Source organism: Macaca thibetana, chromosome 19 (assembly GCF_024542745.1).
Source record: "Macaca thibetana thibetana isolate TM-01 chromosome 19, ASM2454274v1, whole genome shotgun sequence".
In the NCBI taxonomy this organism is placed as follows: domain Eukaryota; kingdom Metazoa; phylum Chordata; class Mammalia; order Primates; family Cercopithecidae; genus Macaca; species Macaca thibetana.
Window position 1 is genome coordinate 9,895,789 of NC_065596.1, and position 68,089 is coordinate 9,963,877.

At 53.4% G+C, this 68,089-nt stretch overlaps 4 protein-coding genes across 11 annotated transcripts in view; 3 read left to right on the top strand and 1 right to left on the bottom strand.

The window, feature by feature from the left end:
• The first annotated feature begins 9,864 nt into the window (after positions 1 to 9,864).
• NDUFB7 (NADH:ubiquinone oxidoreductase subunit B7) lies at positions 9,865 to 15,816 on the top strand. The gene is made up of 3 exons (XM_050769973.1): positions 9,865 to 10,065; positions 14,986 to 15,154; positions 15,630 to 15,816. Exons 1-3 carry the CDS (start codon positions 9,954 to 9,956, stop codon positions 15,760 to 15,762), a joined length of 414 nt encoding a protein of 137 aa, XP_050625930.1. The 5' UTR covers positions 9,865 to 9,953; the 3' UTR covers positions 15,763 to 15,816.
• Positions 15,637 to 52,756, bottom strand: TECR (trans-2,3-enoyl-CoA reductase). 4 transcript variants are annotated; one of them, XM_050769946.1, is made up of 13 exons: positions 52,592 to 52,754; positions 19,256 to 19,306; positions 18,589 to 18,640; positions 18,145 to 18,189; positions 17,944 to 18,047; positions 17,750 to 17,865; positions 17,559 to 17,664; positions 17,048 to 17,120; positions 16,913 to 16,956; positions 16,782 to 16,839; positions 16,618 to 16,706; positions 16,230 to 16,275; positions 15,913 to 16,149 (listed from the first exon to the last, which is right to left on the bottom strand). In XM_050769946.1, exons 1-13 carry the CDS (start codon positions 52,604 to 52,606, stop codon positions 16,022 to 16,024), a joined length of 927 nt encoding a protein of 308 aa, XP_050625903.1. In that variant the 5' UTR covers positions 52,607 to 52,754; the 3' UTR covers positions 15,913 to 16,021. The 4 variants fall into 4 exon arrangements, with proteins under 4 accessions (XP_050625901.1, XP_050625903.1, XP_050625902.1 ...); XM_050769944.1 differs by having other exon boundaries at positions 15,637 to 16,149; positions 16,913 to 17,120; positions 52,592 to 52,756; XM_050769945.1 differs by having other exon boundaries at positions 16,618 to 16,839; positions 52,592 to 52,755.
• Positions 21,213 to 57,338, top strand: LOC126942447 (uncharacterized). 4 transcript variants are annotated; one of them, XR_007721568.1, is made up of 5 exons: positions 21,213 to 21,800; positions 27,824 to 29,355; positions 31,614 to 31,730; positions 54,892 to 55,015; positions 56,072 to 57,338. XR_007721568.1 is itself a non-coding variant. In XM_050769970.1 (4 exons), the coding sequence occupies exons 2-4, from the start codon at positions 28,968 to 28,970 to the stop codon at positions 54,912 to 54,914; spliced, it is 528 nt and encodes a 175-aa protein (XP_050625927.1). In that variant the 5' UTR covers positions 21,213 to 21,800; positions 27,824 to 28,967; the 3' UTR covers positions 54,915 to 57,338. The 4 variants fall into 4 exon arrangements, 1 of the variants encoding a protein (XP_050625927.1); XR_007721570.1 differs by having other exon boundaries at positions 56,212 to 57,338; XR_007721569.1 differs by having other exon boundaries at positions 56,223 to 57,338.
• Positions 57,339 to 64,847: 7,509 nt separating this feature from the next.
• Positions 64,848 to 68,089, top strand: part of DNAJB1 (DnaJ heat shock protein family (Hsp40) member B1) — a 3,780-nt gene continuing 538 nt past the window's right edge. The window contains exons 1-3 of one of the 2 annotated variants that reach the window (XM_050769957.1): positions 64,848 to 65,270; positions 66,357 to 66,937; positions 67,236 to 68,089. The exon at positions 67,236 to 68,089 is cut by the window's right edge and continues 538 nt beyond it. In XM_050769957.1, coding sequence (XP_050625914.1) covers positions 65,060 to 65,270; positions 66,357 to 66,937; positions 67,236 to 67,466 — 1,023 coding nt within the window. In that variant the 5' untranslated portion in view covers positions 64,848 to 65,059 and the 3' untranslated portion in view covers positions 67,467 to 68,089. Of the gene's footprint in view, positions 65,271 to 65,695; positions 65,788 to 66,356; positions 66,938 to 67,235 lie in introns of those variants that run through there. The other variant, XM_050769958.1, reaches the window with a different exon arrangement.

Below are 68,089 nucleotides of genomic sequence, written 5' to 3' on the forward strand. Positions count from 1 at the left end.
TTTCTCACCTAAAAGGCTCACTATAAGCAAGTGAGGGTCCACAAATAGAAAAACCTTCCCCTGCACCGCACATGGGCAATGGGGTAGCCCCGGTCTTAATTGAGGTAGGAAGGCGGCAGCAGATTAACCTCCCTTTCCATTGAAAGCTGACTGTAGCGGCTGGGCTTTCCCCTGTTACATGGCCTGATGTCATAGAGCCTTCCCAACCTGTAGGAGGACAAATATGACTGTACCCATTCTAGAGATGAGAAAATGGAGGCCTGTCTGAGAAGGAAGAAAGAGCCCATCTGTTCAGCCAACATCTGCTAAGCACACACAGGGCTAATCAGACTCCAGATGGATGGGGGTGGGGAGCAGATCCAAACAGACATAGGAGGATAGGAGAAGGGGAAAAGTAACAGGGGGAGGGACAGGTAAATAGGTCAAAAGGACTGACGGTGTATCTGCCCATCAAGAGCACTTTTTGGGCTGAGTATGGTGGCTCACGCCTATAATCCCAGCACTTTGGCAGGCCGAGGCAGGAGGATCTCTTGAGGCCAGGAACTTGAGACCATCCTGGGCAACAAAGTGAGACCCCAACTACACAAAAAAGAAAATTTTTTAGGCCGGGCACGGTGGCTCATGCCTGTAATCCCAGCATTTTGGGAGGCCGAGGCAGGCCTATCACCTGAGGTCAGGAGTTCAAGATCAGCCTGGCCAACATAGTGAAACCCCGTCTTTACTAAAAAATACAAAAATTAGCCGGGTGTGGTGGCAGGTGCCTTAATCCCAGCTACTTGGGAGGCAGAGGCAGGAGAATCATTTGAACCCGGGAGGCGGAGGTTACAGTGAGCCGAGATCGAGCTATTGCACTCAAGCCTGGGGGACAAGAACAAGACTTCTCTCAAATAAAAAAATTTTTTAATTAGCTGGGCATGGTGGTGCACACCCGTAGATCGAGCTACTTGGGAGGCTGAGGTGGGAGGATTTCTTGAGTCCAGGAGATTGAGGCTGCAGTGAGCCATGATCACACCACTGCACTCCAGCCTGGGCAACAGAGCAAAACTCTGTCTCCCAAAAAAAAAAAAAAAAGGCACTCTTAGAAGTGAGGGGAGCCGGGCACGGTGGCTCACGCCTGTAATCCCAGCACTTTGGGAGGCCGAGGCGGGCGGATCACAAGGTCAGGAGATCGAGACCACGGTGAAACCCCGTCTCTACTAAAAATACAAAAAATTAGCCGGGCGCGGTTGTGGGCGCCTGTAGTCCCAGCTACTCGGGAGGCTGAGGCAGGAGAATGGCATGAACCCGGGAGGCGGAGCTTGCAGTGAGCCGAGATCGCGCCACTGCACTCCAGCCTGGGCTGGGCGACAGAGAGAGACTCCGTCTCAAAAAAAAAAAAAAAAAAAAAAAAAAAAAAGAAGTGAGGGGACCTTCCTACAATAAAGGTTCGGTGGTCTCATGGTACAGGGATGATAGCTACAAGCTGCATGGCCCATACCATTCCTTGGGACCTGGCACACAGTAGGTATTCAGGAACAGATGTTGGAATCCAGCCCCATTAACTGAAATAACAAGGCTATGAGCCCAGGCTGCTTCCAGCTCAGGCCCATTCTTGCTGTGTGACCTTGGGGGTGTAGAACAACATCTCTGAGCATTGGTCTCCTGATACGTCAAACGGATTCATTTGTTCATTCATCGATTCAACAGATAAGTACTGACCACCTACTCTGTGTTAGGCTCTAACACATAAGAACCAGAAATACATTGGTGAACAACAACAAAAAATTTTACCCATAGGAGCAGCAACAGGGAGAAAGAGAGTGAATAAAATAAATAACTCAACTATCTTAGAAGTTATGTTAGATAATCATAAATAGAAAAAGAAGGAAAACACAGGTGCAGTGGCGTGAGCCTACAGTCCCAGCTACTCAGGAGGCTGAGATGGGAGGAGTCCTTAAGCCTAGGAGTTTGAGGCTGCAGTGCATTATGGTCAGACTGTGAACAGCCACTACACTCCCGCCTGGGCAACATAGTGAGACCCCATCTCTAAAAACAAGAAAAGAAAAAGAAGTAGATGGCCAGGCACAGTGGCTCATGCCTGTAATCCCAGCACTTTGGGAGGCTGAAGCCAGGGGATCACCTGAGGTCAGGAGTTCGAGACTGGCCTGGCCAACATGGTGAAGCCCTGTCCCTACTAAAAATACAAAAATGAGCTGGGCATGGTGGCAGGCACTTGTAATCCCAGCTACCAGGGAGGCGGAGGCAGGAGAATCTCTTGAACCTGGGAGGCGAAGGTTGCAGTGAGCCAAGATCGTACCACTGCACTCCAGCCTGGGCAACAGGAGACTCCATCCCAAAAAAAATAAAAAATAAAAAAAAGTAGAAACAGAAAAAGAAGAAAAAGAAAGCCGGAGAAAGGAATCACATGTACATGGGGGATTGCAGTAAGGAGGAGGATCAGGCTGGGCATGGTAGCTCATGGCTCACGCCTGGAATCCCAGCACTTTGGGAGGCTGAGGCGGGTGGATTACCTGAGGTCAGGAGTTCAAGAACAGCCTGACCAACATGGAGAAAAACCAACCTGGGCAAGATAGGGAAGCCTTGTCTCTACAAAATTAATGAAATATCCCTCTGATATTTATCAAATCACAGGGCTTACACACTGTGATATTAATGAAAAAATTAACCAGGCATGTTGGTACACACCTGTAGTCCCAGCTACTCAGGAGGCTGAGGTAGGAGGATCCCTGGAGCCCAGGAACTCAAGGCTGCAATGAGCTGTGATTGTACCACTGCAGTCTGGCGTGGGCAACAAAGTGAGACCCTGTCTCAAAAAGATACAATAAAACTAAAATTCCAGACCAGCCCTTCTCATCCACTCTGTCTGCCATTTTTCCCCTTAACCATTGTCACAGTCTTATCATATCTCACATTGCACATACCTCACTTCCTAATCTTGTTCTCTGCCTGTCTTCTACCTATTAGCTCCACTCCATGAGGGCAGGGATTTGTGTCTGGCTTGTTTACTGCCTGCCATTCAGTAGGTGCTCAATGAATGTTTTTTGAATGAGTGAGTGACCTCCTGCCTGCCAAGCCCTGTCTAAGGCCACCCCTAAAGCCCCGCCCCTCCAGGCTCTCTCATCCCTCCAATACCAGCCAGCCACCCTCAGTGCACACAGCAGCAAACCTTGGGTGTCGGTAGCACTCCCGCCTGGATCAGAGACAAGTGTTCTGTCTGCCCCGTAGGTAGAAGTGGTGTCTGCCCTGGGAGTCTTCTGCTGAGGCCTCACTGACCTTGTTTTTCCTGCTTCCGTAAAACTGAATCCCCCAGAGCATCTTGTCTCCCAACCAGCAGACTGTGGCAAGGTGCAGACACTACTCAGAATTTCCTTCCCCACCTCAGGTCCCACATGGGCCCTCTGAGGCTGCTCCGCTCACAAAGTGCGAATACAGCCCCTTCTGGCGCAGACCAGATGGGGTGGGACAGGAGAGCAAGGGAAGGAAGAAAGGGGGGAGGCGGGAGCTGTGGCCAATAAACCAGGTCCTGGCCGGGCGCGGTGGCTCACACCTGTAATCCCACCACTTTGGGAGGCCAAGGCGGGAAGATCACCTGAGGTCAGGAGTTCGAGACCAGTCTGCCTAACATGGTGAAATCCCATCTCTACTAAAAACACAAAAATTAGCCAGGAGTGGTGGTGTGCACCTGTAATCCCAGCTACTCAGGGGGCTGAGGCAGGAGAATTGCTTGAACCCAGGAGGCTGAGATTGCAATGAGCCGAGATCTTACCACTGCACTGCAGCCTGGGTGACAGAGCAAGACTCTGTCTAAAAAAAAAAAAAAAAAAAAAACCATGTCCCCTGGGAGTGGTGGGCAAGGGACACAGGAAGGTCTCCTTGGTGGGTGGTTGATAAAGAAAACAACAGGAAGGATACGGATCATGGGTGATGGAGGCCCCCACATGATGCCTAAAATCACCCTCACCCTAGTATTGATACACAGGACACAGACAGAAATTATTTAGGCAGATAGTGAGGGTAAGAGAGTCCTTGGCAGAGCTTTCCTTTCAATAAAAAGCAGCCCAGGCTGGGCACGGTGGCTCACGCCTGTAGTCCCAGCACTTTGGGAGGCTGAGGCGGGCGGATCTTCTAAGGTCAGAAGTTCAAGACGAGCTTGACCAACATAGCGAAAACCCGTCTCTACTAAAAAAAAAATAATAATAATAATAACACAAAAAAATTAGCTAGGCGTGGTAGCGGGTGCCTATAATCCCCGGTACTCGGAAGGCTGAGGCAGGAAAATCACTTGAACTCGGGAGGCGGAGTCTGCAGCAAGCCAAGATTGCGCCATTGCACTCCAGCCTGGGCAACAAGAGCAAAACTCCAGCTCCAAAAAAGGGAAAAAAGAAAAGCCCAAGAAATTTTTTTTTTTTTTTAACAAAGAGCATCCTGAGAAATCGAGCTGCAAGCATAGGTAAGCAGGCTGGAAGCTTGCACGAGAGAATGCCAGCAGCTGTGCCAATAGAAAAGGGCTACCTGAGGGCCAGGCATGTTCAACATGGAGACTCCATCTTCCCTTTTATTGTCATGTGTACAGTAAAAACAAACCAACAAACAAAAACAAAAAACAGGCAACAGGGTGCAGGCCAGGCAGAGAACCTACCTGCATAATGAAAGATTAGGGTGAGGGGACTACCAGAAATTTGCGCCCTATGCAAATGGCACACCTAGTCCTAACCAGTTTTTGCGCCCTATGCAAATAGCACACCTGATCCAACCAATCTTTCAAGCCCTATGTAAATCAGACACTGCCTGCTCACCAGGCATCTATAAAACCCCTGCATTTCACCTCAGAACCGGCAACCTGTTCGGGACCTCTCTCTCCGCAGCAGAGAGAGATATTCTTTCACCTATTAAACTTTCGCTCTTGGCCAGGTGCGGTGGCTCATGCCTGTATTCCCAACAGTTTGGGAAGCCAAGGCCGGTGGGTCATTTAAGATCAGGAGTTCAAGACCAGCCTGGCTAACATGGTGAAACCTATCATCTCTACTAAAACTACAAAAAAATGAGGCCAGGCACACTGGCTCACGTCTGTAATCCCAGCACTTTGGGAGGCCGAGGCGGGCAGATCACGAGTTCAGGAGATCGAGACCATCCTGGCTAACACAGTGAAACTCCATCTCTACTGAAAATACAAAAAATTAGCTGGGCGTGGTGGTGGGCACCTGTAGTCCCAGCTACTCGGGAGGCTGAGGCAGGAGAATGGTGTGAACCGGGAGGCGGAGCTTACAGTGAGCCAAGATGGTGCCACTGCACTCCAGCCTGGGCGACAGAGTGAGACTCCATCTCAAAAAAACATAATAATAATACAAAAAATTAGCCAGGTGTGGTGGCACACACCTGTAATCTCAACTACTCAGGAGGCTGAGGCACGAGAATCACTTGAATCCAGGAGGCAGAGGTTGCAGTGATCTGAGATCCTGCCATTACACTCCAGCCTGGGCAGCAGAGCAAGACTCCATCTCAAAAAATAAGCAAATAGGCCAGGAGGGTGACTCATCCCAGCTACTTGGGAGGCTGAGACAGGAGAATCACTTGAACCCAGGAGGTGGAGGTTGCAATGAACCAAGATTGTGCCACTGCACTCCAGCCTGGGTGACAGAGCAAGACTCCATCTCAAAAAAGTAAATAAATAAATATAAACTTCCACTCTTGACCTCACTCCTTGTGTGTCCACATCCTTGATTTCCTCCACTGTAAGACAATGAATCTCAGTTATCACCCCAGACAATGGCCCTTTCAATATCATTCTCCCCACTTCCCCAGTGCTCAGTAAGGCTAGGCCAGGCTGAACCATTTGAGTCCCAGAAGCTTAGAATGGAATGGGCCACATGCCTTGGTGCCCAGCCCCAGTCATGCCTGGCTTAAATCCCTTCAGCCTCTGGTGAAATGACTGGTCACAGTAGCCTCCTTTGTTTGGCTTTCTAGCGCTAGACTGTGACCTGGATGAAAGTAACAATAGTGAGCATGTATTGAGTGCCTACTGGATGCCAGGCACTAAGCGTTTTTGATGCAACCATCTGATTCTTCCACCTTCTCTATTTATTCGTGTGTTTATTCAACAAATTATTTATTTTATTGTATTGTTTTGTATTTATTTTCATAGACAGGGTCTTGCTCTGTTGCCCAGGCTGGAGTGCAGTGGCATGATCATTGCTCACTGCAGCCTCAACCTCCTGGGCTCAGGCGATCCTCCCACTTCAGCCTCCCAAGTAGCTGGGACTACAGGTGCCTGCCACCAGCCCAGCTAATTTTTTTATTTTTTGTAGAGACAGAGGTCTCCCTATATTGCCCAGGCTGGTCTCAAAGTCCTGTTCTCGAGTGATCCTTCTGCCTCCACCTCCCAAAGCCGTGCAATTACAGTTGTGAGCCACTGCACCCAGCCTATTCAACAAATATTTACTAAGCATCTGCTGCATGCCAGTTCTGTTCTAGGTGCAGTAATATGACAGTGAACAAGACAGACAAAATTCCCTGCTTCACAGAGCTGAGTTGAGAGGAGAGATCAATAATAAACAAAATAAATAAGGCAAATGGATCACAGTTTAAATGGTGCTAAGTGCTAACAAGGAAAATAAAGGCCCAGCATGATGGCTCACGCCTGTAATCCCAGCACTTTGGGAGGCCAAGGCGGGTGGTTTGCTTGAGCCCAGGAGGTTGAGATCAGCCTGGGCAATATGGCGAAACCACATCTCCACAAAAATACAAATATTAGCTGGGCATAGTGCCGCACACCTGGAATCCCAGCTACTTGGGAGGCTGAGGCAGGAGGGTCGCTTGAGTGCAGGAGGCAGAGGCTGCAGTGAGCTGAGATCATTACACTGCACTCCAGCCTGGGTAATAGAGCAAGACCCTGTCTTGAAAAAACAAAAAAATAAAGCCAGGAAAGGGGTGGAATCCAACAAGAGGGGCGCCCTCACTGGCTGGGAACATTATGAGATAGGTATCACAAACCTCATTTTACAGATGAGTAAACTCAATCTCCGAGAAATGAAGTCACTTCTGGAGGTCACACAGGGAAAGTGAGCTAGTACTGTAATTTGCCTTTCTGGACTCCCTTTGAGCTCTGACCTCTGGGTGAGCAGCTGAAGCACAGAGAAAGGGAGATTAAGGAGACACACCCAGAACAGGGCAGGGGTACCAGGTGCAGCTGTGCAGGTTGTATACTGAACAACTCCAGAAGTACCATTCATAGAAATCACAATGTGAATGCTTGCCCCTTGAGTCTGGAAGGGCACAAGAATCACAAATTAATGTGGTGGCCTGGAGATAGGAACAGGTCACACAGGTAACCCTGGAGAGCAAGTTTCAGCCGGATGTGGTTCACGCCTATAATCCCTGCACTTTGGAAGGCCAAAGCGGGTGGATCACCTGAGGTCAGGAGTTCAAGACCAGTCTGGCCAACATAACGAAACTCCGTCTCCACTAAAAATACAAAAAATTAGCTGGCCATGATGGCACGCACCTGTAATCCCAGCTACTCAGGAGACTAAGGCAGGAGAATCGCTTGAAACCAGGAGGCGGAGATTGCAGTGAGCCGAGATCGCATCACTGCACTCCAGCCTGGGCAACAAGAACGAAACTCTGTCTCAAAAAAAAGAAAGAAAGAAAGAAAAAAAAGTCTCTATTGCCAGCTGCCTATTCTCATAGCTTGCTTTTTTCACTTAATATATCAGCAGCCACTTCTGCATGTCAACACATAAAGATCTAGCTGAGTAATTCTCCCAAAGCTGGTCACTAGACCAGCAACTTCACATCACCTGGGAATCTTTATAGACAGGGTCTCACTCTGTTGCCTAGGCAGGAGTGCAGTGATGGGATCACGGCTCACTGCAGCCTGGAACTCCTGGGTTCAAGCAATCCTGCCTCAGCCTCCCGAGTAGCTGGGACTACAGGCGTGCACCACCGCACCTGGCTTTTTTTTTTTAGAGACAGAGTCTCCCTATATTGCCCAGGCTGGTATCAAACTCCTGAGCTCAAGTGATCCTCCCATCTCAGCTTCCCAAAGCTCTGGGATTACAGGTGTGAGCCACCGTCCTGGCCCATTTTTTTTTTTCCATTAGACTGTTTTTCTGTCCCATTAGACTGTAAGCTTGCAAGGCAGGAACCATGTCTGCCTGTCTGACCACTGGACCCAGCATACAGTAGATGCCTAATACATGCTTTGTCAGATTGGGGGAAAATATATATTAGATATTAATATTATATATAATATATATTTTAAAATTATATAAAGATTACATGGATATATATAAAATCAATATAATTTATTTAAAATTTCAGCTTTAAATAATTGTTTTTGGCCGGGCACAGTGGCTTACGCCCATAATCCCAACACTTTGAGAGGCTGAAGCAGGAGGATCCCTGGAACCCAAGAGTTCAAGGTTACAGTGAGCTATGATTGTGCCACTGTGCTCCAGTCTAGGCGACAGAATGAGACCCTGTCTCAAAAAATAATAATATAATAATAATTGTATTTATGAATAACTTTTATTTAAATCAAATTTATCAAAATATTTCTTGGACAGGCGCGGTGGTTCATGCCCGTAATCTCAGCATTTTGGGAGGCTAAGGCAGGAGAATCACTTGAGGTCGGGAGTTCAAAACCAGCCTGGCCAACATGGCAAAACCCCCGTCTCTACTAAAAATACAAGAATTAGGCCGGGCGCGGTGGCTCAAGCTTGTAATCCCAGCACTTTGGGAGGCCGAGACGGGTGGATCACGAGGTCAGGAGCTCAAGACCATCCTGGCTAACACGGTGAAACCCCCTCTCTACTAAAAATACAAAAAACTAGCCGGGCGAGGTGGTGGGCACCTGTAGTCCCAGCTACTCGGGAGGCTAAGGCAGGAGAATGGCGTAAACCCAGGAGGCGGAGCTTTCAGTGAGCTGAGATCCGGCCACTGTACACCAGCCTGGGCGACAGAGCGAGACTCCGTCTCCAAAAAAAAAAAAAATACAAGAATTAGCTGGGTGTGGTGGCTGACGCCTGTAATCCCAGCTACTCAAGAGGCTGAGACAGGAGAATCATTTGAGCCCAAGAGGTGGAGGTTGCAGTGAGCGGAGATGGTGCCAGTACACTCCAGTCTGGGCGACAGGTACTGTGTATCAAAAAAAAAAAAAAAAAAAAAATTATTAAAGTAACTTTATTCAAAAGTACATACATTAACGATATAATCGATATTGCGCCTTTTTTTTTTTTTTTCTTTTTTTTGAGACAGAGTCTCGCTCTGTCGCCCAGGCTGGTGTACAGTGGCGCGATCTCGGCTCACTGCAAGCTCCGCCTCCCAGGTTCACGCCATTCTCCTGCCTCAGCCTCCTGAGTAGCTGGGACTACAGGCGCCGCCACCACACCCGGCTGATTTTTTATATTTTTAGTAGAGACGGGGTTTCACCGTGTTAGCCAGGATGGTCTCGATCTCCTGACCTCGTGATCCGCCCACCTCGGCCTCCCAAAGTGCTGGGATTACAGGCATGAGCCACCGCGCCCGGCCGATATTGTGCCTTTTTTTAAGATAAATTTTAATGTTTTAGAAGAAAAAACTTTTTGGAAAATGATATGAAAAATAATTTTAATACGTGCTTTAGCCTCGGGCTACCAGAAGAGCCCCAGATAGGGTCGAGGGAGGCCTCAGTCCTACATCTTCCCCTTCTACTTTGCCCAGATGGATTTCCACGCTCAGGGAAGTCCCCTCTCGGGTCCAAGCACATCCTGCGAGGGGACGCAGCACTTGTCCCGCCTCCGCCTGTCCGCGAGGTGACGCCAGGCGGACCGGAGCGATCCTCTGGAGTCCTTCATCTCTATGCTCTCCGCAGCCGCCTAAGCGACCCGGAAGCCGTGTCTAGCTGAGGGGTCAGTGGTTCCGGGTAGGAGCTGGGTGACCCTCGGCTGCTGCAGGAACCTGCAGCGACTGCAGCCATGGGGGCGCACCTCGTCCGGCGCTACTTGGGCGATTCCTCGGTGGAGCCCGACCCCTTGCAGATGCCAACTTTCCCGCCCGACTACGGCTTGCCCGAACGCAAGGAGCGCGGTGAGGCCCAATGCGCAGGCGCGACCAGAGGGCGTGGGGCGCGGGCGCCTGACCCCCGAACCCCTGGAACCCCAAGACTGGGCTCTAACCTCAGGTGTTGTGTCTGGGTTTGGGTCTAGACTAGGAGTCCAGAGGACGTGCGTGTCCCCGCCTGAGGGTGGAGGCGTTCCAGGCCAAGGGCACGGCTTGAGTAAAAGCCAGGGTGCAAAAGTGAGACAAGTAGGGGATCGGGCAGGAGTGCGGCGCGCAGAGCTCAGTCGAGTCTTTTTTTTTTCTTTTGAGACAGAGTCTCGCTTTTTCTTTCAGGCTAGAGTGCAGTGGCGTGGTCTCGACTCACTGCAGCCTCCACCTCGCAGGTTCAAGCGATTCTCCTGCCTCAGCCTTGCGAGTAGCTGGGATTACAGATGGGCACCACCACGCCCGGCTAATTTTTTGTATCGTTAGTAGAGACGGGGTTTCGCTATGTTGACCAGGCTGGTCTTGAACTCCTGACCTCAAGTGATCCGCCTGCCTCGGCCTCCCAAAGTGCTGGGATTATAGGCGTGAGCTACCACTCCCGGCTTCGGGCCGAGTCTTGGGAGACGTGGGGAGTCACGGGAGGGCAGGGACATGTTCATTGTACCCCTTTCCTAATGTCGCTGCAATTGTGGTGCATGCACAAGAAAATTAGGAAGATTCGCGCCGCGAATACCGTCCTGCAAAGTGCTTTGTTTTGCTTTGAGATGGGATCTTGCTCTGTTGTCCAGGCTGAGTGCAGTGGTGCAATCACAGCTCACTGCATCCTCGACCTCCTGGGCTCAAGCTATCCTCCTGCCTCAACCTCCCGAGTAGCTGGGACTACAGGAGCGTGCCAGGATGCCAAGCCGATTTTTTATTTTTTGTAGAGATGGGGGTCTTGCTGTTGCCCAGGCTGGTGTCAAACTCCTGGGCTCAAGCGATCCTTCTGCCCAGCCTCCCAAAGTGCTGGGATTGCAGATGTGAGCCACTATGCCCAGGATGGTTTTTTGGTTCATGTTTGTTTTTGCTTTTAATGTAGTAATATCACAGGCATACCGAGAGCCAGCTCTGGGCCACCTCCCACATTAGGAACCGCGGATACAGCAGGGAACTGGAAGGATGCAGGCACTGTCTCCAGAGAACTCACAGCACAGTGGGAAGGATTGTGGAATCAGGCAGAGCTGGATGGTGTCAAGGCAGGCTTCCAGTAGGCAGCGACTGGAAACAAAGACGTGAAGGGTGGCCAGGCACGGTGGCTCATGCCTGTAATCCCAGCACTTTGGGAGGCTGAGGCGGGCAGATCACCTAAGGTCAGGAGTTCGAGACCAGCCTGGCCAACATGGTGAAATACTGTCTCTACTAAAAATACAAAAATTAAGGCCGGGCACGGTGGCTCATGCCTATAATCCCAGCACTTTGGGAGGCCGAGATGGGCAGATCATGAGGTCAGGGATTCAAGACCATTCTAGCCAATATGGTGAAACCCTGTCTCTACTAAAAATACAAAAATTAGCTGGGGGCATGGTGGTGCGCACCTGTAGTCCCAGCTACTCAGGAGGCTGAGGCAGGAGAATCACTTGAACCCAGGAGGAGGAGGTTGCAGTGAGCTGAGATCACACCACCGCACTCCAGCCTGGGCAACAGAGCAAGACTCCATCTCAAAATATATATATATATAAAAATTAGGCTGGGCACGGTGGCTCACGCCTGTAATCCCAGCACTTTGGGAGGCCAAGGTCGGTGGATCACCTGAGGTCAGGAGTTCAAGACCAGCCTGGCCAACATGGTGAAACCCTGTCTCCCAAAAATACAAAAATTAGCCGGGTGTGGTGGTGCGTGCCTGTAATCCCAGCTGTCTGGGAGGCTGAGTCAGGAGAATTGGCTGGAACCCGGGAGGCAGAGACTGCAGTGAGCCGAGATCGGGCCACCACACTCCAGCCTGGGTGACAGAACGAGACTCTGTCTGGAAAAGAAAAAAAAGATGTGAAGGGCCACGAGTAGGGGTTGACCAAAGAGAGGTGGCAGAGCCAAAACTTCTAAACAGAGGAGGGACACAGTCAGGTTTGGTCCGTCAAAAGGTCCCGCTGTCTGCTGAGCGGGCGACAAGCTTGAGACAGACACCTCTAAGCAGCCTGGATTTGAGAGAAAGTTGGGAGATGGTATAATCGCTCCAGTGTCCTCACTCCAGGCAGTCCTTCCGCCCCAGCTGAACCTGCAGTCCATTGGTCCGTCCACCTCCGTCCCATTGCCTCACATACCTTGCTTTGCCCAAGATCAGCTTTGCAAACGCTAGCAACCTGCTGCCCTTCTCTCTCGCTTACTCTGGATAAACTCACCTCTTTCCCTTCCTTGGCGCCTATCCCCATGCAACTGAACATGATGCGGGAGAGATCAGAAAAAAACAGCTCTAAGCTAGGCAAAATGGCTCATGCCCAACGCTTTGGGAGGCCAAGGCAGGAGGAGTGCTGGAGGCCAGAAGTTCAAGAATAGCCTGGGCAACATAGCAAGACCCTGTCTCTACATTTTTTTTTTTTTTTTTTTTTTTTTTAATTAGCTGGGTGTGGTGGCACATTCCTGCAGTCCCTGCTGACTGGTCTCCCGATTGGTTCTCCAGTGGACTCTTCATGCTGCCTGGCCTTTCTATTACCTCCTGGATCCTTCACTCTCTCCCTCCCTCCTAGACCATTGTCCCCTGCCCTCTCTTTCCTCCTTTCCACCCCCTTTCAGCCAGTCACTTTGCTAACTGCAACATCCGCCTTGCTGGTTCAAGCAGTTCTCCTGCGTCAGCCTCCCGAGTAGCTGGGATTACAGGTGCGCACCACCGCACCTGGCTCATTTTTGTATTTTTAGTAGAGACAGGGTTTTACCATGTTGGCCAGGCTGATCTCGAACTCCTAACCTCAAGTGATCCACCCGCCTCAGCCTCCCAAAGTGCTGGGATTACAGGCATGAGCCACCACGCTCGGCCCATATTTATTTATTTGTTTATAGAGATGGGCTCTCACTCTGTTGCTTAGGCTGGAGTGCAGTGGTGCGGTTACCACCCACTGCAGCCTCAAACTCCTGGGTTCAAGCGATCCTCCCAAGTAGCTCTGCCTTCTCTGTGTGCACCACCGTGCCCAGACAGTTTTATTATTTTTTCTAGACATGGGATCTTTCTGTGCTCCCCAGGCTGGTCTCCCTAATACTTAAGCACTGCCAGACACGCTGTGGTGCTCTGTCTTCTGTCTGTTCTGTGTCTCCCTCCGAGGGCAGGGACCCTTGTGTGTTGTGTTCCGTGCTGTATCCCCACCACTAAGCACACAGTAGGCGGTCTAAAGTCCTTGCTGCTAGTTGATTATAAGTTTGAGACAAAAGAGGGAGGAGTCTAGGATTGCCACCTGGAGCTCCAAGTGCAGATAGGGAACAGCCAGGGGCTGCAGGTGATACCCAGGCCTAGGGCTCAAACGAGGTGTGGGGTGGAGGGACCACATCGGGCTCATCTACCTAAGGGGTGGCAGCAGAGAAAAAGGATCTCAGACTGGGCGTGGGGGCTAGCACCTGTAATCCCAGCACTTTGGGAGGCCAAAGTGGGTGGATCACCTGAGGTTACGAGTTCGAGACCAGCCTGACTACCATGGCGAAACCCTATCTCTACTAAAAATACAAAAATTAGCCAGGTGTGGTGGTGGACGCCTGTGGCGTCCCAGCTACTCGAGAAGCTGAGGCAGGAGAATCGCTTGAACGTGGGAGACAGAGGTTGCAGTGAGCTGAGATCTTGCTACTGCCCTCCAGCCTGGGTGACAGAGTGAGACTCCATCTCAAAAGAAAAGAAAAGAAGGCGGCTCTCAGAACAAAGCTTAACGCAAGGCAGCCATAGAGATGGGAGGAAACCTGGGAAGGCGGGATGTGGGAGGAGCCACAGGAAAGAAGGAAGTGGGAGGCTGGGGTCCTGGGCTGTTGGGTGGCCCTGTGAGAGCCCCTGTCTGGGCAGTGAGAGGGTGGGGCAGAAGCCAGAGAATGGAACAAGGGGCAGGAGAGGAGGACCTGGGCCTGAGTGGGATGAGGGAATCACGGCTGGGAAGCAGAGGGGAGAGAAGCCAGCCTGGGATGACTGCCATTGAGATGTGAGTATGTCTCCTCTCACTTGCGCAAATGGGAAGGAGCTGGGACTAAGAAAGATGTGGACGTCAGGAGGGCTAGGGAGGCTGGGTCTGAGGGAGGCAGCGGGGAACAAGTGCAGGATCGCCAGGCACAGGCTCCAGGGTGAATGTCCAGGGTTCCTCAGGCTCCCATCAGCCTCCTGAAGGTTGATTTGTCCGGAGTCAGGTTTGCTAGGTGAGTGCGGCACCGGGACCCAGATACTAGTCCAGCTGTCTTCTGAGCCCACGCCTAAGTATCTTACAGGTACTGTTAGCTCAGTGGATGCTCAGGTAACTTCCATGAGCTGATGGTCAGTTCTGAGGCTCAGAGAGAGGCCACGCTGCCGGCCAGTGCAGAGCCGGGACCCGGGCGGGTTGCAGACAAGAAAGGCTAGGAGTCTGACTGGAGCTGCAGGTGCGGGTGGAGAGTCTGAGGGGGTACTCTGGGAGAAGGTGGATTCTGAGAGCGGGGCTGTAGAGAGTTGGGGACGGGCATCCCTGCGGGAGGGGAGGCAAGGATCCAGCGCAGGATGTTGAGGTGCCTCAGGGTGATGGGGAGCCACCTTCTCCTATCTGGGCTTTCGTGTCTGGAGTTGCCTTTGTGCAAATTAGAAAAGGAGGCCCCTTCAGGACAGTGCGTCCATCAAAGGCATCTGCCATCCACTACCATCTGCCACCTGGATGTTAATGGGGGACACCCCGAGCCGTGACTTCCTGATGCCGTGTGCCTGGGTCCCCTGGGGATCCCTGGAATTGGGGTGGGAGGCCTTCAGCCTGGTTGAGCCCTGCCCACTCCCTGCAGAGATGGTGGCCACACAGCAGGAGATGATGGACGCGCAGCTGAGTCTCCAGCTGCGGGACTACTGTGCCCACTACCTCATCCAGCTGCTCAAGTGCAAGCGCGACAGGTTCCCCAACTTCCTGGCCTGCAAGCAGGAGCAGCACGACTGGCACTACTGCGAGCACCGCGAGTGAGAACTCCCACACCGGCCCGCAGCACCCCACACCCCCAGCCTTCCACAACCCTGGCCCACCCAAGCACCCCACACCCCCGGCTCACCCGAGCCCCCTGCCAACACCCACAGCCTGCACCCCACCCAGGCCCTGGCCCCTGGCAGGATGTGGCTCCAGAGGCCAGGGACCTGAACTGCCACTGAGGTTTCTAGCCGGGCCCCACCTTAGTCCCAGAGAGGGCTTTCTAGGGGCCTGTTGGATGGGGACAGGGCAGGTGGCTGAAGCCACCTAGGGGAGTGGCCAAGCCCAGGTTCCAGCGGGAAGCCCTATCATCTGCGTGGACAGACCCCAGACCTAAACCACAGGCACTCGGGTCTGTCTTCTTCAGAGGCCTCCCCCACAGTGCTGTGGGACAGCCCCTCTACTTCCCAGGGCTTGGAAGGCGTGTCCTGGCCAGCGACACTGACAGCCCCTCTCATGCTTTTCCCTCAGCTATCTGATGCGCATGAAGGAGTTTGAGCGGGAGCGGAGGCTGCTGGAGCGAAAGCAGCGGCGGGAGAAGAAGGCGGCAGAGTTGGCCAAAGGCCAGGGACCCAGGAAAGTGGACCCCCAGGTGGCCCTGTAGGGGGTGCACCCCCCACCCTATGGACCAGTCAAATAAAAACCTTCAGGCCCCTCACCAGAGTCCCCTCTTACGGCGCCAACGCGAGGGTGGGGAGAGAGCGAGGGGCATGTGGTGGTCCCCAACCTCGGACAGAAACACACAGAGCCCGAGTCCGACAGGGGCAGGCGGGGTTTATTCCGGGTGCTGGAGAGCTGCGGGCCCCACTCCTCCCCCAGAATGCCACCCGGGTGAGGGGCTGAGCCCCAGCAGCGGTGAGCGCTCAGAGCAGGAAGGGGATGATGGGCATGCGCAGGGGCGGATAGTCCCGGAACTCCTTCAGGTAGCTGCGGTGCTTGCCCTTGGCCCAGATGGTCATCTGGGTGAAGCCCACCAGGGAGAACAGGGCCACTGCAGGAAAGAACGGGCGTCAAGGAGGGGCTGCAGGCCCGGAGGGGCAGGGCCCCGCCGAGGGAGGGCGGCAGGCTCACCTGGGAGACACTGCGTCATGATGGCGAAACCGATCCAGGACCCCACCTGTGGGCAGGGGCGGAGGGTGAGGGTGGGCAGGGCTGGACAAGGCCCGCTGTTCCGCCAGTCTCGCACCCTGTGGCTGTCCTGGACTCAGTCACCCACGTCCCCCAGCCCCTGCTTTCTGAGTCAGGGATGGGAACCCAATTCCAGTGGAAGCGGGGCTGTATACTGCGAAAACCCAAGGGCACATGCCTCCCGGCCCCCACAGCAGGGAGGCCGCGGTCTCCACCTCCCAATGCTCCCAATGCAAAAGCAGCTGCCCAGCCAGGCGCCCCCTCCTAGGGGCTGGCCCCTCCACATGGGACCCCAAGTCCCAGGGCAGAGAGGGGTAAGGCAGCCCCTCACCTCGTAGGTGTAGTTGGGGCAGGACACCAGCAGGAAGAGCCACGTGAAGGGGTTCTTGGTGGGGTATGGGATCTTCCGGGTCTTGGACCCTGGCAGGCAAGACAGGAGAAAGTCAGACCCCCTCACCCAGCCCAGCTGTCCCCCTGCCCCCAGCAGGCACTCACCAGCGGGCCGCAGGTCCCGCAGGGCCATGTGGATGGAGAAGTTGCCGAGCTGGCAGATCTGTCAGAGAAGCAGGATCAGCCTAGGATCGCCCAGATTTCCCCCACCCCGTCCCCACACCCAGCCTCCTTACCACAAAGATGGCGAGCGCCAGTTTCACCTGCTGAGCTCCGTAGGCTGCAGAGGAAGCAGCGAGGGGAGGCCCATGAGGGGAGGACCCGGTGGGTGGGGGCCGTGGGGGAGGGAAGGACGGTCTGAGGCCACTTACTAGGCGGCGTGTAGAGAGGGTGGTTGATGTAATAGGCCATCCACGCGGCGAAGCCCCAGTAGTAGGTGCAGTTCTGAAAGGGAGCGGGGTAGGGATGGGACTTGTCAGTGACGGGCAGGGCGGATTCTGTCTCATCCATAGGGCCCTAGGAGCATGGTGGGGAAGGGCAGGAGGGGCCTTGGGGCGGGGCTGGGGAGGATAGGTGGGGCCAAGGGGTGAGGCTAGGGCAGGGCTCTATGAGGGCGTGGTGGACAGGAGGGGCCTAGGGGTGAAACTGGGGCAGGGTTCTGCAGGGGCGGGGCTGGGGAGGACGGGCAGGGCCTAGAGGCTCTGCGGGGGCGGCGCTGGGGAGGTTAGGCGGGGCCTAGGGGTAGGGCTCTGCGGGGGCGTAGTGGAAGATAGGAGGGGCTATGGGGTAGGGCTCGATGTGGGCGGGGTGAGGCGGAAAGGCGGGGCTCAGGGGTGAGGCGGAAAGGCGGGGCTCAGGGGTGAGGCGGGGGCGGGCTCTCACCTTGAAGATGTTGCGCAAAGGCATGGTGCCATGGGAGAAACGGTGCACGAAGAGCGTCTCCAGCAGGCGCTTGACGTAGTGGAATGAGTGGCAGATGCAGGCGAGGCTGGTAGGGGGGAGCGGGCTCAGCTGGGGGCTGATCCGGCAGGTCTTCTGCCTTCCCCTACCCTCCTCCCGCCTGCCCCACTTACTGCACCACCGTGTGCCGACTGGACGTGAAGTCGTATTTGTGGCCATAGATGAAGGGCACTCGGAAGTAGAAGAGCAGGTAGATGAAAAGGGGCCCTGCGTACTCTGTTAGGAAGACCTGAGGGTAGAGGGAGGCAAGTTGAGTCACCCAATGTGGCTGATGGGAAAGGAGGCCGTGGGTAGGGTCAGGACTCACCGTCACCCAGCTGATCTGGGCCCCCAGGTCCCGGAAGTAGAGCGTGGCCGTGGTGCCCACGGGCAGCTTCTGTAGAATATCCTCATCCTTCAGGGACTTGCCCTCTGCAGAGAGGCGGGCCAGGGCTCAGGGGCTGCCCGGGCCTTCTCCCACTGCCACCCAGGAGCCTAGGGGGCGGGCCGAGCGGACAGCTGTACTCACTGGGGTCCAGGCGGAGGGACTGGCGGGCGGGGTACCATTGCGGATCTGGGGGAGAACAGGGCGGTTACAGCCCACAGACTGGCAGGGCTCAGCCGGTCCGCTGCCCAGTCGCTGTGCCAGCTTCTCAGGGTTCCCAGGGTGCAGGGACCCCAGGACTCCACAGCTCCTCCCACCCGGAGGCCAAGCCTCAGGCCTGTGCAGTTCCAGGACACAGGCCGGAAGAGCGCGGGCAGAAGCAGGATCTTGTCCTTCCCAGAGCCTAGCAAGGGCGTTCCTGTGGCGTGCCACGTGGGGGCGCCTGCCCCAGTCACGCCCCAGAAGCCTAGGCCACGCTCGGGCATCTCTGCAGGCCCCTGGGAGAGGGGTGCAGGATGGGATCCCTCCCACCCTAAGGTCCCTGGTCAGAGGGGTTGCAGGGGCAGTGTGGCCAGGCCTAGGACTCACGGGTCTTGGTGAAGAGGTTCTTGATCTCCGCAATGGTGGCGTGGGGCTCCACCTGGAGGAAGCACAGGCGCAGGGAGGTCAACTCTGCAGGGAGCCCAGACCCAGGATGGGGAGGTAATGAAGGGGATGGCAGGCTTGGGGTTGGGCTGCAGCTATGGGAAGGGGGAAGGGCTGGGGTCTGGAAGGCAGAGGCCTGGACAATCAGGGAAGAAGCAGCGAGGGCCCTGCCAGTGCAGTGACAGCAGGGGTCTGGGGCTCCAGTTTTACCCTCAGCCAGCAGGCCCCCAGCCCAGCTAGTGGCAGATTAAGCAAGGGAAGGCAAGCCTGCTTCTCTGCCCCTCCTCTCTACTCCTCACCCATGACTCCCCCAGGTGCAAAGGCCCTCTTTCCTCCCCAGGGACAGCCCAAGCCCCTTCCCTCAGGGGCAAGGCTCAGCAGGGGCAAGGCTCACTCCTCCACCACCCTCCCAGGACCAAAATCCCCGCAGGGTCTACTGAGACTCCCATGCCTCCATTTCCCCGCCACACCCAGGGGACGGGGCTATCTACCCTACCCCAAGTGAGGGCATACCCCTCCACAGGGCCCCACTGGACAGCTCCTGGGCTGGAAGGAGGGGGGTCCTGGACCCAGTGCCCTTGGCCCAGTGCAGCCCATGTTCCGGTCCTACCTTGTCCAGGAAACACAGCTTCTCCCTTGTCTTTGCATCCAGAATCTCCACCTCGAAGAAGAGAACAGCCTTTTTAGGTTTCTTGGCCACCTTTGGGGGTGCGGGCCTGGGGAGCCCATTGAGGCCAGGGAGGAGACCTGGGGTGGCCTCCCGGGCCACCAAGTTCAAGCTCATGTCCATGCCGCCTGCCACCAGCCCTGCCGCTCGGCTCTGCCCACGGTGGCCAGCAGCCCCAGCTGCCAGCCGTCAGCCCCCACCACCGACCTCCCCACGCGAAGCAGCCCTGGGCCGGGCAAGCGCGATCAAATTCTGCCGCGGTGCTGGAAAGGAGCCCGTGCCGGCCCTGGCACTGCCGGCTTCTGTGCCAGATGTAACCCGAGTGGCAACCACAGCCACAGCCCAGCTAAATATAAAACCAGCCCGGACTGCGCCCCCCTCCCAGGAGCCGTGCCACAGACCTTCTCTGAGGGGGGTTTAGGAGGTGACCCCCGGGAGCCAGGCTGCCCTGAAAGCAGTTTTTGAGGGGTCACAGTCCCTCAACAGCACCAGCACAGGGAAAGCCCCAGGGGCAGCCATGGTGACACCTCCCAGCCCCCACCCTGCACAGAGCCAGCGGCCTGAGGAGAGTGAGAGGCCAGCAGGCCGTGCAGGCCCCAGCTCACAGCTCAGGCCTAGGGAGTTCACTGGGCTTGGAGAAATCCCAGCTATTTTGAGAATCCACGAGACAGATCATCCATTTCCCCTTCGGAGCTGTAAGAGACACTTCGGATTATTTTCCTTGTGCATTTGTGTTACCAGGGAGGTGACAGATTCTGGAGTTATGGGTGCAGAGAGCCTCTCTCAAAGTGTGGAAAGGATCGGGGTGCTTGGAAGTTTTAGGCAAGCGCCTCCAGTCTGGGCTGAGGAGGCCTCCCCGACCTTCCTCCCCACCCACTTCTCACCTTGTAGCCACCTGTGAGGCAGGCTTCCCACTGAGTCAGCCCAAACACTGCACCCCTACCCAGGACCTGCACCCCGCTAAAGCCCGGCGCTTCCTGCGTCCAAGAGCCAGGCCTGTGCCAGCCCCTGAGGGAGGAGTCTGGCCCAGCCCTCCCTGAGCCCCCAGGCCAGTGATGAACGATGGGGGTGCAGAGGGGCAGGGCTGGAGGGAGGCAGTCCCCGCGGATCTGACCCAGCCTATGCAGGGGTCAGTGCAATCCTATCACACAGGGGTCGTGGCAAGCAGGCAGGCCTGATACCAAGTCAGCCACCGGCCAGCAATTCTTGGGGGACCCTTCCTACCCACAGAACCCCCAGCGGGGGCCCCCAGAGGCTGCCTGAGGAAAAGGAGCAGGACATAACGCTCAGAAACAAACCTCTGGGCCGGGGTCATCCCAGGGCAGGTCCACCCACCCAGACCCCAGGGAGACTGGGCCATGGCAGCTAGGGCCCACCCTGCGGGAGAGGGCACCACGGTCAAGCCAGAGAAGGTGGGCACCCCTCCTGCACACTCCCAACGACAGTGGGAGACAAGGGGGCTTGGTGGCCTGCACTCGGGAACCGTAACCAGCCCTGCCTTGTAGTCCCTGGGGGACCCCAGGCATGTCACCTCTCTCTAGGCCTCAGAAGGGGGCAGGTAGGAAGCGGACTACCTCCCAGGACTGTGAGGGTCCCCTGCAATGGTGCGTGGGGTACACTAGGTGACCCCTGACAGATGGGCACACCCCATGGGATGGGAGGTGTTGTTGCCTGGGGGTTTGGTTCAGATCCCCACTCCCCTGCTGGCCTGGCGGTCACCACACCATGGGGGCCTATTTCCCCAGCTATGACACACTCGCCCCCACTTCCTGGACAGGAGGGTGGGAATGGGCCCAGCAGCCAGGAAATTCTGGCCCATGGGGCCTCCTGAGTCCCTGCTGTCAACTCCAGGCACTGCCTGGCCATGTGGCCTCTAGGGGAAGGTTACTGAGCTCCTCCAAGCCACAGCGATAACAAGGCCAAAGAGCTGGCACATGGAGGGGCCAGAAAAAAGAGCTCGGTCACACCACGCGGGACGTCTGACCCCACCAAGGGGATTTGTGGGAGAGGGACAGAGGACAGGGGGCGGGATGCACGGGAAAGGGTTAGCACAGCAGGGCCCTGGGCGGGCACAGGGCCTGGCCTGTGGCTGCAGGTATATTAATAGTTCCCGGGCCCCAGGCAGGCAGTGCCCACATGCTTCTGAGCCCGTGTGGCCCGCAGGAAGGCAGCCCGGCGTCCACAGGGAGAGGAGGCCTCCGAGTTCCTGCTGAACCACTCAACAGCTTAAAATACAACCAGCCCCTCTCCCTGTCCAGCCAGCTGCTAGGGGGAGGGGTGAAATCCTACCCTGCTCCCCCCAACCTGGGCACCGAACCAGGGCCCAGGAGGGAGAGCACGGCCATCGGGGTCCCGGCTAGCTGCTGGGAGAGGACGCCAGGCTGCGGCAGGAGGGGGCGGCCGAGAGAGGGGCCACACGCACAGCTGCAGCAGCGGCGACCAGGCCAGCCTGAGCCCAAGGAGAGGAGACGCCCGAGCCTGCAAAGAGGTAAGCCCGGGCTGCAGGGGACAGGAATGCCCATGGCTAGGGCCACCTGGGCAGGATGAGTCCTCAGTGGGACGGCTGCCCTTCTCCCGTTTCCTGCCCCAAATCCCCAGCTCATCGGCCATCTCCTCCTAGAGAGAGGACAGAAAGGCTCTGGGGGGAGCATGGGACCTCTCCATACTATTTTTGCAATTCCCCGTGTCTCTATTTTTTTTTTTTTTTTTTTTTTTTGAGACGGAGTCTCACTCTGTCACCGGGATGGAGTGCAGTGGTGCGATCTCGGCTCGCTGCAACCTCCACCTCTCAAGTTCAAACAATTCTCCTGACTCAGCCTCCCGAGTAGCTGGGATTACAGGCACACACCACCACATCCAGCTCATTTTTTGTGTTTTAGGAGAGATGGGGTTTCTCCATGTTGCCCAGGCTGGTCTCAAATTCCTGAGCTTAGGCAATCCGCCCACCTCGGCCTCCAAAAGCGCTAGGATTATAGGCGTGAGCCCACCTGGCCCGGCCTATAATTATTTCTAAGTAACAAAGTTAAATAAGATATTCCAGGTGGGGTAAAAGAAATAAGTTACGCTAAGTGAGACAAGCCAGACACAAAGGGTCCCATATCTATGTCAAATGCCCAGAGCAGATGACAGGCCAGGGGCTGGGCGGGGGCAGGGGAATGGGGAGTGGCTGCTGCTAGGTCTTCTTTCGGAGTGAGGACAATGTTCTGGAACGAGACAGAGTTGGAGGCTGCACGATGCTGCGTGTGCACTCAATGCCACTGTTCACTTTTAAATCGGTTAGTTTCATGTTACGTGAATTTCACCTCAATAAATTATTTTAACAAACAGGCCCCAAATACCCATCAAAATAAAAACAGTCGGGTGGGAGGAGCAGGAGAGGTTCCCCACCCCCAGAGGGAGGGCTGAAGTGAGACCTCATCAAGGCCTCCGCGCCCCACATCCCACTGCCACTGCAACCTCTGCTCTGTGCCTGCCACACATACACACACACACACCTGCCCAGGCCTGAGGCCAGCAGCGGGCAGGGGCTCCCAGGGGAAGCCCAGGGCTGCAGAGGGCACAGGCAGCTGCTGAACAGAGCCCCAGGCAGGGGGTCCTGAGCACAGACAGGGAGGCGGCAGGCTCTGGCCCCATCTCCAGGAGAAGCGGTGAGGCAGGGAGGAGAGGCAGGCCCTCCTGAGGAAGCCCACAGAGCCACGGGGCTGGGAGGGGCTGAGATGCTCTGGGCGGATGAAGGGATACCTGTGGGAGGGGGCTACTGGTGTCAGCAAAGTCCCAGCACTGGCCATGGGCATGGGGTGTGATTCCATAGCCTCAGGCACGATGGGCAAGGAGAGGGCAGGAATAGGCGGGCAGGCAGGCGCTCTGGCCTGGGGCACGGGCTGGTGGCTCTGCCGGCCTGTGGCTCTGTGATGACAGTTCCACTAGCTTGAGAGGAATTCTCACCAGGAGGCCCAAGATTCCCGGGCCCAGCCAACAGCAACTCGTGGCAGCACAAGGTCAGGGCAGGGCCAAGAGCCAGGACGCAGGGTGGGGCGCGAAGCCCACCCTGCAGGAGGGGAGCAGGGGCGAGGTTTGTGCCTCCCAAGCCCGGAGGGGAGTACCGCAAGCAACAGGGCCCGTCTTCACTGTCTTTGTGATCATGAAGATATTACTAATGGGGGCAGGAGAAGTAAAAAGGAGGGCTCTCATTTTCTAAGCACGTGTCACAGCTCCTGGGATTGCGCCCACCTGGTGGGTGAACAACCCATAGAAGCAGACCTACCCATTTACTAGCTGTGTGGCCCTGGGCGTCACCCAACCTCTCTGAACCTCCATATCCTCATGGCAAAGTGTGCTGTCCCCAGCTGCCATCTGACAGGGTTACCGTAATCATCCCTAGTTTAGGATGAATCTTATATAAGAATAAATATGATGACTGGGCACGGTGGCTCACGCCTGTAATCCCAGCACTTTGGGAGGCCAAGGTGGATGAATCACGAGGTCAGGAGATCGAGACCATCCTGGCTAACACAGTGAAACTCTGTTTCTACTAAAAATACAAAAAAATTAGCCAGGCGAGGTGGCGGGCACCTGTAGTCCCAGCTACTTGGGAGGCTGAGGCAGGAGAATGGCGTGAACCCGGGAGGCGGAGCTTGCAGTGAGCTGAGATCCGGCCACTGCACTCCAGCCTGGGTGACACAGCGAGACTCTGTCTCAAAAAAAAAATAAAAAGAATAAATATGATGACTGGGCACGGTGGCTCATGCCTGTAATCCTAGCACTTTAGGAGGTCAAGGCAGGCGGACTACCTGAGGTCAGGAGTTCAAGACTAGCCTGGACAACATGGTGAAACTCCATCTCTACTAAAAATACAAAAATTAGCTGGGCATGGTGGTGCATGCCTGTAATTTCAGCTACTCAGGAGGCTGTGGCAGGAGGACTGTTTGAACCCAGGAGGCAGAGGTTGCAGTGAGCTGATACCGTACCACTGCACTCCAGCCTGGGAGGCAGAGCAAGACCCTGTCTCAAAAAAATAAATAAATAAGTATGATTAGACCAACACTAGCAGAACAGCCATTCCAGGTGCACACGGGGGCCAAGCCCTGGCAGGACCCACAGGCCCCTTCTCCCGGGACACTGACCATGGTCTTGAAGAGGCCCATCCACAGGAAGCCAGGGCCAGAGAGCTGGTGCAGTGACGCCTCGCCCAGTTGGCCACAGTGAACCCAAACGCTAACAAAGGAGAGAGACTTTCAGTGCAGAGGCTGAGCTGACCCGTCACCACCGGGATGACTGGCAGCAAGCGGCGGAGACTGCGACGCTCTCCACTGCCCCCTTGTGGCCGCACAGCCTCACTCCCGCCTGCTGGAAGGGCGTCCGCCGCAGCCGGCTCAGGCACAGTCCCAAAGCCGATGTCAGGGAGGGAGACAGCTCTGGTGCAGAATGGGACCTTAACCCTGGCCCTGCCACCAGCCAAGAGAGCTCAGGGAGCCTGCATTCATGTATCCATTCATTCATTCCTGCCTCCCTCCATCCCACATCCCAGGCCCTGTTCCAGCTCCCGGGATATGGCAGTGAAAAACACCAAGCCGGCCTCTGGGGTTCATGGGACCTGAACTCTAGCCTGTGCGTGCTGGGGAAGTAGGGGGTGGGGGCAGACAGCCACTAGCATGTTTTGTCACCAAGAGTTGTGAACAAAACTAGAAGGTTGAGGGGGAGGTCAGATTTAGGTCAGATTTTTTTTTTTTTGAGACAGAGTCTCCCTGTCGCCCAGACTGGAGTGCAGTGGCGCGATCTCGGCTCACTACAACCTCCGAGAGGATGGCCATTTTCAAGTGGTCAGGGGAGGCCTTTCTGAGAAAGGGGCGTGTGAACAAAGGCCAGTAGACAGTGGGGGAACCAGTGCAGTCCAGGCAGAGGGAACAGTAAATGCCAAGGCCCTGAGGCTGCACTATACCTAGCATGTCTGAACAGGAAGGAGGCCTGCGTGGCCTGAGCAGAGTGAGTCAGGGAGACAGTGGGAGGCGGTGAGGGCAGAAAGGTGATGTGGCGGTCTGTGCCACGGCTTTGTGGGCCATGGGGAGGACACTAAATTTTACTCTGAGTCAAGTGGCAGCCATAGAGGGTTCTTGAGCAGAGGAGGGATGAGACTTGGCTCAGGTTCAAGACTTGGCTTCCCCAGCTTTACCTGCTTGCCACTGTTGGGTGGAAGAGCCTGGAGGAGTGAGGGCAGGAGCTGGGAGCAAAGAGGGAGCTGCAGAGAGGTGAAAAGTAGGCTGGGCGCAGTGGCTTACACCTGGAATCCCAGCACTTTGGGAGGCTGAGACAGAAGGATCACTTAAGCCCAGGAGTTCAAGACCAGCTTGGGCAAAAGAGCAAGGCTCCACCTCTACAAAAATTATTTATAAAAATTAGCTGGGTCCGGCCAGGCGCGGTGGCTCGTGCCTGTAATTCCAGCACTTTGGGAGGCCGAGGCGGGCAGATCACAAGGTCAGGAGATCGAGACCATCCTGGCTAACACGGTGAAACCCCGTCTCTACTAAAAATACAAAAAATTAGCCGGGCATGGTGGTGGGCGCCTGTAATTCCAGCTACTAAGGAGGGTGAGGCAGGAGAATGGCATGAAGCCGGGAAGCGGAGCTTGCAGTGAGCCGAGATTGCACCACTGCACTCCAGCCTGGGCGACAGAGCAAGACTTCGTCTCAAAAAAAAAAAAAAAAAAAAAAAAAAAAAAAATTAGCTGGGTCTGGGCACGGTGGTTCATGCCTGTAATCCCAGCACTTTGGGAGGCTGAGGCAGGCAGATCACCTGAGTTCAGGAGTTTCAGATAAGCCTAACCAACATAGTGAAACCCCATCTCTACTAAAAATACAAAAATTAGCTGAATGGGGTGGCGCACACCTGTAATCCCAGCCACTTGAGAGACTGAGGCACAATGGGCACTTAAACCCAGGAGACGGCGGTTGTAGAGACTGAGATTGTGCCACTGCACTGCAGCCTGGGCAACAGAGTGAGACTCTGTCTAAAAATAATAATAAAAATGAATAAGTAAAAATACAAAAGAAATGGCTGGGCATGGCAGTGGGCGCCTGTAATCCCAGCTACTCAGGAGGCTGAGGCGGGAGAATCGCTTGAACCCAGGAGGTGGAGGTTGCAGTGAGCCGAGATCGCACCACTGCACTCCAGCCTGGGCCACAGAGCAAGACCCTGTCTCAAAAAATAAAAATAAAAAATTAGCCAGGTGTGGTGGCTCGTACCTATAGTTCCACCTACTCCTCAGGGGCTGAGGCAGGAGAATGCTTAAGCCTAGGAGTTCAAGGCTGCAGTGAGCCATGATTGCATTACTGCACTCCAGCCTGGGTGACAAAGCAAGGCCCTGCCTCAAAAAAAAAAAAAAAAAAAAAAAAAAACAAGGTCAGGTGCAGTGGCTCACACGTATAATCCCAGCACTTTGGGAGGCTGAGGCAGGCGGATCACTAAGTCAAGAGATCAAGACCAGCCAGGCTAACATGGTAAAACCCCATCTCTACTGAAACTACAAAACTTAGCCGGGCGTGGTGGTGCATGCCTGTAGTCCTAGCTACTCAGGAGGCTGAGGCAGGAGAATTGCTTGAACCCAGGAGGCGGAGGTTGCAGTGAGCAGAGGTCGCGCCACTGCACTCCAGCCTGGGCGACACAGGAAGACTCCATCACAAAAAAAAAAAAAAAAAAAAAAAAAAAAAAAAAAACAAAAAAAAACAAAAACAGGCCGGGCGCGGTGGCTCAAGCCTGTAATCCCAGCACTTTGGGAGGCCGAGACGGGTGGATCACGAGGTCAGGAGATCGAGACCATCCTGGCTAACACGGTGAAACCCCGTCTCTACTAAAAAAATACAAAAAAATAGCCGGGCGAGGTGGCGGGCACCTGTAGTCCCAGCTACTCGGGAGGCTGAGGCAGGAGAATGGCGTGAACCCGGGAGGCGGAGCTTGCAGTGAGCTGAGATCCGGCCACTGCACTCCAGCCTGGGCGACAGAGCGAGACTCCGTCTCAAAAAAAAACAAAAACAAAAACAAAAACCACACAAGGCAGAGACAAGCGGTGAAATTCAGGATTCTGGACAGACTATGGAGGTAAAGGCAAGATGGCCTGAGAGTGGAGTGGGTGTGGGATGAGAGCTACAGGGAAGGAGGGAGGAGCAGGTACCACCTGAGCCCAGGCTAGAAGAGCTGAGCCTGCAATTCCCGCCCACCCCCTGGAGGCGCAGCGCGCAGGCCTGGCGCACACAGCCAGGCACAGAAGGCCTCTGGAGCTTCGGCTTCCGCAGCTTCACAAACAAGCCAAGCCTGGTGCTTCCCAGTCCCCTCCCAGCTGTAAACAAGCAGGCTCAATGGCCTTGCTGGCGGCAGAGTCCACATCACAGGACCCAGCAAGGTGCCCGCCCGCCCTCTCAGCCCCAGACTAGGGGCAGACCTGGGCCAGATGGGGAGCTTGGATTCTGGGCCGGCCTCACCCACCATGGCTTATGAACCTGCAACTTCTGTGTGTCCTAGGACTCGACCTGCCCGATGGTGATGGGTGAGAACAGCTACCAACAGTTATTTCACATTCCCTGCCTGGGGCTGGAATTGCCGCAGCTTCCCAGACGTCTCTCCTACAGCGGCCGGAGGGGAGCAGGAACCATTAACTCCGTTTCACAGAAGAAGAGGCCAAGATCTAAGCAGTAAATCCCAGAGCCCAGAAGACCATGCGTGCATGTTCAAAGCCAGGCCATACCCCACCACACATGGGCCTCCAAGGCCCCCTCGCAGAGCTGATGCAGTGCCACACAGCCCACCTCTTGAGCTCAAAGCTCCAGCAGGCTCTCTCGGACCCCACAGGGGACTGCACTCCCTGGTAGGAAGCGTCTTCTCCCAGGTCTGGGGCACAAGAGGCCTGGCTGGAGGTGCGACCCCTGGTCGGTGCAACCAGGGCCCCAAGTAAAGACACAAAGGGTCCGACAGGTCCTGCAGCTGGCCAGCCGGGCACTCACCATCCCTGTGCTGGGCACAAGCGCTGCTGCACTCATCGCCTGAGCTCCCTGTCCACGCAATGCCCAGCACAGAGGTCGGAGGCCTGGCCCGATCATGCCCAGAGCCAAGCCGGCCACCTCACCCACATCACAAATGCAGAGACTCTGACACATTCATCTGGACCCCGGCTCAGCAGGTCGGCCCTCTCGGCTCCGTTTCCTTCCCACTTCCAGAAATATCAAGTCAACCTGCTAATGCCAGGATGGCTGAGAAGACCTAGGGCTCAGCTGCCAGGAACCCTGCACAGGCCACGCCTGCTCAGCCAGAAATACCACCTTCCCCAGTGGCCTCAGCATGTGACCTCATTTCTCAGCAGCACCCAGGGGTGGCCGCACCTGCCTCCCCGAGGCGCCACGGCAGAAGCAGAATGTCACCCGGAGTGGGGAGGAACCCTGAGAGACGCTGACCTCCCACTCCCAGGCCCCTGGACCACTCTGCTCCTGTCTCCCACCCGTGCTGGCAAGTCGAGAGGTGCCAGGGTCTCAATGCCAATGTCCCTAGGCTCTTGGATCTGAGACCAGGGTCAGGTGCAGAGACAGCGGTAGCCCGGGGCCCCGAGAAGCTGGAGTTGCTATTCCCACCCAGCGGAGCCCCAAGAGAGCAGGGAGCAATCCAGCCTTGGAGGATGGTCCTCGGACGCACGAGCTCCCGGCTTGCGCAATGCAGCCACAGGAGTCGGAGGACGAATATGGCACAGGACAAACACAACGGGAAGTCGGAAAACCTGGGTCTCAGCCCTGGGCCTGCCCCCATTCTCCGTGGCACCCATGGCCTACGCCCCCTCCCTGGGGCTGTGCCCTCGGGCCTCCGAGGAGCACTGGCCCACGCAGAGCGGCGCTGCTCTGGCCTGTTTCATTCAGATGTGCCACCAGCAGTGACATCTATCAGATGCTCACCCCGTACCTGGGGCTGTGCTGAGACCGCCACCCAGGCCTCACCCAGGCAAAGGACTGTGATGCCTGTTAAGTGGCTCGGAAAACTGGGGCTTGGGAACGAGGAAGCCCTTGCCCGAGGTAAGTAGCCTGCAAGTGCCAATGTGAGTGTCCACCCAGCTTGCTCAGGCCCAAAAGCTCCTACAATAAAATAACGCCTCCGTTCTAGAGAACAGGGCTACGTGCAACAGAGAAAGGAAACGGCAGGCCGGGCGCGGTGACTCACGCCTATAATCCCAGCACTCTGGGAGGCCAGTCTGGGAGGATTGCTTGAGCTCAGGTGGTCAAGGCTGCAGTGACCTATCATTGCACCACTGCGCTCCAGCCTGGGGGACAGAAGCCATGCTATCTCAAAAAAAAAAAGAAAAAGGCCGGGCACAGTGGCTCACACCTGTAATCTCAACACTTTGGAAGGCCAGGGTAGGTGAATTGCTTGAGCCCAGGAGGTCAAAGCTGCAGTGAGCTATGACTGCACCACTGACTGTACTCCAGCCTGGGCGACAAATGAGACCCTATCTCAAAAAAAAAGAAAGGCCAGGCACGGTGGCTCACACCTGTAATCCCAGCACTTTAGGACGCCGAGGGGGGCGGATCGTGGGGTCAGGAGATCGAGACTATCCTGGCTAACACAGTGAAACCCCATCTTTACTAAAAACACAAAAAATTAGCTGAGCGTGGTGGCGGGCGCCTGTAGTCCCAGCTACTCGGGAGGCTGAGGCAGGAGAATGGATTCAACCTGGGGGCGGAGGTTTCAGTAAGCGTGAGATCACGCCACTGAACTCTAGCCTGGGAGACACAGCAAGACTCTGTCCAACGAAAAAAAAAAAAAAGGAAAGGAAGAGAGGAAGAGAAAGAAAGAAAGAAAGAAAGAGAGAGAGAGAGAGGAAGGAAGGAAGGAAGGAAGGAAGGAAGGAAGGAAGGAAGGAAGGAAGGAAGGAAGGAAGGAAGGAAGGAGAGAAAGAGAAGGAAGGAAGGAAGGAGAGAAAGAGAGAGAAGGAAGGAAGGAAGGAGAGAAAGAAAGAAGGAAGGAAGGAGAAAAGAAAGAGAAGGGAGGGAGGGAAAGAAAGGAAGAAAGAGAGAAAGAGGAAGAAAGGAAGAAATAAAGAAATAAGGGTAAAACCAAAAAAAAAAAAAAAAAAAAAAAAAAAAACCACCACCACCACCACCCTGCATGCAATCCTCCAGCAGACACTGAGGACTGAGCCTCTGCCTGGCCTGAGGACCCAGCCCGCTGGCCTCTGCCCCACAGCCTCACACAGCCAGGCTGTACCAGAGCAGAAGGGCTATCAGCAACTCATACCACAGCGGGGCCCAGGCAGGGTTTACAGCTGGGCAATGCCTCCTGCATGCTTTCCTGTCACAAACTAAGACCGTCAATGGGCCTGGAAAAGCAGGGGCATGTCCTCAATGCTGACTGAGAGGCACTGCCACAGGGGGCGGTGTCAGACCTGCCTTGCCTGTCTGCTTCTCCAATTAGTAAATGGGTGTGCCTGCAAGAGGATCTAACACAGGGACTGCTTATGAATTAGGGAATTCCTGCAGCCTGGGCAACATGTCACAACTCCGTCTCTTACACAAAATATAATAATTGGCCGGGTGCGGTGGCTCATGCCTGTAATCCCAGTACGCTGGGAAGCCGAGGCAGGTGGATCACCTGAGGTCAGGAGTTCGAGACTAGCCTGGCCAACATGGTGAAACCCTGTCTCTATAAAAATTAGCCAGGCATAGTGGTATGTGCCTGTAGTCCCGGCTACTTGGGAGGCTGAGACAGAAGAATTACATGAACCCAGGAGGTGGAGGTTGCAGTGAGCTGAGATCATGCCACCACATTCCAGCCTGGGCAACAGAGCAAGACTCCGTCTAAAAAAAAAAAAAAATTGGGCCGGGCGCGGTGGCTCAAGCCTGTAATCCCAGCACTTTGGGAGGCCGAGACGGGCAGATCACGAGGTCAGAAGATCGAGACCATCCTGGCCAATACGGTGAAACCCCGTCTCTACTAAAAAATGCAAAAAACTAGCCGGGCGAGGTGGTGGGCGCCTGTAGTCCCAGCTACTCGAGAGGCTGAGGCAGGAGAATGGCGTAAACCCGGGAGGCGGAGCTTGCAGTGAGCTGAGATCCGGCCACTGCACTCCAGCCTGGGCGACAGAGCAAGACTCCGTCTCAAAAAAAAAAAAAAAAATTGATGCTCCTGGCCACTGGGGCCAGCCCTCAAGGAGCTCCAGTGCAAGAACCAACCACCCAACTCCCCGGGTCCCAAACCCCCGGGGAATGGTACAGAACTGCATCCCTGCACCCACGGCTGGGTAGCAGTTGGTGACCACATCCGGGTCTCTCTCCAGCTCAGGGCAGGAAGGCGCTGTCGGACCAGGAAGCTGGAAGGGGGCCAGAGGCTGAGCCCTGCGGACACAAACTGACTGAAGGAGCCAAGCCCCTCACTGCCCAAGTCCAGCAGACAGGTTAGTCCACCCCCATGAGCTCAGCTTGCCAAATAGCCTAGACTGGGATCTATGTGTCTGGCCTTATACAAGCGGCAGCAGCTACCACCACCTGCCCACTCACAACCAGCCAGGCACCGAGGCTCATCCTCAACACGAATCATCTCCTTTGCAATGTGTTCATCCTCTTTTGCAGATAAGGAAACTGAGGCTTGTTTGTTCACTGACACATGCCAGGCACTGTTAAGAACTTTGGGGTTCAGCTATAGAAGGAAAGACAAAAATCCTTGCTCGCATGAAACTGACATCTTAGCAAAGAAAGAATGACAATGAAATAAATCGCTGTGAGTAATATATTCAAACGTGACATGTGACATGGAAAGAAGAAAAAAAGGAAAGCGGACAGGGAGTGGCAGTTGATGGGGCCAGGTGTACAGTTTATTTTTTATTTATTTATTTTTTTTGAGACATTTTGAGTCTCACTCACCCAGGCTGGAGTGCAGTGGCACAATCTCGGCTCACTGCAACCTCCGCCTGCCAGGTTCCAGTGATTCTCCTGCCTCAGCCTCCTGAGTAGCTGGGATTACAGGTGCACGCCACCATGCCCAGTTAATTTTTGTATTTTTAGTAGAGATGGGGTTTCACCATGTTGGTCAGGCACGTATCAAACTCCTAACCTCGTGATCTGCATGCCTCGGCCTCCGCAAGTGCTGGGATTACAGGCATGAGCCACCGTGCCTGGCCTACAGTATTTTATAAAGTGGCCAAAAGCAGAGTGCAGGTCAGGTACACTGGCTCATGCCTGTAATCCCAGCACTTTGGGAGGCCAGGGCAGGAGGATCACTTGAGCCCAAGAGTTTGAGGCCAGGCTGGGCAACATAGCGAGACCGCTATCTCTACAAAAACTATTAAAAACTTAGCCGGGTTAGGAGGCCAAGGGCAGATCACAAGGTCAGGAGTTCAAGACCAGCCTAGCCAAAATGGTGAAACCCCGTCTCTATGAAAAATACAAAAATTAGCTGGGCATGGTGGCACATGCCTGTAGTCCCAGCTACTTGGGAGGCTGAGGCAGGAGAACTGCTTGAACCCGGGAGGCGGAGGTTGTGGTGAGCCGAGATCGCGCCACTGCACCCTAGCCTGGCAACAGAGTAAGGCTGCATCTCAAAAAAAAAAAAAAAAGTCCAATTAAAGGTTGTAGAAATAATTCTGTGAAGATAATGATGGCTTAGACAAAGGGGTCAGCAAACTACAGCCGAGAGGGCGACTCTGGTCTACTGCCGGCTTTTGAACAAATTAAAAATGGCTTTAACATTTGTTTTATCTTTTAAAAAATAAATGAGGTTTTTACCATTTTTAAGCGGGTGGAAAAGAAATCAAAGAAACCTATTTCATGACACGTGAAAATTAAATTCAATTTCGGTGGCCATAAATAGAGTTGTATTGAACGTGCCATGCTCACTGGATGACGTCTGTATGTGATATATTCATATATGGCTGCCACTGTAGTGGTATCACTGCCACTAAGATGTCTGAGATGGCTGGATGCGGAGGCTCATGCCTGTAATCCCAGCACTTTTAGGCCAAGGTGAGCAGATCACTTGAAATCAGGAGTTCGAGACCAGCCTGGCCAATATGGCGAACCCCTGTCTCTACTAAAATACAAACATTAGCTGGGCGTGGTGATGCGCACCTGTAATCCCAGCTACTTGGGAGGCTGAGACAGGAGAATTGCTTGAACCCGGCAAGCGGAAGTTGCAGTGAGCTGAGATCGCACCACCACACTCCAGCCTGGGCGACAGAGCAAAACTCCGTCCCAAAAAAAAAAAGAGAGACGGCAGAGATGAGTAGTGCTGCAGAGACCCTTAGGCAAAGCCTAAGATCTTTACTAGGTGGATTAAGTTTGCCAACCCGTGGCTTAGGCCTGGTAACAGCAGTGAGGCTGATGCGAAGAGGTTAAATTCCAGAATGCTGAGCTTAGGGATGTGCCGACATTTGGACATGAGGTAGGAGAGAAAGAGCAGAGTCAAACAGCTTAGGGCCTGGGTAACAGGCCGGAACTGCCACAAACTGGGGTGGGGAAATGCAGGTTCAAGGGGAAAAATCAGAAGCTCCATTTTGGACATGTAAAGTTTGAAATGTCCATTAGGGTCAGGCATGGTGGCCCACACCTGTAATCTCAGCACTTTAGGACGCCAAGGGGGGCGGATCATGGTGTCAGGAGATGGAGACTCTCCTGGCTAACACAGTGAAACCCCATCTTTACTGAGAACACAAAAAATTAGCCGAGCGTGGTGGCATGCGCCTGTAGTCCCAGCTACTCGGGAGGCTGAGGCAGGAGAATCGCTTGAACCCGGGAGGTAGAGGTTGCAATGAGCTGAGATCACACCACTGCACTCCAGCCTGGGCGACAGAGCAAGACTCTGTCTCAAAAAAAAAAAAGAAATGCCCATTAAACATCCACATGGTTGGGAGGCCATGGGAGGAGGATCCCTTGAGGCCCACAGTCCAAGACCCAAAACCAACCTGGGCAACATCACAAGACCCCCATCTCTACCAAAATTAAACAAAAGTAGCCGGCTGTAGGTGGCATGCACCTGTAGTCCCAGCTGCTTAGGAGGCTGAGGCAGGAGTACTGCTTAAGCCCAGGAGGCCCAAGCTGCAGTGAACTATAATAGCACCATTGCATTCCAACCTGGGTGACAGAATGAGACCCTGACTCAAAAAAATATACATATTAGGCCAGGCACGGTGGCTCACGCCTATAATCCCAGCACTTTGGGAGCCCAAGGCAGGTGGATTACCTGAGGTCAGGAGTTTGAGACCATCCTGGCCAACATGGTGAAAATCCATCTCTACTGAAAACACAAAAAATTAGCTGGGTGTGGTGACACACGCCTGTAGTCTCAGCTACTCCGGAGACTGAGGCACAAGAATCGCTTGAACCTGGGAGGCAGAGGTTGCAGTGAGCAGAGTTCATGCCACTGCACTCCAGCCTGGGCAACAGAGTGAGACTCTGTCTCAAAAAACAGAAAATAAAGTAGGCCGGGCGCGGTGGCTCATGTCTGTGATCCCAACACTATGGCAGGCCGAGGCGGGCAGATCACAAGGTCAGGACATCGAGACCATCCTGGCTAACACAGTAAAAGCCCGTCTCTACTAAAAATACAAAAAACAAAAACAAAAAACCGGGCATGGTGGCGGGCACCTGTAGTCCCAGCTCCTCAGGAGGCTGAGGCAGGAGAATGGCATGAACCCGGGAGGCAGAGCTTGCAATAAGCTGAGATTGCGCCACTGCACTCCAGCCTGGGCGACAGAGCGAGACTCCATCTCAAAAAATAAATAAATAAAAAATAAAATAAAATAATAAAAAATCCACATGGAGAGATCCAGTTCATTGAGAAGCACCAGCTGCCACCACCCTCCCATCCTGAATCAGACAGAAATATCTGAGTGTGCAAACTCAGTGCTCTGCAAACTTTTTGCTCCTAAAATAATTTTGCAAATGTTATATACACCCCCAACATTTTTAAGGTGACATCTAGTATTTTTTACCTAAGCTTTAAGAGTTGCCAAAGATGTCATTTTTGGCCTACTGTCGGTATTAAAATTTTTACATAAACATTTACAGGGCTCTGTTAAATCTATCTACAGAGTCTAAATGCTTTAGTAATTTGAACCCTACCATTATCCCTTTAAAAAAAAATAAGAGGCTATGAATAAGCTCTTTAACATTTGCTCTCTTTCGCTTTGAAGTTGGTTTCTGTTCACCTCCTTCATAGGATCTTATACTAATACATGTTTATGACTGAAGGTTAGCACTAATTACCCTATCACATTGAATTGAAATTTAATTTTTAGGCTGGGTGCAGTGGCTCATACCTGTAATCCCAGCACTTTGGGAGGCCAAGGTGGGCAGATCACTTGAGGTCAGGAGTTTGAGACCAGCCTGGCCAACATAGTGAAACCCTGTTTCTACCAAAAATACTAAAACTAGCTGGGTGTAGTGGCGTGCATCTGTACAGTCCCAGCTACCTGGGAGGCTAAGATGGGAGAATGGCTTGAACCTGTCCTCAGAGGCAGAGGTTGCAGCAAGCCAAGATTGCGACACTGCACTCCAGGCAGGGCAACAGAGCAAGACTCCGTCTTAAAAACAAAAAGAAAAGAAAAAAAGAAATTTAATGTTTAAGAAATATTTCAGTGACCAAAGGTTCTAAGCATAAAAACTCCAGGCTAGACATGGTAGTGCATGCACCCAGGTCGAGATAGTGAGAGCCCTGTTCCTATAATAAATAATTAAGAAAAAGAAAATTTCTTCAGGAGGTTGCTCACGACAACCTCTCCCTCCCGGGTTCAAGCAATTCTCCTGCCTCAGCCTCCCAAGTAGCCAGGATGACAAGCACGTGCCACTGTACCGGCAAATTTGTGTATTTTTAGTAGAGGCGGGGTTTCAGCATGTTGACCAAGCTGGTCTTGAACTCCTGACCTCAAGTGATGTGCCCACCTCGGCCTTCCAAAGTGTTGAAATTCCAGGTGTGAGCCACTGCACCTGGCCTAAGGTGGAGTTTTCTTAGAGCAAAAAAAAAAATCCCAAATCTAGAATTACTTCCGAGTTAGATGCCCAAAAACTTTCACTGCGATCCACGATCGGAAATGTCTGTAATGATTTCCCGGCTGAGTAGCCCCCTAGCCCCACCCCCATGATTTTTCTGAAAGCAGATTTGTGACCACCCCAGGTGCAGCAGGACTCGGTCCCCAGGGACGAGCTAGCCTGGATCACTCCCCCACCTTCCAGGCAGGTCCCCAAGAGTCAAGTGACATGGCGGGCGTGACCTGGCCAGGGAGGGAGATCAGGGCCCCAACTCCTAGTCCAGCCATGTCCTGGGGGCTCTATGTGGCCCAGAGGAGCTCTGATCAAGCCTTGAATGGAATACTGAGCCACTCAGCTCTGCCTGAGGGCGGCTGCAATTACTTGCTGTGTTGTGACCCATTTCCAGTGTTCCTCGGGGACAGCAGGAAGAAGCCGGGGAACCCACACAGCCTTTTCCCAAGTCGCAGCCCTTTCCCAAGCACAGCAGGGAGGTACTTGTCACACGGAGACTTACAAAGGGCTCAACCGTGTGCAGGGGTGTCTGTCACTCCCAAAAACCTTTTCTGCTAACTGTGCAGTTTGCAGGTCGCCATGCAAGCAAGCAACATGGACTGTGCCTCTTGCTGCGCCGGGCCTGCCTGTGCCAGCTGCTGGGCTCGGTGATGAATGGCAGTCAGGCGGGTCTACGTGTGACAGGAGCATGCGGGCAGTGATCCAGGGGCCGGGATATGACAGTGTGCACGACTGAGAGAGGCCATCCCCCCCACCCCCCAGGCTTGCTGGTGCTCAATGGGACGTGAACAAAGCACCTATTACATAATACGGGGTCACGATGTACCAGGCGCTGTGGAGAGGAGACAGCAGGGCAGAGGGCCCAGAGGGCCACAGTGGGTGTGCCCGGGAAGGCCCTGCTGAGGAAATGGGATTTCAGCAGAGGGCCAGCATGAGGCTCCCTGGCGGGGAATGCAAAGGCCCTGAGGTAGCACAGAGCTTTGGGGAGGCGGGTGACACCCGAGGCTGGAACTGAGTAAACTGTAGGGGGAGCAGCTGAGCAGCAGGCTGGAGTGGAGCCAAGACAAGTGCTTTAGGTTTTACCCTTGAGCAATGAGGAATCGCTGGAGGGCCACAGGCTGCTTGGGTTTCTCGAAGAATCATCTCTGCTGGGGACAGAGGAACAGTAGGGGAGCAAATGTGGCTTCGGAGACAGCGGTGAGAGGCTTGGAAACAACCCAGGGCAGAGCCTCAGGTGGCTTGGACCAGGGAGGGAATAGAGGAGGGAAGTAGTGAAAAGGACACCCTAGTTCCTAGATTCTGAGGTGTCACTGGTTCAAAACAAGCCACCTGCCGGGCGTGGTGGCTCATGTCTGTAATCCCAGCACTTTGGGAAACAGAGGCAGGAGGATCACTGGAGCCCGTGAGTTCAAGACCAGCCCAGGCAACATAGCAAGACCCTGTCTCTACAGAAAATTTTTAAATTAGCTGGGCGTGGTGGCACGCACCTGTGGTCTCAGCTACTTGGGAGGCTGGGGCACAAGAATCCCTTGAACCCAGGAGTTGGAGGTTGTAGGGAGCCGTGATCGTGCCACTGCACTCCAGCCTGGCTGACAGAGCGAGACCCTGTCTCAAAAAAAAAAAAAAAAAAAAAAAGGAATGGCCAAACTCCACAGCAGCAAAAGATGAGCCAGGTTCAAGGAAGAGCAGAACCCTCCACTACTGTCATCAAGGATATGCTATAAGCTCAGGACCCACGCTCAAAGCCAGACCTGCCAGTCCCACAGAATGGCCGCACACCCTGAGATCATGCAAGCACCTTTGTCCTCATCAGCTGCAGTGACTTTTGAGGGCAGACATCAATTATGCGGCTGAACGCCTGAACCTGTCCCGTGCTTTGCTCTGTAGGACAGTGGCCTCTAACCAACATTCACATACTCATTCCACAAGTATCCGGAGACCCTCCCCAGGGCCAGGGGTTACAGGGTAGAGCCGGGAGCTTACACAAACATGCCTTATCAGAAGGTGCCAAGTGCCGTGAGGAGAACTCAGACATGAGTGGTGACAAGGTGATGAGCACAGCCTGGCTGAGTCAGGGGCAGAGGCCTCTTGGAGGTATTTTGTCACATTCAGACCAAGACCACACAGCCAGCCTCTCCAGAAACCGTCCCCACACCAGTATTTGGATCGGGATTCTCCAGCTCTGTCCTCTGTGGATCCCCCACCCCTGGCTGGGAGACTTTGTTAAAACTATTCTCTGGGCCCGGCGCGTTGGCTCACGCCTGTAATCCTAGCACTTTGGGAGGCTGAGGCGGGAGGATCATTTGAGGTCAGGAATTCGAGACCAGCCTGGCCAACATGGTGAAACTCCGTCTCTACTAAAAATACAAAAATTAGCCGGGCGTGGTGGCGGGCGCCTGTAATCCCAGCTACTCAGGAGGCTGAGGCAGGAGAATCGCTTGAACCTGGGAGGCAGAGGTTGCAGTGAGCCAAGATTGTGTCATTGCACTCCAACCTGGGCAACAAAGGGAGACTCCGCAGGGGTGGGGACGATTATCTGAAACAAGTAATATCCCAACAATACACTGTTTCCAACCATACATGTCTCCTCAGGAATTCCAGTATCTGCACACACACCCCCACCCCACCCTCTGCAATCCTCCAACCCCACCCAGCTCCTGAGAAACGTTCATTCAGCAGCTCCACCCACCTGCCCGCCTCCTGAGTTAGACACTTGAGGTGTGTCTGCAGGAACAGCTTCTCCCCACAAGGAGCCTCGAGGCTCAGCTCCCTGACTTCAGCCTGTTTCCAGATGGTTCCTGAAGCCCCAGGGCTTGTGTTAACTTCCCACCCCCACCCCCAACTTGGCCCTCACCCTGAGGACAAGCCCACTTCCCACGCTCCGGCCAGTGATCCCTGTTCACTTTCAAATGGGGGGGAAAAAAAAGAATTTAGAAAGACCCAGGAGACCGCACAAAGCCCTGCAGTCTCTCAGGCAGTCTGTGAGTGGCTGCCTCGGCTTACATAAGAGCCTGGTTCGAGCAGGGACAGGGCCAGGTCAGTGTGACACAGCGACAGGGCCACAGAGAGGGCCTTCACACCTTGCAGGGCTGGGAAACACTCATGACCCACGTCCAGCCAACCATGGAACTGGGGTGAGTCGATCTGCTCCCGGTAAACCCCACACGCAATCCACGGTACGCTTCTCAGAATAAGGAGCAAGTGCTCTGTGCATTTTCACTACAAACACCATGGTGGCCGGGCACAGTGCCTCAACGCCTATAATCCCAACACTTTGTGAGGCCAAGGCGGGTGGATCACCTGAGGTCAGGAGTTCGAGACCACCCTAGCCAATAGAGCGAAACACTGTTTCTACTAAAAATAAAAAAAATTAGCCGCGAGTGGTGCTGGACGCCTGTAATCCCAGCTACTCAGGAGGCAGAAGAATCGATTGAACCCAGGAGGCGGAGGTTGCAGTGAGCCGAGATTGCACCACTGCACTCCAGCCTGGACCACAAAAGTGAAACCCCATCTCAAAAACAAACAAACAAACAAACAAACAAACAAAATACACTATGAGGGTCCCCTAAGGATTTAAAAAATGAACTGCCCTCCGGTAGGGAAACTTTTAGGTAAAATCAGCAGAATGTGGTCGGGCATGGTGTCTCACACCTGTAATCCCAGCGCTTTAGGAGGTCAAGGCAGGAGGATCACTTGAGCCCAAGAGTCAGAGACCAGCCTGGGCAATATAGCAAGACCCCATCTCTACTAAAAACAATAATTCATAGGTAATTGAATAAAACAGGAAAGGGACTTTCATTGCCATCAAAATGAGGCAGGGCACAGTGGCTCACACCGGTAATCCCAGCACTTTGGAAGGCCGAGGTAGGCAGATCACTTGAGGTCAGGAGTTCGAAACCAGCCTGGCCAACATGGTGAAACCCTGTCTCTACTACAAATACAAAAAATAAGCCAGGCGTGGTGGCACATTAGCTGGTAATCCCAGCTAATCAGGAGGCTGAGGCAGGAGAATCGCTTGAACCCAGGAGGCGGAGATTGCAGTGACCCAAGATTGCGCCACTGCACTCCAGCCTGGGTGACAAGAGTGAAACTCCATCTCAAAAAAAAAATGAAATGAAGTCCACAGGTCTCTCTGGGTGGCTACGAAGCCCTGCCCTGCCAGCCTCATCCCTCAATGTGAGACATCTGCAAACCCCGGGCTCCATGCCTCTGCACACACCACTCGGTTCCCTCTGCCTAGAACACCATTCTCCTCCCTGGCCCCTGGCCCCAAAGACCTCCACCTTCAGGTCTTGGCTTAAATGAAAAGATCTTGAGGGCAGAGAAAGTGGTTCATTCTTCCCAGGATTCTTAGCATTGATAAGAGGGGAAAAAACATGTTGGAACGGATGAACTAATGAATAAGTGATGGGCTGGAAAAGAGAGGCAGGGCCCCATGACGGGAAAAGGCCTGGACCAGCAGAACCTGCCGACAACCTGTGTGGTGAGGGGCAGGCCCCAGTGTTGTCTGGCAGCTTCCATCTCAGAAGGGCCCCTGTGCCAGGAGGGTTGAGATGATGGGGAACAGGACAGCCACGGGCAGGATAGGCCCGGGGCTTGTGGCCAAGAGGCCAGAAGAAGCTGGTTTCCCGCCAGGCACGGTGGCACACACCTAGAATCCCAGAGCTTTGAGAGGCTGAGGCAGGAGATCACTTGAGCCAAGGAATTCAAGACCAGCCTGGGCAACATGGTAAGTCTGTGCCTCTACCAAAAAAATCCTTTAAAAATTAGCCAGGCACTGGCCGAGTATAATGGCTCATGCCTGTAATCCCAGCACTTCGGGAGGCCGAGGTGGGCAGATCACTTGAGCTCAGGAGTTCAAGACCAGCCTGGCCCACATGGTGAAACCCTGTTTCTACTAAAAATATCAAAATTAGCCATGTGTGGCCTGTAGTCCCAGTTACTCAGGAGGCTGAGGCAAAAGAATGGCTTGAAACCGGAAGGCGGAAGTTGCAGTGAGTCGAGATCATTCCACTGCACTACAGCCTGGGCAAAAGCAACACTCCATCTCAAAACATAAATTAAATAAATAAATAAAATAACAGTCAGACATAGTGGTACATGCACCTGCAGTCCCAGCTACTTGGGAGGCCGAGGTGGGCAGATCACTTAAGATCAAGAATTCAAGGCCATCCTGGCCAACATGGTGAAACCTCAATACAAAAATACAAAAATTGTGGCCAGGCATGGTGGCTCATGCCTGTAATCCCAGCACTTTGGGAGGCCGAGGCAGGTGGATCACCTGTGGTCAGGAGCTCAAGACCAGTTTGGCCAACACAGTGAAACCCCATCTGTACTAAAAATACAAAAATTGCCCGGGAGCAGTGGCTCACGCCTGTAATCCCAGCACTTTGGGAGGCTGAGGCGGGCGGATCACAAGGTCAGGAGATCGAGACCATCCTGGCTAACACAGTGAAATCCCATCTCTACTAAAAATACAAAAAAATTAGGCAGGCGAGGCAGCATGCACCTGTAGTCCCAGCTGCTGGGGAGGCTGAGGCAGGAGAATGGCGTGAACCCAGGAGGCAGAGCTTGCAGTGAGCCGAGATTGCGCCACTGCACTCCAGCCTGGGTGACAGAGCAAGACTCTGTCTCAAAAAAAAATTAGGGGGGTATGGTGGTGGGCACCAGTAATCCCAGCTACTCAAAAGGCTGAGGCAGGAGAATGCTTGAAGCCCAGAGGTGGAGGTTGCAGAGAGCCAAGATCGCACCACTGCACTCCAGTCTAGGCGACAAAGCAAGACTCTGCCTCCAAAAAATATATTTTTTAATAAATAAATAAAAATACAAAAACTAACCCAGCCAGGCGTGGTGGCTCACGCCTGTAATCCCACACTTTGGGAGGCCGAGGCAGGCGGATCATCTGAGGTCAGGAGTTCAAGACCAGCCTGGCCAACATAGTGAAATCCCGTTTCTGCTAAACAATACCAAAAAAATTGGCCGGGCGCGGTGGCTCAAGCTTGTAATCCCAGCACTTTGGGAGGCCGAGACGGGCGGATCACGAGGTCAGGAGATCGAGACCATCCTGGCTAACACGGTGAAACCCCATCTCTACTAAAAAATACAAAAAACTAGCCGGGCGAGGTGGCGGGCGCCTGTAGTCCCAGCTACTCGGGAGGCTGAGGCAGGAGAATGGCGTGAACCCGGGAGGCGGAGCTTGCAGTGAGCTGAGATCCGGCCACTGCACTCCAGCCTGGGTGACAGAGCAAGACTCCGTCTCAAAAAAAAAAAAAAAAACTAGCCAGGCATGGTGGCGGGCACCTGTAGTCCCAGCTACTCAGGAGGCTGAGGCAGGAAAATCCCTTGAACCCGGGAGGTAGAGGTTGCAGTGAGACGAGATCCAACCACTGCACTCCAGCCTGGGCAACAGGGCAGGACTCCGTCTCAGAAAAAAAAAAGAAAGAAAGAAAACGCAACCCAAGCCCAGAAGGGCTGCGAAGGAGATGAGCGGGGTGGCGGGGTGACAGGCAAGGGGATGGACTCTAGATTGGATGGCCAAGGAAGGTCTCTCTGGGGGACATGGAAGCTGAGTGCTCGGTAACAGGAAGGGCCAGGCGTGAGAAAAGCAGAAGGAAGGGCATCGGGGGCCGAGGGAACAGCATGTACTCAGGGCAGGAACGTGGCTTTGGGTATCTGCAGAGATGAAAGACAGTAGCGCAGTGACAAGTGAGGAAAGCAGGGGACAGATGACAAGAAGCCTCTGAGGGAGGGTTCTGAGTCATGGCACACTAAGATCCTCTCACTCACAGGCAAAAAGGCCTTCTGCCTGTGGCTGGGTGAGGGACAGCGAGCCAGGAGGGAGCAGGAACAGAAGCAGCATGCTCCTACTGAGGCAGCTGTGATAGGCAGCTGGTGGCTAGACTGTCTTCCAGCCTCCATTTCTGGGATGATTCTTTGTCATAAGAGATCAAAAACTGGCTCTGAGTGTGTTGTGACTTCCCCAACGGTCTTCCTATGAGGAAAAAAAGAGCTGATCATCTCAAAATGTGACTTGTGGCCAGGTGCAGTGGCTCACGCCTGTAATCCCAGTACTTTCGGAGGCCGGGGCAGGCAGATAACGAGGTCAGGAGATTGAGACCATCCTGGCTAACACGGTGAAAACCCGTCTCTACTAAAAATGCAAAAAATGAGCCAGGCATGGTGGCGGGCGCCTGTAGTCCCAGCTACTCGGGAGGCTGAGGCAGGAGAATGGCGTGAACCTGGGAGGTGGAGCTTGCAGTGAGCCAAGATCGCATCAATGCACTCCAGCCTGGGCGACAGAGCGAGACTCTGTCACACACACACACAAAAAATGTGACTTGCATAGTGTGTGACATTATATCAAAACCGAGGCACTGGCATCTGGGTTTCTTCCTCTATCTTCTGGGCATATATTTGGCATCAGTCTGTCTCCTGGCACCTGGTGGACCTTCTTCATTAAGTTATGAGGCCTTTCTCAGCCAGGCGCAGTGGCGCGCCTGTAATCCCAGCACTTTGGGAGGCCGTGGCGGGTGGATCACGAGGCCCGGAGTTCAAGACCAGCCTGGCCAAGATGGTGAAACCCTGTCTCTACTAAAAATACAAAAATTAGCCAGGCACGGTGGCGCACGCCTGTAATCCCAGCTACCTGGGAGGCTAAGGCAGGAGAATCGCTTGAACCCAGGAAGCGGAGGTTGTAGTGAGCCGAGATTACGCCACTGCACTCCAGCCTGGTCACAGAGTGAGACTCCATCTCAAAAAAAACAAAAAAAAAAAGTTTTGAGGCCTTCCAAAGAGGTCAGATGCCAAAAGCATCTCAGGCAGCCCTGGGGATGCCGACCTGTCCTTACCTGCCTAACGTGGGTCCCTCTCTGCTTAATGATGTTTACCCTGCCTGTGGGCCACGAAGCCTGCTGGGAACTTCACACTCCCCCGCAGGCCTCCAGGTGTCCTTATCCTGGTCTCACAGGTGACAAAACTGAAGCTTAGGTTAAGTCACTGTCCCAAGGGCAGAGTGGGTGGCCTCCAAGTCCTTTACCACCACCACACGCTTCATTCTTCCCCCAGTGCACGACCCACAGCGAAGCCCACCCTGGTTCTAAAAGAATCCCAGCTCTGCTACCCACTAGCTGTGGACAAGTCGCTTCACCTTCTGCGTCTCAGTTTCTCCATCAGTCAAGTAGAGATAAGAACAGCATCTATTTCTTATGTTTAGTATGACAGTTAGATATGTTACTAGATAAGAAGCACTGACACTGCGGGGCGCCGTGGCTCATGCCTGTAATCCCAACATTTTGGGAGGCTGAGCTGGGCGGATCACCTGAGGTCAGGCGTTTCAGACCAGCCTGGCCAACATGGTGAAACGCCGTGTCTACTAAAAATACAAAACCTAGCCGGGTGTGGTGGCACGCGCCTGTAATCCCAGCTACTCAGGAGGCTGAGGCAGGAGAACTGCTTGAACCCGGGAGGCGGAGGTTGCAGTGAGCCGAGATCACGCCATTGCACTCCAGCCTAGGGGACAAGAGCGAGACTTCGTCTCAAAAAAAGAAAAAAAAAGAAAACCCACTTAGAATTAAGCACTATATTCACCGTAATTTACTAGGACGATTACTATGTTCTGGCTGCTGCGGGAAATGTCCCAGGTATTAAAATATTCTCAGCTGCCACTGTCAATATCAGCAAGAAGGTGTTAAGACTCGGCCTGAACTTGACCAACTAGCTCAAGGTCTCTGGCCTTTCTCACGCAGCCAGACTTGTCAGTGAAAGTGCAGGATTCCCGACCAAACCCAACCACCTTATCAGAGCTGCAAGGCCTTTCCAAGCACCGCCCTTACTCAAGGCTGTCAACCCTCCTCTGATCTCCTCAGGAACCAGTCAGTCCAGAGGGCTTTGCTGGGCCCAGCTGGTGGAGCCTCTAAACCCACCTGGGTGCGGCTGAAATAGCTACTCCACCTGGCACACACCAAAGCCCACCACTCATCCCGTCCCACTTTCTTGCTACTCGGTCCCGTCTCCCCCTCCCAGGTCCCACGGCTTTCTCCTTGCCCCGCCTCCTCTTCCTGATCCCCACCTCTTCCTCCACAGCCTCGCCTCCCCATCCCTGGCCCCGCCTCTCACATCCCGGCCCCGCCTCCTCCACCTCAGCCCTGCCCCTCCTCCTCCGGACCTGCCTCTTCCACCTCGGCCCTGCCTCCTCCTCCTCCTCAGGACACGCCTTTTCCTGCTCAGCTCTGCCTCCCACTCCTCGGGACCCGCCTCCCCCTCCTCGGCACCCGCCTCCCGCTCCTCCGCACCCTTCCCCCTTCCCCTTCCTCAAGCCCCGCCTCCTCGGCCCCGCCTCCCCACATCTGCCCTACTGTGTCCAGAGGTGAGTAGGGTCACACTACTTGTCAAATGTTAGCTGCTGCAAGGTGCTGCACCAAGCTGAGGCTTTCCAGGCATGTATCTGCTCATCCAATGTTCACCAGACCAAGAACCCCTTCAAACAATAATAACCCTGGGATGCAGGGACAACTATCCCGGTCAATATGAACATCCGGCAGGAGACAGGAAGGGGCTTGGGCTGTAGCGCTTGCCACTTTCCGTGGTGTAAATACCCTACCTGTGACTTAGCGATGTCAGCCTGCTATCCCTGAACACAGAGTTGGGAAGATGCACACCATCAGACAATGTGAGCCGGGTCTCGCACACCGAGGTGTCATTTTATGGATGAAAAAGCTAGGTCAAGGCCAGCCGTGGGGGTTCACACCTGTAACCCCAACTCTTTGGGAGGTCAATGCGGGGGGATCACTTAAGGTCAGGAGTTCGAGACCAGCCTGGCCAATATGGTGAAACCCCATCTCTACTAAAAATACAAAAATTAGCCAGGCGTGGCGGTGGGTGCCTGTAAACCCAGCTACTCAGGAGACTGAGGCAGGAGAATCACTTGAACCCGGGAGGCAGAGGTTGCAGTGAGCCAAGATGGCACCACTGCACTCCAGCCTGGGCAACAGAGGGGGTACTCTGTCTCAGGAAAAAAAAAGAAAAATACAACTAGCTCAAGAGGCTAAAGAACTTGCCCATGGGCTCCAAACCTTGTCAGTGGCAGTTAAGCATATGAGCCCAGCACTGATCCAAAGCCCGCCGGCACTGCCACCTTCCCAGTATCAATCATCAATACTGCCCAACCCAAAGGGGAACTGGCCTGCAGCCCTGGAAAAGGCCGCCTTCTCTGGGTCTCAGGTCCCTCATCTGTAACTTTACAGAAGTTAAACAAGAAAAATTCCCTCAAGCCTGGGGCTCTGAGATTCTGAGTGCCTACAGCAGAGAAATTGCCTAAGTACAAAGCTACGTCCAGGGGAACAGAAGGGACTCCACCAGGAGAATCTGCCCAGTGAGTCACCATCTGCTCAAAGCAAGAAGCCTGCAGGAAAATCTGAAAAGCCTAAGATCCTCCCCAACCCCCTCAGGAATTTGGCCTGAGTCCGGCTAATATAGGAAAGGTCTTTATAGTTCACCACAGCTCAAGGCTCGCCACTTTCTGTTTTTTTGTTTTGTTTTTTTGAGACAGACTCACTCTGTTGCCCAGGCTGGAGTGCAGTGGCACAATCTCAGCTCACTGCAACCTCTGCCTCCCAGGTTCAAATGAATTCTCCTGCCTCAGTCTCCCCAGTACCTGTGATTACAGGTGCGCGCCATGATACCCTGCTAATTTTTATATTTTTATTGGAGACGGGGTTTTGCCATGTTGGCCAGGCTAGTCTCGAACTTCTGACCTCAGGTGATTCTCCTGCCTCAGCCTCCCAACGTGCTGGGATTATAAGCGTGAACCACCGCACCCAGCCAAGGCTCATCACTGTCAATCCTGCCTTTACTCCAAGGGGCAGCCCATCTGATTTTAGGACAGAGATCCTCTCCCAGCAGTCCACACTGACCCGCAGCACCTCACCCTCCCTTCAGGGATGCTCTGTCCTCTGAACATAGCAGGAGAGCCACCAGCTGTCCTAGGACAGCATCAGCAGAGAAGCCATCAGCGTGGAGAAAACTAGAGTCAGACAAACCCAGGTTCAGCTCCCCAGCTTCCAGGCTCTGTGACCCTGACCAGCTGAGTTTACCTCTCTGAGCTTGAGCTGCATTATCTGTAAAGTGGAACACTAGTTCCCATCCGATCAGGTGCTAATAAGACTCACCCCTGGGCGAGGCGCGGTGGCTCACACCTATAATCCCAGCACTTTGGGACACCAAGGCAGGAGGATCGCTTGAGCCCAGGAGTTCGAGACCAGCCTGGACTAACATGGTGGAACCCCATCTCTACTAAAACTACAAAAATTAGCCGGGCGTGGTGGCATGCGCCTGTAATAACATCTACTTGGGAGGCTGAGGCAGGAAAATCACTTGAACTGGGGAGGTGGAAGTTGCAGTGAGCTGAGATCGCGCCACTGCACGACAGCCTGGGTGACAGAGGGAGACTCCGTCTCAAAAAAAAAAAAAGCAAGCATCCTAAATGCGGGTTGTGGGGACCCCAAGAGGCTGAGGCTTCCTCACCTCTGGGTACTCGGCTGCGGGAAATAGGCAGCGACCTGAACAGCTGGAGGCTGAAGAGACTGATTTTCTCTGGAATTAACAGGCTCATTTACAAGATGTAGTAGCTGTTTTTCCAGTTGCTACTGGGCTCATTGCTTTGAGTCTCATCTGCAGTGGCAAAAACAGCAATAAAATACATACATACATACATACACACATACATACACACACACACACACTACTGTGTCCTAGGATAAGCAGTTCGCTTACCGACCTAGCTCTGACCCCAAGACAATGCCAAGGCCTGCTCTGGCATTCTAAGAGGAGGGTTTCAGCCAAGGCCTGGAGGTGACCTGTTCTAGCTAGAGGCTTCACCTCAATCAGGCCACAGAATGGATAACTTTTCCTCTCAGATCAGATGAGATTTGGCAGTGATATGAGGCTACTATGGAAACAGCCACCAATCTCCCCTCCTGCTGGGATCCCAACTGCCATGATATCAGTCCTCAGCCAGACATTAATTCATTGTGTGACAGTCAGCACGTCCTGCACCCCTCTGGGCGTTACCTCTATCAACTGTAACTTGTACTTCATAATCTCCAAGGTCTCTCCAGGGACCAAAAAGTCTTTTGAAGGGGACTAACCTCTCAGTGGACAAGAGACTGCTTGAGGGTGGGAGGATGGATTTAGTCCCAAGCAGAAATAGATTTTTTTTTTTTTTTTTTTTTTTCTGAGACAGAGTCTCGCTCTTGTCACCCAGGCTGGAGTGTAATGGCGCAATTTCAGCTCACTGCAACCTCCACCTCCCGAGTTCAAGTGATTCTCCTGCCTCAGCCTCCCAAGTAGCTGGAATTACAGGCGCCCACCACCACACCCGGCTAATTTTTGGTTTTTTGGTTTTTTTTGAGACGGAGTCTTGCTCTGTCTCCCAAGCTGGAGTGCAGTGGCGCGATCTCAGCTCACTGCAAGCTCCACCTCCCGGGTTCACGCCATTCTCCTGCCTCAGCCTCCAGAGTAGCTGGGACTATAGGCACCCACCACCACGCCCAGCTAATTTTTTGTATTTTTAGTAGAGACAGGGTTTCACCGTGTTAGCCAGGATGGTCTCGATCTCCTGACCTCATGATCCGCCCGCCTCGGCCTCCCAAAGTGCTGGGATTGCAGGCGTGAGCCACCGCGCCCGGCCTAATATGTGTATTTTTAGTGGAGATGGGGTTTCATTATGTTGGCTAGGCTGGTCTCGAACTCCTGACCTCACGTGATCTGCCCACCTTGGCCTCCCAAAGTGCTGGGATTACAGGCATAAGCCACTGTGCCCAGCTGAAATATATCCTTTATTTATTATTACCTTTTTAAAACGGAGTCCCGCTGTGTCACCCAGGCTGGAGTACAGTGTCGTGATCTTGGCTCACTGCAACTCCGCGTCCCAGGTTCAAGTGATTCTCATTCCTCAGCCTCTGAGCCAGTAGCTGGAACTTCAGGCACGCGCCACCATGCCCAGCTAATTTTTTTGTTTTTAGTAGAGACGAGGTTTCACCATGTTGACTAGGCTGGTCTCGAACTCCTGATCTCAAGTGATTCACCCGCCTCAGCCTCCCAAAGTGCTGGGATTACAGGCATGAGCCACCTCGCCCGGCCAGAAATACATTCTTTGATTTAGATAAACCTTTTCTCAAATTGCTTGTTAAATGTGAGTGAAAGCATCTTTTCTATTTTTATTCATCTATAATAAACACACGCAGTTAAACTAATCTGCTTGCTATGCAATCCGCTAGGCCGGGAGACAACTGCTTCTCCCACCCAGAAGCCCTGTCGCTATCGCCTCCATGGGTACGTGGCAAAGGTTGGTAGAGAATAACAAAGAACACAGCAAAATATCCATTTATTATTTTCCTCCAAGGTCACTTTGAACAGTGAGTTTGAAGCTTCTCCGCCCTTTTTTTTTTTTTCTTTTGAGACAGACTCTCACTCTCTTGTTCAAGCTGGAGTGTAGTGGCATGATCTCAGCTCACTGCAACCTCTGCCTCCAAGTAGCTGAGATTACAGGCGTGTGCCACAACACCCGGCTCAATTTTATATTTTTAGTAGAGACGAGGTTTCTCCATGTTGGCCAGGCTGGTCTCGAACTCCTGACCTCAAGTGATCCAACCACCTCAGCCTACCAAAGTGCTCAATTACAGGCGTGAGCCACCATGCCCGGCCAAAGCTCCCCCTTCTTTCTGGGAGAGAAAAGGATTAAGTATGGTAGAGCATATTCTCCAGTCCAAGTCTTGGGCCTCAGGCTGTGCCCAGCTTCCTGAAACAAAAGCGCTCACCCCCAGGGTGCTCAGAGGCCTACTTTATCTGACTGTTAACTAGCAAAACTAAACCAGCTACATTTTGCAAAATGCCATATGGATGTTCCAAACTGCATGTTTCAAGCTGGACGTGGTAGCTTTTTTTTTTTTTTTTTCTTGAAACAGGGTCTCTGTTGCCAAGGCTGGAGTGCAGTGGCCTGATTTCTGGGCTCACTGCAGCCTCAACCTCTTGGGCTCAAGCCATCCTCCTGCCTCAGCCTCCCGAGTAGCTGAGACTACAGTAGTGGGACTACAGGTTTAGACACAGAGTTTGAGAGGGGAATCCATATCAGAACTTTATTCTAGAATGAAAACGTAAATGACATATTAGAGATTATTGAATACAAACCTCCTCATTCTTGATACCATGTCAAAAATTACAGGATTTCTGAGTTAAAGGCTTCTAAGGGGCCAGGCACAGGGGCTCACGCCTGTAATCCCAGGACTTTGAGAGGCCAAGGTGGGTGGATCACCTGAGGTCGGGGGTTCGAGACCAGCCTGACCAACATGGAGAAACCCCGTCTCTACTAAAAATACAAAATTAGCCGGGCTTGGTGGCTCATGCTTGTAATTCCGGCTACTCAGGAGGCTGAGGCAGGAGAATCACTTGAACCTGGGAGGTGAAGGTTACTTGAACCTGGAAGGTGGAGGTTGCAGTGAGCCGAGATCACGCCACTGCACTCCAGCCTGCGCAACAAGAGTGAAACTCTGTCTAAAAACAAAAAACAAAAAACAGAGGCTTCAAAGGATTGTGGGTAAATTTCCAGAAATAACAACAATAAAGAGGGCAGGGAGTAGAGGTAGTAATATTCAACTTGTGAATAAAAACAGCCAAGCGTGCTAGCTCACACCTGTAATCCCACTACTTTGGGAGGCCGAGGTGGGCGAATCACTTGAGGTCAGGAGTTTGAGGCCAGCCTGGCCAATATGGTGAAACCCCCGTCTCTACTAAAAATACAAAAAATTAGCCGGGCATGGTGGCAGGCACCTGTAATCCTAGCTATTCGGGAGGCCGAGGCAGGAGAATCGCTTAAACCCAGAAGGCGGAGGTTGCAGTGGGCCAAGATCGCGCCATTGCACTCCAGCCCGGGCAATAAGACCGAAACTCTGTCTCCAGAAAGAAAAAAAAAAAAAAATTCCTTCTACGTATCCAGGGTACCTAGAGTAGTCAATTCATTGAGACGGAAAGCAGAAGGGTGGTTGCCAGAGGCGGAGGTGAAGAGGAATGGGGAATTAGAATTTAATGGCTACACCTTCTGTTTTGCAAGATGCAAAGAGTTCTGGAGATGGGTGGTGGGGATGGTTGTACAACAACGTGAATGTTCTTAATGCCACTGAACTGTACACTTAAACATAGTTAAGATGGTAACTTTTATGTGTATTTTGCCAGAATTTTTTAAAGTGGAGGGGAAGTGAGAAACAAGAAATCGCTCGACCTGCTGTTTTTCGTTTGAGGACCAGCATGGCATAGTGGCTAGGAACTAAGACCTTGGCGTCCTGAGTTCTCCTATCTGTTTTGCATTTACTAGCAAGGGGCCTCTGAACAAGTCACTTGATATCTCTGAGACTTTATTCATCCTTACAAACAGGAGTAATAATAGTTCTTATACAAGGTAACAGAATCTCACCAGCACAACAGTAAGCACTTGCTAAATTGTTCTTATTTTGAATTCTGGTAACAAATTTTATTATTTGATGATAGTTACTTAAAAGTCAGCAATAATTCAGGGACAATTGGTTGAATTATTAATATCATATTATCATCTAGGGCGATAAGCACATCAAACGGCTTCGTTTTAGGGGAAAAAGTGACCCAAGTTAGGAGTCAGAAGACTTGGGCTTCAAGAGTGGCTGTGCGTGGTAGATTTCTCCTTGATGACACCCAAGGGTTGACGGAGATGACCTTAGATAACCAGAAAGCAAGATCGGCTTCGCTGCTCTGCGAAAGCCAGCAGTGGAGCTGCACCTCCCTCACCGCCTAAGTCTCCCGGGAACGTCCCGGGCGAGGGAAGGGGTCCAAAGGTCGTACATAAAGACTGATTGCAAAGCCCCTTCCTACGCTGGTGGCGGCAGCGTGGCGCAAGATTTGTGCAAGACTCCCTCGGATTGGGAGCAAGGGTCCCGCACCTTCGTGGCTTCCATGACAAAGTCTGCAACTCAGCCCGCCGGGGGAGCTACAAGGAACCTGCAAGCGTCCCAGCCCCTGCAGAGACCCCCCAAAAAAAGCACCCCCAAAACAGCCTGGGTTGCAGATTTATAAATACCTCCTCCGCACATGCGCATTGGAATTTACGAGTGGCCCGGGGCGCAACGCTTGCCCACTGCGCCTGCGCCGTCCGACTCTTCCTTCGGGGCACAGGACCAGAAAGTGGGGTCCCGTGGTCCCGCAAAGAAGGAAAAAGAACGGGTCAGCAGTGGCCACACGGTCCCTGTTTCTCGCTTCTTACCTCGTAGTGCTTCATGGCTCCCTCCCACGGCGGCTACTGCTCCGCGGCTGCTGCTGCCGAACTGCGCGGCACAGGACAGGATACCCAGAGCGCTCGCGACCGCTGCGCTAGACTAAACGCGGCTGTGCGTCCGCCCCGCCCCTCCCGGCCGCGCGCGCCCCGTCGGCCAATCAGGGCACGAGGCGCCCACCTTCGCCCCTTCTCCTTGGGGACGGTCCGAACCAAGACTAGGGCTAGCACCAGGGGATTGACCAATCAGCTTGCGAGAGCCACCGAAGGGGGCGTAGCGCCTGTAGGAGGGGCTAAAGAGAAGGGGCTTGACCATCCGCCAATCCAAAGGAGGCCTCTGCGCCGCGCGTCCCTTTGCCACGCCCCCTGATGGCGTCGCTGTGGAAACCAAGGTAAGCGACCGTTAGGCCAGACGGGGGGGCGGGGCAAGAAGTTGAGTGACAGGCAAGGCAGCATCCACATGACAGGCGGCGCCGACGGGGTAAATTCTGAGGTGGGAGGCTCCCGGGGTACAGCGGGAACAGCAGGAGAGGGCTAGGGACTGGGGTCGCGGGCTGCGGAGTCTGGATGGCGATGCCACTACGGGAGGAGACTCTTGAGTGGAAGGGAAGGAAGGGGGAAATGGGGTGGCGAAAAGCTCCCCATTTGGGAACCCCCAACCTGCAACCTTGAGCCCCAGCCCCATTCTGGGGGTGGCTTCACTGCCGTTTTTAATGAAAGCCCCCGCCCCACTTTGTTTTTTTGTTTTGTTTTGTTTTTGAAACACTTTCATTCTGTCCCCCAAGCTGGAGGGCAGTGGCACAATGACGGCTGACCGCAACCTCTGCCTCCTAGGTTCAAGCGATTGTCATGCCTCAGCCTCCCGAGTAGCTGAGATTACAGGCGCCCGCCACCACGCCCGGCTAATTTTTGTATTTTTTTAGTAGAGAGGGGTTTCACCATGTTGGCCATGCTGGTCTTGAACTCCTGACCTCAAGTGATCCTCCCGCCTCAGCCTCCCAAAGTGCTGGGATTACAGGGGTGAGCCACCGCGGCCGGCTCCCTCCTCACTTTGCTCCGTCCTATTGACAGGGGAACTACATTTGTCTCTGCTTGACTTGGTCCAGAATGCTGTCTAGTGGCTCCATGGGGCCACTGAGCCCTTGAAATGGGGCTGGTCTAGGCCAGGCACGGTGGCTCACGCCTGTAATCCCAGCACCTTGGGAGGACAAGGGGGGCATATCACCAGGTGAGGAGTTGGAGACCAGCATGACCAATATGGTGAAACCCCGTCTCTACTGAAAATACAAAAATTGGCCGGGCGCGGTGGCTCAAGCCTGTAATCCCAGCACTTTGGGAGGCCGAGGAGGGCGGACCACAAGGTCAGGGGATCAAGACCATCCTGGCTAACACAGTGAAACCCCGTCTCTACTATAAATACAAAAAATTAGCCGGGTGTGGTGGCGGGCGCCTGTAGTCCCAGCTACTTGGGAGGCTGAGGAAGGAGAATGGCATGAACCCAGGAGGCGGAGTTTGCAGTGAGCTGAGATCCGGCCACTGCACTCCAGCCTGGGCAACAAAGTGAGACTCCGTCTCAAAAAAAAAGAAAACATTAGCCATGGTGGTGCACACCTGTAGTCTCAGCTGATCGGGAGCCTGAGGCAGAAGAATCTCTTGAACTTGGGAGGCAGAGGTTGCAGTAGGCCAAGATCTCGTCACTACACTCCAGCCTGGGTGAAAGAGCAAGACTCTGTCTCAAAAAGAAAGAGAGAAAAAGGAAGTGAGGGAGGGAGGGAGGGAGGGAGGGAGGGAGGAAGGAAGGAAGGAAGGAAGGAAGGAAGGAAGGAAGGAAGGAAGGAAGGAAGGAAGGAAGGAAGGAAGGAGAAATGGGACTGGTCCAAATTGCGATGTGCTTGTAAATGAAAAACACATAAATTCCTGGCCAGGCACGGTGGCTCATGCCTGTAATCCCAGCACTTTGGGAGGCTGAGACAGGCGGATCACTTGAGGTCAGGAGTTCAAGACCAGCCTGGACAACGTGATGAAACCCCTCTCTACTAAAAATACAAAAATTAGCCAGGCGTAATGGCGGGCACCTGAAATCCCAGCTACTAGGGAGGTTGAGGCAGGAGAATCGCTTGAACCTGGGAGGTGGATGTTGCAGTGAGCCAAGATCATATCATTGCACTCCAGCCTGGGCAACAGAGCGAGACTCCATCTCAAAAAAAAAAAAAAAAAAAAAGACTGACAGGCAAAGGAACAAGCAGTACCTGGCACACTTCTTTACCTCCTCTCCTTACTGTTGTTTCCAGATCCTGCCCCTGAGCTTTCATGAGCTGTTGAACCATCTGGAATTCACAGGCCTGTCATGAGAGACACGATGAGAAGTCCTTAAAGGTAGATCGCTGATTCACAGGGGAGCAGGCGGAGCCAAGGGTGAGTCAGTGCTTGGAACTCAGTCATCCAGATTCGGCTCTGGAAACTTCTGAAGCTGTAGCCTTTGGGGATCCCTGACTGCGAGTACAGGAAGCCAAAGCTATGTGGTCTTTAGGAAACTCATTATCTTTTTCACTGGCACTATTTGGGAAAAACAGATGAAAACATGAAGGTGTTTTGTATGTGTGCTTTCAAAAGCAAGGATCTGGCCAGACGCAGTGGCTCACGCCTGTAATCCCAACACTTTGGGAGGCCGAGGCAGGCAGATCACCTGAGGTCAAGAGTTTGAGACCAGTTTGGCCAACATGGCGAAACCCTGTCTCTACTAAAAACACAAAAATTAGCTGGGTGTAGTGGCAGGCACCTGTAATTGCAGCTACTCGAGGCTGAGGCAGGAGAATCGCTTGAACCCAGGAGATGGAGGTTGCAGTGAGCAGAGATCACGCCACTGCACTCCAGCCTGGGTGACAAGAGTGAAACTCTGTCTCAAAAAAAAAAAAAAAAAAAAAAGCAAAGATCTTTTTCTGGTGGCAGTTTTGAGTTTTGAGGCCCTCGGTGTCATGACAGGCCCCACTCCCTACCCTTCTGGGGTGCTGGGGGAGAGTATTTGCTTTCAGGACACAAGTTAATTTTTTGGTAGAGATGGGATCTCATTATGTTGCCCAGGCTGCCCTGGCCTCAAGTGACCCTCCCTACTCAGCCTCCCAAAGCGCTGGGATTACAGGCATGAGCCATCCCACTTGGCCTGAGACCACAAGTTAAAATCCTATCGGATTGAGTTACCTGAGGTACTTGATTATGAGGGGCCGTGGGGATAGGGTTGAACCCCTAAGACCCAGCCACGTGTTGCTCCTTCACCAGTTACGCAAATTTTCAACTTATTTAATGTGATCGGAAGAGGTGACTCGTCTGTCTCTGGGTTGCAGCCAGATAGGGCATGACAGTGTACGAGTAGGTGTCATTTTGAAGAGATTCTATACATATTCCCATAAACTGAGAACATTTTGGAAATTCCCTTTTGAGACTGCTTTTCTGAGCCCCACACTTACTCAACAGGCGCCAAATCATCCTCGTGCACCTACTATGCTGTGTGTCAACCGGAACATACAAAGAATTTCCACCCCCTCCTCACCCATAAGAAGCTGGCAGAAAGGCAGGATCCAGCCTCCAAAGTAGAATTCCTCTTTGTTTTTGAGGGGTATTGCAGGCTCGAGGAACCCCTTGTTTGCCCATCTGGCTTCTGGTAACCAGGCTGTCAGCAGAAATGAAATCCACCCTTGGAATGAAGACTGGCCACTTTGTTCAAGCCACTGAGGACACTGTACTGTGACCCACTGACGGTGCCTGTCTATAGGGAAAGCTAGATCCTGCTGGTGTCTTCACAGTCCCAGCAGTGGCTGATTCACAAAGGTGACCGGTAGATCTCGTGGGTGCTTGCTGAGCTGATTGTAACTAGCTCCTTTATTAAAATAATTTCCAAGGGAGAAACTGCAAGAGATGGCCAAAGCTGTGGCAGCTTCCAAGGATGAGCTTTTTTGGACCTCAGGTTTGGGGGAACCCCAGATCATTTGAATGCCAGAGATGTGATGTGTTTGGTAATGTCGTGTCTCACAAGCTCCTTTTGTATTTCCCATGGGCAAGTCAGGTCGGATCTTCACTTTTTCCAGAACCTGGCTTGGCTGGTTTGGCGTGTGTGTGAATGAGCTGGCTCGCCAGTGTGTGAGGGGATGTGAAGCTGGGACTAGACAAGCCAGGGCTGGTTAGCAAGTTTCTGCTGTGTCAGGAATCCCAGAAAGAAGTTTCCCAAGCCCTCTCTTGTCTTGCCTGGGTTGTTTGGTTTTTCTCCTTCTTCGTTTTTTTTTCACTGAAGTGTAATTGACATGCAGTAAAATTCACCCGTTTTAGTGTACAGCTCTGAACACATACAGTCATGCAACCACCACTACAATCAAGATATAGAACATTTACATCAACCCAAAAAATTCTCCAAACTACTCCATTTGTTGCAGGTCCCAGCCCCTGGCAAGCATTCATCTGCTTTTTGTCCTGATACTTTTGCCTTTTCCAGAAGGTTGAGTGAAATGGAATCATGCAGCCTTTTGAGCCTGGCTTCTTTCACCCACATAATGGATATGAGGTTCATCTGTAATGTTGCTTTTTTGTATCTGTAGCTCATTCTTTTTTATGGCTGAATAGTATTCCATTGTGTGGATGGATCACATTTGATTATCCATTCATCCATTGAAGGACAGTTAGGGTTTAACTGCTGTTAGTAATAACTAATAAAGGCTCAGCAAACATTTGCTCATGATTTTTTTTTTTGTTTTTTTTGTTTTTTTTGAGAGAGTCTTGCTGTGTCACCCAGGCTAAAGTGTAGTGGGACAATCTCAGCTCACTGCAACCTCCGCCTCCTGGGTTCAAGTGATTCTCCTGCCTCAACCTCCCGAGTAGCTGGGATTACAGGTGCGCACCCCTACACCCAGCTAATATTTGTATTTTTAGTACAGACTGGGTTTCCCCATGTTGGTCAGGATGGTCTCGATCTCTTGACCTTGTTATCCCCCCGCCTCAGCCTCCCAAAGTGCTGGGATTACAGGCATGAGCCACTGCACACAGCCATGAATTTTTATATGTGAACAAAGGCTTTCCTTTCACATGGGTATCCCACTAGGAGTGGGATTGCTGGCTCATATGGCTATAGTGCTTTTGAAGGCCTTTTTTTTTTTTTTTTTTTTTTTTTTTGAGAAGGAGTCTTACTCTGTCGCCCAGGCTAGAGTGCAGTGGCACCATCTCAGCTCACTGCAAACTCCACCTCCCAGGTTCAAGTGATTCTCCTGACTCAGCCTCCCAAATAGCTGGGATTACAGGCACACACCATCACGCCTGACTAATTTATGCATTTTTAGTAGAGATGGGGTTTCACCCTATTGGCCAGGCTGGTCTCGAACTCCTGACTTCAAGTGATTCACCTGCCTCGGCCTCCCAAAGTGCGAGATTACAGGCATGAGCCACCGCACCTGGCCTTGAAGATCTTTTCAAAATTTATTTGGATTTTTATTTATTTTTGAGACAGGGTCTCACTGTCTCTCAGGCTAGTGTGCAGTGGCACACCCGTAGCTCACTGCAGCTTGGCATTCCTGAGCTCAAGTGATCCTCCCACCTCAGCCTCCCAAATAGCTGGCATGTGCCACCATGCCCAGCTGATTTCTTTTTTATTCTTTTTAGATATGGGATCTCGCTATGTGGACCAGGCTGATCTGGAACTCCTGGGCTCAAGTGATCCTCCTGCCTTGGCCTCCAAAAGTGCTGGGATTACAGGTGTGAGCCACCGCACCTGGCCTGAAGGTCTTTTTTTCAACAGGTGAAGAGCTGAAGACAGGAGTAATGCAATTTTCTTAAAATTAAGGCTTTATGGGCCCCAAGCAGTGGCTCACACCTGTAATCCCAGCACTTTGGGAGGCTGAGGCGGGTGGATCATGAGGTCAGGAGATTGAGACCATCCTAGATAACACCGTGAAACCCCATCTCTACTAAAAATACAAAAAAATTAAACTGGCATGGTGGCGGGCGCCTGTAGTCCCAGCTACTCGGGAGGCTGAGGTGGGAGAATGGCGTGAACCTGGGAGGGGGAGCTTGCAGTGAGCCGAGATTGCCCCACTGCACTCCAGTCTGGGTGACAAAGCGAGACTCCATCTCAAAATAAATAAATAAATAAGGCTTTACGATCATCTGAGTCACATTATACACAAGCTGAGTGTCTACTGTAAGCACTCAGTATGCTAAACACTTCAGCATTTTACTCACTGAGTGACCCTAGGGAAGTCACATGACCTCTCACAATCTCCATCTCCCCACCTGTCAAATGGGTGTAATGATAGCCCAACCTCATAGGGCTGTTGTGACAATTATAGGAGTTAATATTCATTGAGTCCTTGGAACAGGTTTGGCCATGTCAGCGTTAGATGTTATCACAGGCCAGGCACTGTGGCTTATGCCTGTAATCCCAACACTTGGGGAGGCCAAGGCCAGGAGATCACTTGAACTCAGGTGTTTGAGACCAACCTGAGCAACAAGGCAAAACCCCATCTCTACCAAAACTATAATACAAAAAATTAGCCAGACATGATGGCAGGCACCTGTGATCCCAGCTACTCAGGGAGACTGGGGAGGGAGGATCATTTGAACCCGGGAGGTGGAGGCTGCAGTGAGCCAAGATTGTGCCACTGTGCTCCAGCCTGGGTGACAGTGTGAGACCCCATCTAAAAAAAAAAAAAAAAAAAAAAAAAAAGCAAGGCCGGGTGTAGGGCTCACTCCTGTAATCCCAGTACTTTGGGAGGCCAAGGTGGGTAGACCATGAGATCAGGAGTTTGAGACCAGCCTGGCCAACATGGTGAAACCCCTGCCTCTACTAAAAATACAAAAAGTGGTGGTGCACGCATGTAATCCCAGCTACTCAGGGAGGTTGAGGCAGGAGAATTGCTTGAAACTGGAAGGTGGAGGTTGCAGTGAACTGACATCACACCAGTGCACTCCAGCCTGGGCAACAGAGTGAGACTCCATCTCAAAAAAAAAAAAAAAAAAAAAAAAAAAAAAAAAAAAGAACTTTGGCAAGGCTGGGTGCAGTGGCTCACGCCTGTAATCCCAGCACTTTGGGAGGCCAAGGCTGGTAGATCATGAGGTCAGGAGTTCAAGACCAGCCTGGCCAACATGGTGAAACTCCATCTCTACTAAAAATACAAAAATTAGCCAGGTGTGGTGGCGGCCGCCTATAATCCCAGCTACTCGGGAGGCTGAGGCAGAGAATCGCTTGAATACGGGAGGTGTAAGTTGCAGTGAGCCGAGATCGCACCACTACATTCCAGCCTCGGTGACAGAGTGAGTGAGACTCCATCTCAAAAATAAAAATAAAAAAGATGTTATTATCATGTTCATTTCCTGGCTCCTCTCAGTTTCATCCACATAGCAACATCAGCAGGGTAAAATCTACTCTTTTTTTTTTTTTTTTTTTTTTTTGAGACAGAGTCTCACTATGTTGCCCAGGCTGGAGTACAGTGGTGCGATCTTGGCTCACTGCAACCTCCACCTCCCAGGTTCAAGCCATTCTCATGCCTCAGTCTCCTGAGTAGATGGGACTACGGGCACATGCCACCACTTTCACCACCAGCTAATTTTTGTGTTTTTAGTAGAGACAGGGTTTCACCATGTTGCACAGGCTGGTCTCAAACTTCTGACCTCAAGTGATCCACCTGCCTCAGCCTCCCAAAGTGCTGTGATTATAGGCGTGAGTCACCGTGCCCAGCCTAATCTACTCTTATCTCCAATTTATGGAGGACAGACCTAATGCTCCCAAAGATCAAGCAGGTTGTAGAAGATCACACAGGTAGGGAATAAGTAAACAGTTGGTCCAGGATTTGAACTAAAGCAACTGTCCTCAGATTCACTTGCGTAGTTCCTATATCAGTCAGGATTTTACCAAAGAAACAGAGCCAGAGCCAGTAGGGGGGAGGGAGGGAGAGGGAGAGGGAGAGGGAGAGGGGGAGGGGGGGAGAGAGAGAGAGAGAGAGAGAGAGAGAGAGAGAGAGAGAGTGTGTGTGTGTGTGTGTGTGTGTGTGTGTGTGTGTGTGTGTGTGTGTGCGCGCAGAGATTTATTTCAAGGAATTGGCCTGCATGCTTGTGGGGGTGGCTAGACAACGCCAAAATCTGCTGGGTGGGATAGCAGGCCGTAAACTTAGGCAGGAGCTGATGATTTTTCTGCTGAGAAACCTCAGTGTTTGCTTTTAAGGCCTTTCAGTGTTGGAAGGCCTTTCAGCGTTGGCTTTTTTTTTTTCTTCTTCAAGACGGAGTCTTGCTCTGTCACCCAGGCTGGAGTGCAATGGCCAGATCTCGGCTCACCGCAAACTCTGCCTCCTGGGTTCAAGTAATTCTCCTGCCTCGGCCTCCCGAGAAGCTGGGATTACAGGCGCCTGCCACCACGCTCAGCTAATTTTTGTATTTTTAGTAGAGACGGGGTTTCACCATCTTGGCCAGGCTGGTCTCGAACTCCAGACCTCGTGATCTGCCTGCCTCAGCCTTGCAAAGTGCTAGGATTACAGGCGTGAGCCACCACACCCGGCCTTAGTGTTGGCTTTTAAAGCCTCTAGACTGATTGGATGAGGCCTACTTACATCCTTACATCCTTGAGGGTCATGTCCTGCTTTTAAAGGCAAGCAACTGTAGACATGTTCACCTAGATTAGTGTTTAGTTGAATAACTAGGTTCTAGAGCTTAGCCACGCTGACACAACAAACAACTATCACAGCTTCTCCAAGAGCCCAATATCTGCTGAAGTTTACGCAGAGGCCATTTTTTCAGTAATTTGAAGTTCTCAGTGAGTGTTCAGGTCACAGTACCATGTCTATTAGGAGAGAGTTACTGGGTTTGTTTGTCTGTTGTTTAATTTCCTGGCTCCTAGAACTGACTTAAAAAAAAATTAAAACTTCTCAAACTGGCCAGGCATGGTGGCTCACGCCTATAATCCCAGCACCTTGGGAGATCAAGGTGGGTTGATCACCTGAGGTCAGGAGTTCAAGACTAGCCCGGCCAACATGGTGAAACCCCATCTCTACTAAAAATACAAAAATTACCCAGGCGTGGTCGCAAGCACCTGTAATCCCAGCTACTTGGGAGGCTGAGGCAGGAGAATCACTTGAACCAGGAGGTGGAGGTTGCAGTGAGCCAAATTTGTGCCACTGCACTCCAGCCTGGGTGACAAGAGTGAAACTCCGTCTCAAACAAACAAAACTTCTTGAACATGACCCAGGCTTAGTCAAGGAGGGGAGAGTTCCCAGCCCTAACATTGACCCCAAGCACAAAAACATCCTTTGCGCAGTGTTTTTGGCAAAATGTTGCCCTCCAGTGTGGCAAAAAACTTTATTTTTATTTTTATTTTTTGAGACTCTCACTCTGTCACCCAGTCTGGAGTGCAGTGGCGCAATCTTGGCTCACTGCAACCTCTGCCTCCTGGGTTGAAGCGATTCTCCTGCCTCAGCTTCCAGCGTAGCTGGGATTACAGGCGTCTGCCACCACGCCTGGCTAATTTTTGTATTTTTAGTAGAGACAGGGTTTCACCATGTTGGACAGGCTGGTCTCGAACTCCTGACCTCAGGTAATCCACCCGCCTCGGCCTCCCAAAGTGCTAGGATTACAGGCGTGAACCAGCGCACCTGGCCTATGGTAAGAAACTTTAGAACAACCAGAAAGGTCCACCCGGAGCCATGTTAAGGCCTTTGGAGGCTGCTGCATTTGTAATTCTAAATTAAATTTACATTATAAAATAATAGCTTGTCAGTATAAAGTCACAAGCTCTGGGTTTTTCCCCATAATGCTCCTGACAGTTATTTAAGTTTTTTATGGGGAGGCTCAGGGTCTCACTGTCACCCAGGCTGGAGTGCAAGTGGCACAATCATAGCTGACTACAGCCTCAAATTCCTGGGCTCAAGCAATCCTTCTGCCTTGGCCCACTGAGTAGCTGGGACTACAGGCTCACATCATTGCACCCAGCTAATTTTTTTTTATTTTTAATTTTTTTGTATAGATAGGGTTTCACTATGTTGCCCAGACTGGAACTCCTGGCCTCAAGCGATCCTCCTGCCTCAGCCTTCCAGAATTCTGGGATGACAGGCATGAGCCACTGGGCCCAGCCTAGTAACTTTTTACAAAATATCAAGTTCTCTCTCCTCATAATTGCTTCAGGACCCCTGCTCAAGTATGGTTCTCGATGTCTAGGGAATTTCAGCCCCATCCTCCCAGGTTGCCCAGTTGTAGTCCAGAGTTCTTGCTGATGCAGTTACCTCGGAGGTCAGTGAGTGGGCAGAGAGAACCAGATCCGCCTGCTGGATGCTCTTGATAGTTATTTATGTAACTCTCAGCCATGATGCTCCTGATAGGTATTTATTTAAGTTTTTTATGGGGAGGCTCAGGGTCTCACTGTCACCCAGGCTGGAGTGCAAGTGGCACAATCATAGCTGACTACAGCCTCAAATTCCTGGGCTCGAGCGATCCTCCCGCCTCGGGAGGCAGGAGGATGGTCTTCTTGCTCAGGAGTCCCTGTCTGTCCAGGGGCAGCTGTCACTGGAAGTTTCTAGCTGTGATACTGCCAGGAATGGGGTGATGGCTGAAGGGCCCACCACTAAGAAAATGGTTAGTCACCCCTTTGACAATGCTTCCTTTGTGCCATGCCTGTTCTGAGCACTTTGCAAATGTTGACTCATGTAAACTTCAAAGCCCTCATGATGTGGGCACAACTGCTATCCTCGTTCCTCATTGTGCTGATGAGGAAGCTGAGGCCAGCAATGGCTAAGTAACTAACCCAAGGTTACCCAGCCGGGAAGTGCTGGAGCCGGGAATAAGCCCGGCTATCTGGTTCCAGAGTCAGTGTTACATGGCTCTGACCTCCCAGGCAGTTCTTCCAGGAACCTCCCTCACTTCCCAGGGCCCTTCCTAGGTGGAACCCCTTTCTGAGCCTCCTTTTCCCATCAGCCCTGTCCTTGACCGAGGCACGCCAGACTTTCAGAGCCAAACGCGATCATGTTGCCTACAATTGAGGAAACAGAGGCCTTGAAAGGTGTGTGACACACCTATGTCCCCCCCAAATCATAAAGGTAGCTGGGGGAGAAAAAGAAGCACGTGTGTAAGAACGGGGAATATTTATGAGGTTCTCACTGCGTTCCAGGCACTGGAGACCCAATGCAGACAGGACCTGGCCCCTGCTCAGGTGGCGATCTCAGACTGGGAGGGAAGACACATTGAAAGCCAAGAAACAAAATAAATTTCTAATTTAGCAGCAAGTGCTCTTGAGAGGGCAGTAAAGTGAAGAAGGCGGGACTGGGAGGACCTCGGGAGGTGAGCTTTCGCCCAGATCCTCACCTCGCTTTAGGAAGGGAGAACAGAGGCAGTCTTCTGTCCCAACATCCTTCTCCCCACAGTTGGGAAAATAGCGCTGGTGGATTCTTTGTTCATTTTATTTTACTTATTTATTTATTTATGCATTTTATTTTGAGACGGAGTCTCGCTCTGTCGCCCAGGCTGGAGTGCAATGCCCCGATCTCGGCTCACTGCAACCTCCGCCTCCCCGATTCAAGCTATTCTCAGGCCTCAGCCTCCTGAGTAGCTGGGATTACAGGTGCGTGCCACCACGCCCGGGTAATTTTTGTATTTTTAGCAGAGACGGGATTTCACCATGTTGGCTAGGCTGGTCTCGAACTCCTGACCTCAAGTGATCCGCCCACTTCGGCCTCCCAAAATGCTGGGATTACAGGCGTGAGCCACCGCGCCCGGCCTGTTTGTTTATTTTAAAAAGAAACGGAGTCTGCTTATGTTGCCTAGGCTGGTCTCCAACTCCTAGGCCCGAGAGATTATCCTGTCTTGGCCTCAGGAAGTGATGGAAATTACAGTCGTGAGGCTCCGTGTCAGGTTCTCTTATTGCCATATTGTAGAAAGAAAGAGACCCCTGGGTTAAGCAGACACGGGTTAGGTTGTTCGTCCGGCGTCACCCGGCGGAGGCCCACCGCAGGTCCCGCGAGACAAGGGCTGGAAGGTTTATCACCTCCTGGGGAAAAGACAGGCTAGTCCCAGGCCCCACCCCTTCCCGGAACATCACCTTCGCGACGGCTCCTGACCCATGACCCAGGCGGAGGGCGGGACGCAGGGTCGCTGGGGCGGTGCAGAGTGTGAAAGAAGCCCGCGATTGGCTCGTCCCGGAAGGTGAGCGGGGCCTCCTCCGACCTGTGCGCGCGCCGCCGGGAGGCGTTGTCGAGGGCGGAGCCGGAGGGGGCGTGGCCCCGCGCCGGCGGCCGTTGACGGCAAAGCCCCGCCCCGGATGTCGCGTGTCACGGAAAGGGTGGCGGTGATTGGCCGGCGCCGCGGGCGGGGGGGCGGGGCGGAAGGTTCTGGAGGGGGCTGGCGGGCTCTGGAAGCTTCCGCCGGACGGGTATATAGAGTCCGGGACCGGGCGGCGGCGGAGCCGGGGGACGGCGACAGCGGGTCGGCGGGCCGCAGCGGGGGGCCATGGGCAAAGACTACTACCAGACGCTGGGCCTGGCCCGCGGCGCGTCGGATGAGGAGATCAAGCGGGCCTACCGCCGCCAGGCGCTGCGCTACCACCCGGACAAGAACAAGGAGCCCGGCGCCGAGGAGAAGTTCAAGGAGATCGCCGAGGCCTACGACGTGCTCAGCGACCCGCGCAAGCGCGAGATCTTCGACCGCTACGGAGAGGAAGGTGTGTGCGCGCGGCCAGGGGCGCGGTCCCGCCGTTTGACAGGGAAACCGAGGCATACCGGCCCCTCTCGGCGGCCCCCCGGAAAGGACGCCCCGGGCCCGGGGGCCGAGCTGCCCCGCCCTCCGGCCGCTCGGGCCTCCGCCCTTGGATTGGCGGCCGTGCGGTGGGGGGAGGAGCCTTGGCCCAGCCGCTCGCCCAGAAGCTTCTAGCATGTCTAGGGCTGCCCCTCCCCGGGCGCCTCTTCCCGCGGCCCCGAGCAGCCCCGGGGTGCGGTGCAGGGGGGTGGGGGAGCCGGGGGTGACGACGGGGACGGTACGGCGGAGCCTGCTGCGGACCCGAGCTCACCTGGGCTTAGCCGCCGGGGTCCGCAGGGCGGCGCCTGCGGCTCAGCTGCGGGGCGCGGGGCTGTAAATGCAGGCGCCGACCCCGCTCGCGGGCCTTGGGGCTGGGCTGGGATGATTTCCGGGAAGTGATGACCTGGTCCCGGCCGGGCACGCAGGAGGCAGCGGCCGCCTAGGTGCGGAGAGCTGGGCCGCCTGGGGGTTTGGGGGGACGGAGAGTGGGGCTTTTTGTCCCTGTGCCCCTTGATGACTCAGGCTGGCTTCTGGGCTTGATCTGGGACTGACTTATTATGCAAGGATGGTGGCAGTGAATGCTAGTGTGAGGGTTTAAAAACTCTACATCTTTTTTTTCCCTTATTTTCACTCTTCGTACACATCAGTAGTCCTAAAATGTTGAAAGTAAATACCGAAAGCCGACCCTGGACCGTGTGTGTTTAGCCATCCCTTGGTGACATTGCCAGGAGGATGGGTCAGTCCAGGAGTGGCAGGGCCCAGGTGGCACCTGTAGGTGGACACCTAACCGCATGAGTCCTTTTCCATTGTCAGGCTATGCGGAAGTACTTGGGGGGGGGGGCAGCTCTGCTGCTGCAGTGAGGGGTGGAAGCTTGGGGTTCTTCCTTGCTCTCCCCTGGCAGGCTAAAAAAAGTTCCTCCCCCATGGCCTCCAAGCTTTTTTCCCCCGTAAGGGAAGCTCGAGAGGGAGTCTGCTGTTCAGCCATCTGACTGCTTCTAATTCTGCTTTTCAGGCCTAAAGGGCAGTGGCCCCAGTGGCGGTAGCGGCAGTGGTGCCAATGGTACCTCTTTCAGCTACACGTTCCATGGAGACCCTCATGCCATGTTTGCTGAGTTCTTCGGTGGCAGAAATCCCTTTGACACCTTTTTTGGGCAGCGGAACGGGGAGGAAGGCATGGACATTGATGACCCGTTCTCTGGCTTCCCTATGGGCATGGGTGGCTTCACCAACGTGAACTTTGGCCGCTCCCGCCCTTCCCAAGAGCCCACCCGAAAGAAGCAAGATCCCCCAGTCACCCACGACCTTCGAGTCTCCCTTGAAGAGATCTACAGCGGTTGTACCAAGAAGATGAAAATCTCCCACAAGCGGCTAAACCCCGACGGAAAGAGCATTCGAAACGAAGACAAAATCTTGACCATCGAAGTGAAGAAGGGGTGGAAAGAAGGGACCAAAATCACCTTCCCCAAGGAAGGAGACCAGACCTCCAACAACATTCCAGCTGATATCGTCTTTGTTTTAAAGGACAAGCCACACAATATCTTTAAGAGAGATGGCTCTGATGTGATTTATCCTGCCAGGATCAGCCTCCGGGAGGTAAGGTGCCAGGTGGGGCGGTGTCTGCAGAGCGCGATGGCTGCTCTTTGAAGCAGTTTATTTAGGTTTTGCTGAACACGCATTGGGTGTGTGGCGCTTGCCAGGCTTGGGGCACCACAGTGAACAGGACTGATCAGGGTGCTGTTCTGGAGCTTTCATGGTGGAGACATGTCGATTTGGGGGCCAGGTGTTGGCTGCAGAGGCCTGATGAGTCTTACTCTATGCCAGATGGTCTCCGGGCAAGAGCTGAGCCTCTTGAGCCAGCTTCCATCTAATGCTTATCCCTTTGCTTTTCAAGGCTCTGTGTGGCTGCACAGTGAACGTCCCCACTCTGGACGGCAGGACCATACCCGTCGTATTCAAAGATGTCATCAGGCCTGGCATGCGCCGAAAAGTTCCTGGAGAAGGCCTCCCCCTCCCCAAAACGCCCGAGAAACGTGGGGACCTCATTATTGAATTTGAAGTGATCTTCCCCGAAAGGATTCCCCAGACATCAAGAACCGTACTTGAGCAGGTCCTTCCAATATAGCTGCCAGAGCTCCGACTGACCAGGGACCTTTCCAGAGCTCAAGGATTTCTGGACCTTTCTACCAATTGTGGACCATGGGAGGGCCCAGGGAGGACTTTCATACTGCTGAATGTTTTCCAGAGCATATATTACAATCTTTCAAAGTCGTACACTAGACTAAAGTGGTTTTTCGAGCGATAGGGCATCAGGTGGTGGGAACAGCAGGAAAAGGCATTCCAGTCTGCCCCACTGGGTCCGGCAGCCCTCCCGGGATGGGCCCACATCCTCCTCCAGTCCCTGTCCAGGGGTAGAGGCAGACCAGCAGCTGGACTTGATCCCTCTGTGTCCCTTTGCTTTTGACTGGTAGATAATGTCGACCTGCTGTCTTGGTTCCCAGACCCTGTACACTCCTCTGTTTTCTGTTGTGTGATCAGTTCGTGGTTTATTCTGTATTTGTCTCCCATGTCTTGCTCTTCCCCTGGAGAATTCTGTCTTCTCTTTGGCCATCTCAAATTGAGAACCTAAACTATTCCTGCAGAACTGCCTGGCTGGCGCCCACAAGCAATACCTCTTGTTCCAGCAGGACCAAGGGAACCAGCCTCCAGCGAGTGACTCCAGCAAGCGCAGCCACCTCTGCCTTGAGT

Excerpts from the sequence above, each read along its gene's own strand:
- NDUFB7 (XM_050769973.1), top strand. The coding sequence starts at position 9,954 with ATGGGGGCGCACCTCGTCCGGCGCTACTTGGGCGATTCCTCGGTGGAG. Across the intron at positions 10,066-14,985 it reads GCCCGAACGCAAGGAGCGCG|AGATGGTGGCCACACAGCAG; the intron begins GTGAGGCCCAAT and ends CACTCCCTGCAG. Across the intron at positions 15,155-15,629 it reads CACTACTGCGAGCACCGCGA|CTATCTGATGCGCATGAAGG; the intron begins GTGAGAACTCCC and ends CTTTTCCCTCAG.
- LOC126942447 (XM_050769970.1), top strand. The coding sequence starts at position 28,968 with ATGGTCCTCGGACGCACGAGCTCCCGGCTTGCGCAATGCAGCCACAGG. Across the intron at positions 29,356-31,613 it reads CGAGGAAGCCCTTGCCCGAG|CTCAGGGCAGGAAGGCGCTG; the intron begins GTAAGTAGCCTG and ends GTCTCTCTCCAG. Across the intron at positions 31,731-54,891 it reads TGCCCAAGTCCAGCAGACAG|ATCCTGCCCCTGAGCTTTCA; the intron begins GTTAGTCCACCC and ends TGTTGTTTCCAG.
- TECR (XM_050769944.1), bottom strand. Across the intron at positions 18,641-19,255 it reads AGCTGTGTTTCCTGGACAAG|GTGGAGCCCCACGCCACCAT; the intron begins GTAGGACCGGAA and ends TGCTTCCTCCAG. Across the intron at positions 17,665-17,749 it reads AGTCGGCACACGGTGGTGCA|CCTCGCCTGCATCTGCCACT; the intron begins GTAAGTGGGGCA and ends CCCCCCTACCAG.